At 33.2% G+C, this 70650-nt stretch overlaps 4 long non-coding RNA genes across 5 annotated transcripts; 3 read left to right on the top strand and 1 right to left on the bottom strand.

Moving 5' to 3' along the window:
* The first annotated feature begins 10070 nt into the window (after nt 1-10070).
* LOC143074849 (uncharacterized) lies at nt 10071-26337 on the top strand. The gene is made up of 4 exons (XR_012978122.1): nt 10071-10721; nt 23969-24291; nt 25166-25225; nt 26152-26337. It is a non-coding gene; the product is annotated as an uncharacterized LOC143074849 (long non-coding RNA).
* Nucleotides 26338-43923: 17586 nt separating this feature from the next.
* LOC143074848 (uncharacterized) lies at nt 43924-46621 on the bottom strand. The gene is made up of 3 exons (XR_012978121.1): nt 46449-46621; nt 44712-45147; nt 43924-44007 (listed from the first exon to the last, which is right to left on the bottom strand). It is a non-coding gene; the product is annotated as an uncharacterized LOC143074848 (long non-coding RNA).
* Nucleotides 46622-52054: 5433 nt separating this feature from the next.
* Nucleotides 52055-53042, top strand: LOC143074847 (uncharacterized). The gene is made up of 2 exons (XR_012978120.1): nt 52055-52144; nt 52815-53042. It is a non-coding gene; the product is annotated as an uncharacterized LOC143074847 (long non-coding RNA).
* Nucleotides 53043-58148: 5106 nt separating this feature from the next.
* LOC143074846 (uncharacterized) lies at nt 58149-61231 on the top strand. 2 transcript variants are annotated; one of them, XR_012978119.1, is made up of 4 exons: nt 58149-58167; nt 59503-59959; nt 60638-60695; nt 61110-61231. It is a non-coding gene; the product is annotated as an uncharacterized LOC143074846 (long non-coding RNA). The 2 variants fall into 2 exon arrangements; XR_012978118.1 differs by lacking the exon at nt 58149-58167 and adding an exon at nt 58501-58582.
* The last annotated feature ends 9419 nt before the right edge of the window (nt 61232-70650 follow it).

The raw sequence follows: 70650 nt of genomic DNA, 5'->3' as shown, positions 1-70650 counted from the left end.
AGAAACGGTCTTTAAAATGAACAAAATAATCTGTAATATCAATGCTGATACCATCAAACAAACAAGGTTTTTCTTCAAACCTAATCATAACTGAATATACATTTACAAAATGAACCATACAATAAAAATAAAATACCCCAAGAACAACTATTCAAAACTGGTCTGCTGAGGACTGTCATATCCAATTTCAACAAGAATTGACTCAAATGTCTGCTCCATTTCTTATAGATAATTTACTTCAGTTACAAACCAGAAAAGTTGCTTTAACTCCGCACCCCACCCGCACTACCAAAATGTAGCAGGAACAATTCTGCTGAAGATTCAGGGATGCGGACCACAGCTAATTCTAGTTTGTAAACTGATGTGTACGGAAACGACTGATGCCAAATGTGATGTGCTAAAATATGTCTAAGTAAATGAAAACAAAAAAAAACGGTGAAAACAATATATTATTTATTCAACAAAGTACAACTTTCATTATGTAGAGCCAAATATATGTAGAAATGAAACATTCATTTTGATTTCAAATTACCCGGGCTATGGAGGCATGTAGCTAATGCACTAACCTTAACGGTAGTTGGACTGAATGTCAGTCCTCAGGGGATTCAACATAATAATTTCAAATCAACTATATAAAATATATAAATTTCTCACAGAAGGTAACCAAAGATTTTGCAACGATGCAAATATCAAACTTTACAATATAAACAAGTATCTTTAACCAATGAATTCAAATAGCAAAAGCTATGCAATTTAATAAGTATGTACTAAATAAGCATCATGTAAATATTTACATAAAGAAATATGAAATTTATAGTTTTAAACAAGGGAAATAATAATGACATAATAATCCTAACTGCCACACACCCTTGAAGTTTTCTGAAGTAGTGTTTTTAGTAATTTTAGAGGATAGTTTGTTCCAGTCTTTGATGGTTTGACAGAAAAAAAAAGAAAATTTATAGCTGTTTTTATTGCATTGAATTTATCTGTAGGATTCTTTATTGGTGGATCTTCATGGTAGTAGACTGACTCTGTTGTAATACATTTTGCGATGGAATGGCTATATTTTCATTTAAAATTTTGTGGAACATGATAAGCCTTGTTCGTAGTCGGCTTTCTTTTAATGATTGACATTTCATGGTGTCTAGCATCTCAGACACACTGCTGGTGTTGTGATATCTATTGCACACGTACTTTGCTGCCCGTCTTTGTACTTTTTCTAGTTATTTCATATTTTTGTTTGTAAATGGGTCCCATACAGTACAACTTTACAGTATTCTTACTTTGGTCTTATAAGTGTTTGGTATACGCTTTTTCTTTAATTGTTTGCGATTGGACTTTAAGGTTTCTTCTGATGAAACCGAGGGATTTATTTGCTTTTGCAGTGGTTTGTTGGATGTGGCTGTTCCATTTTTAGGTCTGCTGAGATGTGATACCTAAGTATTTTGCATGTTTTACAGATTCTAAGACGTGTCCATACATGTTATTGTAAAAGTGGATTGAAATATTTTGTTGGAAATAAGCAATGTGCGAAACACATTAAGCGGAAATCAACGCTCTACAAGATAAAATCACAAACCTGACAACATTTTCGTGGATATTTTATTTAAGATAATATGTTGAACATCAAATTTGTGGTTCACATGAAACCACCAAATCAACGAAAGTTGGACGGTATCCAACGAATAATGCTAAGTTAAAAGGCTATCAAAAAGACATTACTAGAAGAAAGAATACAACAATGTGCAGTTGAATTCAACAATAAAAAATGTAAATCAAGAGATGACTGAAGCATCACAAATATGATGAACAAATGGGCCAATCAAAGATAATAGGAAACAACAAGGGCTGATATTATTCAACAGATTTTTGAGAGTCAGATTAAAAAAACAACGTTATATAACCACTTTTAACTCATTAGAAAAATCCTTATAATATAGATTAAAATTTTCAGTTGACATTTCTACAGTTCAGTGATTACTATGATTATAAGTGAACTGATTTTGACATACATTGTGCAATCTGTTAATTAACCGTATATGTGTTACGTTATATATTAACAATGACTTAAGGATTGTCGCAGTTAGCACCCTTTATTTCATCTCATTTAATATTTCTTGCGCATACAAAATCTGTATAGTCATTATTTTCAAATGTAGCATGTTTTGTCAACAGTTAGTCAGCTGCAAGGTTTTTCTATACCATTACATGATATTTGAATCGTAACGATGCACTGTAATTGTCTAAGCGCTTTGAAAATTGCCGTTGAAAACATTGGGATGATAATCGTAACTCTGTGGAATTTGTCTTGTTTGATAATTGTAATTTCTTTATTGGATAATAGTAACTGAAAAATAATAAATGTGTCTTTCAGCATTTCAATGGTATTGTGTGTGTTAAAATGCAAATGTCCAGTTAACTGATGACATTAACGGAAAAATAAAAATAAATGAAGAAACTTACAGGTTATTTTCGAAGGACAAATTTACTTATACATCTCGATTTATGGGCGTTTTTCAATAACACCGTGATTTCTTGTCCCAGCCACTTTAAACAAAAATGTGTTTGATCTTTACAAGTGATTTATTTGTGCAGTCAGTACATGGAATTAGATTTAACATTTTTAAGCAAAGAAACATCCTATTTTTAGAGGGATTAATAAGATATTGATTCCTGTATGAGTCAAAATAACCAAAATGGCATGTCCCTAGACGCCCTATTCAACATTCATTCTCAATGTTTGCAAGATACATAAACATAAGAGTCTTACAAAAGAAGTTATGCTTTAACGGCAGTTTAATTGTTGGCAAAAAAAAAGAGCACATCAAATGGACCAGAGTTATACCGCATTTTTGTTAACGAAACGGTTCAACTCTCCTTTAGTATCTGGTTTTAAAATTATGAAAAAAATATCAGTGTACAGCTTAGTACGTGCTTTGATGAATAGAATCATTCTTGTTACTATTGCAATATAGGGATTGTGGGAAAAATAATAAAACATGTAAATATGCCCACTACAAAACGGTCACCTACGAAACAAGTTTTGGCGATTTTGTATTTTTTCAATTATATTCGTACAAAACAAATAGCAATTAAGTGTTCGTTTCGTGTAATTTTCAGTATGTTATCAACATAGAATAGGGTTGATGTCTACTACGGAACTTTTTGACCACTACCATCGAAACGGTTTTGTCCACTACGACACTCATCAAAATGTCCACTACGTAACATGAGTTGTACGTTCATGTGTGAAGTACTGTCAAATCTTTATCGATAAAAAATGGTTCTCAAATTCAGAAAAAATGAGATCTTTCTAGTTTATAAAATAAAACAAACTGGAATGTCTATAGGAGACATTAAAATGCAATAAGATGTGCGTTTAAAAGAAGTTTCGTAGTGGACAAATGCCCCCTACGAAACAGTTCATACATTATAAAAATGATAACATTTTAAAGAGTATTTAAGATTTCACTTATTATTTACAAACAGGTCTATAACAGAGGTATTGAAAATAACTCTAGATTTTTTTTCGTAAAGTTGATTTTTCATTTTTTCAGGTCTGAAATTTTATTGAAAAAGCGCCTTTATAACTGACAACAATATGCATAACCTTTTAATATATAGATGTACCTGTTAAAGATATTGAAAATGAAGCAGCTGTCGAGTCAGGTATTGTGTTAAGTAGATATTTTAGTTTCTTTCAAAGTTTTAATGTTATGTGCGCGTTTAAGTTTTTTTTTTTGGAGAAGATGGAGAAGGATTAGCAATATCCCATATCCCAAAAATGCAAAACTGTAGTTCCTAATTTCTCGTCAAACTGTTTCTGGCGAATACTAAACGTTTTTCCTAATTCATTATGGCATAATGTGGTATGAGCTAGAATTGAATCAGCAATGGTTTGCCGGGGGCAGAAATAGCCCATATAATTTAAAAATGTATTTACTACATTTACTATGTTTTCATTCAGGATAAATCAATGCTTTTTAACAGTCTTAATCTCAAATCTGATGTAGGGTGACACATGCGTTTCGCCCGACAATTATTGTCGTATATAATAACTTCTTTTAAAATTGCCTCTTCGCTCAATCATTCCCATATTTTGTGACATTCCTAGTTCTTGGAGTTTTCTGTATTTTAACGAAGTTCGTATTTTTCCCATTTCCAAGTTTCTTGAAGCTTGTTCACCCTTCCAATTTTATGTTATATTAGTATGCAGCTGTTTTCATTAGAACTACTAATAATAAATACACAAAAAGAAATGTCATAAGATGTGTTAAAACGTGGTTAATTCATCACCAAATTTTCACCATGTGCTATCAGATATACGTTCTTAATGTCAATATCAATAAAACACTATCCAGTTACGATTATCTTCTCATTTTTTAATACCAGAATTATGATTATCTTTTTTCCGAGCTACGATTATAATCCCGAATTTTTCAACGACAATTCCAAAGTGCTTAGACAATTCCAGTGCACCGTTACGATTCAAATATGATGTTATGGTATAGAAAAACCTTGCAGCTGAGTAACTATTGACAAAAACATGCTATTACCTATATCTGCTGTCGCCATATTGGGATAGCCGTAAATTCCAGTTACGGTTATCACTTTAATACCAGTGGATATGGCATATGTATTATACATGTTCATCAGTTATGGTAGAAATAAAACACAAATACATATTCTCAAAATTTGCATTTTTTTCTCCCAAAACTGTGACAAACTGAGTGATCATATTTCGTATATAATAGTGAACTGAAGATTAAGGGGATATTACCTAACATAGAATGTTTGTTTTATATCTCAATCTTTTAAAAACTCGAAACTATGCTAAACGTGATGACTTAAACTTTCAAATTGTCAACTTCCCATTTAACAGCATTATAGGAGAGGAAGATAAGAACAAAGTTGACATTCAAACTCACAACTCGATTTCAAACTGACAATGCTATGGCAAATTGAAAACGACAGAAAAACAACTGACAGTATACACAATACAGCGCAGAAAACTAAACTAAACTAAAGATTGCACAACAGGAACTAGATCAGTGGAACCATTTATACATAAGGAAATGCCTGTTTCAAGTCAGGGATATGGCAGTTTAGATCTATTTGTTTGATGTGTTTGAGCTTTTCTCATTTGATAAGGGACTTCCCGTTTTGAATTTACCTCAGCATTCGGTAATTTTGTGATTTTACTTTTTTTTCTGTCAATGTAGGAAGAAAAAGCGGCCTGGTAGTAGGAAGTAAAAAAGAATCAAGATATACAACGACATAACATGCGTTTGGTATTAATCAAGATAAGAAAGGAATTAAATGACAACTATACCAGAAATAAATTTAAACTAATAAAAGAAGCTCGCCTAAATTAGTTTAATTCGGCTCAAACTATTTCAAATTGGAGACATATTCCAATAAAAGTTTTAAATTGAATAATTTTGATGTCAATGAGTACTATGTAACATTTGGATCATTTAAAATATCAAACCACAGGCGGAAAATAAAGAGAGTGTAAGACTTGTGTTCGTACCAGATTGAGAAAAGAATTACAAAATGCAGATATAATACATGCACAAAAGAAGAGATAGATCACATAACTATAAAATTGTTATCTTTGGAACTATGTTATCAAAAATATGGATTCGAGTATTTTGACTTTGAATGTGAAGCTTTTATTTGTAAATAAAACAAAACAAATAAAAAGATTTTTTCCAAGGTATTTAGCTCTTTGTTGATAGAAGCTGTGTGTTAAAACCTACATTTTGGATTGTATAAAACATGTAAAAGTATCAACTTTGGTTTGTTTGTGTTTTCCTTTAAATATAGATGAATAAAATTAACGGTACTAATTTTCCTGCACCAGATGCGCATTTCGACAATACATGTCTCTTCAGTGATGCTTGTGGCCAAAATATTTGAAATCCAAAGCTTATATAAAAGATGAAGAGCTATAATCCAAAAGGTTCAAAAAGTATAGCCAAATCCGTGAAAGGAATCAGAGCTTTGCATGCGGGAGATACATTCCTCAATTTATAATAATTTCTAACATCTTGTAACAGCAAATTTTAATAACACAAAAAATCCGTATTTTCATGCCAGTACCGAAGTACTGGCTACTGGGACTAACAGTCCACCAGCAGAGGCATCGACCCAGTGGTAGTAATAACATTACGGTACTAATTTTCCTGCACCAGATGCGCATTTCGACAATACATGTCTCTTCAGTGATGCTTGTGGCCAAAATATTTGAAATCCAAAGCTTATATAAAAGATGAAGAGCTATAATCCAAAAGGTTCAAAAAGTATAGCCAAATCCGTGAAAGGAATCAGATCTTTGCATGAGGGAGATACATTCCTCAATTTATAATAATTTCTAACATCTTGTAACAGCAAATTTTAATAACACAAAAAATCCGTATTTTCATGCCAGTACCGAAGTACTGGCTACTGGGACTAACAGTCCACCAGCAGAGGCATCGACCCAGTGGTAGTAATAACATTAACGGTACTAATTTTCCTGCACCAGATGCGCATTTCGACAATACATGTCTCTTCAGTGATGCTTGTGGCCAAAATATTTGAAATCCAAAGCTTATATAAAAGATGAAGAGCTATAATCCAAAAGGTTCAAAAAGTATAGCCAAATCCGTGAAAGGAATCAGAGCTTTGCATGCGGGAGATACATTCCTCAATTTATAATAATTTCTAACATCTTGTAACAGCAAATTTTAATAACACAAAAAATCCGTATTTTCATGCCAGTACCGAAGTACTGGCTACTGGGACTAACAGTCCACCAGCAGAGGCATCGACCCAGTGGTAGTAATAACATTACGGTACTAATTTTCCTGCACCAGATGCGCATTTCGACAATACATGTCTCTTCAGTGATGCTTGTGGCCAAAATATTTGAAATCCAAAGCTTATATAAAAGATGAAGAGCTATAATCCAAAAGGTTCAAAAAGTATAGCCAAATCCGTGAAAGGAATCAGATCTTTGCATGAGGGAGATACATTCCTCAATTTATAATAATTTCTAACATCTTGTAACAGCAAATTTTAATAACACAAAAAATCCGTATTTTCATGCCAGTACCGAAGTACTGGCTACTGGGACTAACAGTCCACCAGCAGAGGCATCGACCCAGTGGTAGTAATAACATAAACGGTACTAATTTTCCTGCACCAGATGCGCATTTCGACAATACATGTCTCTTCAGTGATGCTCGTGGCCAAAATATTTGAAGGTTGCCTATTTTTTTGTTTTTAATCAGCCAGTATAAACATTTAATCAATTATCAACATCTCATGAATATCATTATCTTCAAAGGCACTTCTAACTTTTAATTTCTTCAAGATTTCAAGAAAGTAAAAGAGAAAGTTGGAAGTGGCACTATGTTTACTGAGAATCGATGAAGGTTTTGAGAACCAAAACAGACACGGATAATTCCTATTGAGCTCCTTTTTGTGAAAAGGTGTTGTACCTTTACGATGATATGAACAGATTCAAAAGGTGAAAAGACCAAACTTTAGAAATTACAAACTCATAATTGAAGATACCAAAGATATCGAAGTGAACGTGCGAGAATAAAATGACATAAATCTGAAAACTAATAATTCTTCTCTGTGAGGTGTAAACAATTTCAAATTCCATGTCGTCTGAAGAACTACTTGACTCGACCTGATACAACACAGCCTCATGTCTGGCCTGATACAACGCAACCCAGGTCAGGCCAAATACAACACAGCCCAGGTCTGACCTGATAAAACATAACACAAGTTTTGGCCTAATACAACACTGCCTCTGGTCTGGCTTGATACAACAGAGTCCCAAGTCTGGCCTGATTCAACAAAGCCCAGGTCTGACCTGATAAAACACAGCACACGGTATGACTTGGTAAATTCAGCCTCAGGTCTTACCTGATATAACAGAGTTAAAAGTCTGGCTTGATAGAACACAAGCCAGGTCTGGTATGATACAACACAAGCAAGGTCTGGCCTACTACATCACAGCCACAAGTCTGGCCCGATATAACACAGCAGAATGTGTGACCTGATACAATACTGACTCAGGTATGGTTTGATACAGTAGAGTCCCAGGTCTACAACACGTACAACCCATTTCTGGCCTGATACAACGAAACCCAGGTGTGGCCTTATACAACACAACCAAAATTCTTGCCTGATACAACACAGTCATAGGTCTTACTTGATCAAACACATACGCAGGTTTGACTTGATATAACACAGCCCCAGGTCTTACCTGATGCAACTCAGCCCCAGGTCTGGCCTGATACAACATAGCAATATATTTTGCCTGATCCAACACAACCCAGGTCTAGCCTGATATAACACAGCCAAGGTCTTTCCTGATACAACACTGCCCCAAATCTGGCCTAAGACGTTGTTGATTAAAGATACCGGAATCAAATGGAAAATATCCGGCATCGTGTTGATATCGGACTGGACAATGGAGAGAAAAGGGCTTTAAAACGTGTAGTCAGAACAAATTTTAAGAACGTGATATATTCAGAGAATACGTATAAGACGAAACAAAATACCTTGTTTTTTTCGATTTTAATCTATTTTAATCAAAAAATTCTTCTTTGTAATTGCATAAATACTTAAATTCAAATACGGAACGAGAACTCCAACTTGATACACACTTATCATTAGTTTGCCATATTCAAACCACATATGATTAAAGAGACATAGACAGGCATGTATATCAATAATTAGATATATAACTACATATCAACCTGACAATTAGTCTAAAATCCAGACTTACGTTTAAACGAGATTTCTTGCAGGTTTGAGAGGGGATGGACAGCGGCCCCTGAATACAAATACCCTACCCCAAACTCCAACTTCCCTTCCTTTTACTCCCAGACAAAAATCAGTCAAATATATTTGCCTGAAACATCCCGCCAATTTTTACACCTCTCCCTTCAGTCTGACACCTACTTGTCACGTTCCCTTACCCGCGGCCACCACCTCGTTTCAGGACGATTGTGAGTGAAAATCAAGTTTGAACCTAATTGTATGCAATTTAAACAACAAAATCTGAAAGCAAGAGAATGATAGTTGTGAAATTTTAAAATGAGTTTACAAATCAAAGAATTAAACTTGATCCAGATGATAAGACATCTGTACATACGGGTGGTACCAAGAACTTTGACTGAAATTAATTTGGCTCGTTTAATTTTCATACATGTTTGACAAAGTATTTACGTTGACCCTTTGAAAAAAATAGTAAAAAAAAATCTAAAAACTTGAGCTTTATTGGAAAAAGTTTTATTGGATATTATCAGTTTGACAAACACTTGACCATTGAGAAGCGTAGTATTTCGTAAACAATGGAACGTGATAGTAGTGTTATGCACCACAATTTACAATGCTTAAATTGCAACAAAATGTCTCTCTTGGCAAACGGAGACATACACGATGCATGTATACAAGTCCTAGTAAATTTTTTGAATAGGATGACACTCATACATATACTGATGAACAATATATAATAAAAACAAATATATATAAATATTAAGGAAAGAAAGAAACACGACTAATAAAACATAAAAATGATGATTTTAGAAGACTTGACCTCAGAATGTCCGATGATGATTTTAGAAGACTTGATCTCAGAATGTCCGATGATGATTTTAGAAGACTTGATCTCAGAATCTCCGATGATGATTAATTTGGTAATGAAAAATTTAATCATCTAAGTTCTATAAAAGTGAATGGGGTTACAGAGGAAGAATATACTGTATATGCTGAACATCCAGCCGAAGCTTATAAATTGATTTGACTGCAATCTGCAATATATACAGGCTACCACATGTTTATGCGACAACTAGAAACGTCATGTCTTCAGATAATATCATATTTCTTATGGTGTGAATTCAGGTTGGTTAGAAATGCTAGTAACGAGTATATGATCAAAAACCTTTTCACTGGAAATGACAGGGAAAGCTCGTATACAGTGGAATATTCCTGGAAATACTAGAACTTATTAGATATGAAATGGTAATTTAATGGCGATCACATGAAGTCTGCAAAATTACATAATACATTGTACCAACCTTGAACAAACTGATGACTTGATTTGTGATTTGATAGCAGTACATGAACACAAGCAGGTACATGCTAATACTAGATACATCACGTCAGTCTTCAGGATGTTGTTATTTTTTCTTATGTGATGCATGTTTTATTATAACATGTATAATGACGGATAGTTTCTGATGTATATGACTAGGTTGAATGACACTAGACATCTTTGCGATATTATGGTCGAGTTTTAAAATCCGGGCATTTATGATAACACAGTGGTGCAGTGGTGTATGCATACTTTCGATTGTTAAAATGATACCTGAAGGGACCATTGACAATGTGCTATTTTCATTATGAATAAATACATTTGGACTTCATGCACAAATAGGATTTAACATGGTTACTTTGTTTGAATACTTATACTTGAGTGATTATCATGCCCAGTTACTGGGCACGCCAAAAGCATCAAGTCTGCTGCTTCAAAACAGTGGATTATGCAACAACTAAGCAGATTTGAGACAATTATGATCAAGACATTGATAAACTTTCAAAAGCAATAGAATGCAAAAATAAACAAGTCTGAAACCACAAAACAAGCATTCACATTTGGGATGCAGGTTTTTGATAGAAGATAATACACAGGAAGACTAGGACAATCTTAGAAGGTTTGTTTATTCAACAGAATCACAGTTAAAACATGTCTAAACAAAGAACATTTTAAACCAAAAAAAATATTGGATTAACTATTTTATTCATGTCAGATTTTAACATACCAATTGTCGCGAAGTAACCTACCCATTTGAAACAGACAAATGCACAATGTATGTACGCCGTTGCGAGATTTTTTTTAGATGTGTTACCATTTGTTTTTAATCTTCCGAAGCTGATGCTTTTAAAATGATCCATGTATTTCCTCATCGTTGAAATCTTGGAGACGGTACTTCCGTTGTTATGTACTTAAAATAGTACATAACACTTCTGCGGTTCACTAAGGTGTTTATCTCTTATCAAATTAACCTTTATGTCTTGCGATTCGCACTTTGTCTCAAAACTAAGTTTAAGTTTTTGCATTCAGGTAATGTTTCATAGAGATGTCAATATACTTTATTCGTGTTCATTTCGCTTTCCTGTAACGGGGGTCATTTTGGTGAATCTTGGATCGGTGGTGTTATACTGATTAAGAAAGTTTCACTGTATACCGCCATCTTGGATTGTACAGTATAAAATCGGTCAGGTTCTTTGCCTAAATCTTCAAATTTGATACATATTTGCAATTAATATGTAAGACTGCTTATTTGAATAAAGACAAAAAGGGGAATTCATTGCCTTTTCCATAACACTAAACAAAACCAAATGTTTATGTTTTAAGAATCAATTTTCAATTTGGTTATTTAAGAGGAGATAAATCTTATGGTAAAAATGGCATACTAGAATGATAATGTAATTTTCATTTTTTACATATAGCAGAAAAACAAGTTCGGTGACACTTCTTTTTTTTTAGCTCCCCTGGATCAATGGGTCAAGTGTGTTTTTCTTACCACTTGGCCTCTGTCGTCAGTCGTCGTCCATTGTCGTCCGTTAACTTTTAAAAAAATCTTCTTCTCTATATAAACTTATCATCGATACCAGGATTGAAATTTCATATTAACGCCAGACGCGCGTTTCGTCTACAAAAGACTCATCAGTGACGCTCGAATCCCAAAATATTGAAAGGGCCAAATAAAGGATGAAGTTAAAGGGCATTGAGGTCCAAACAATTCTTAAAGTATTGCCAAAGGTAGTCTTATCCTGAGGTAGTAAAGACTATTGGTCAAAGTTTAGTCAAACTTGGCCCAAATCATCATTAGGGTATGTAGTTTTAAAAGAATGTGTTCGATTATCCCACCTGCCAACCAACATGGCCGAAATGGCTAAAAAGAGAAATAGGGGTAAATGCAGTTTTTGGTTTATATCTCAGAAACTAAGGCATTTATAGCAAATCTGACGTTGGGTGATAAAAAGTTCATCAAAATAAGTTCTATCTGCCCTGAAATTTTCAGACAAAACAGAAAACCTGTTGTTGCGTTGCTGCCCCTGAATTGGTAATTTTATGGACATTTGGCAGTTTTTGGTTATTATCTTGAATTCTATTATAGATAGCTTTAACTGAAACATGTGAAAACAGCAATAATGTTCAACTTAATAAGATCTACAAATAAGTCATCATGACAATTTGGTCAATTGGTCCCTTAAGGAGTTATTGCTCTTATAGTTAAGTTTTCACAATTTTTCGTAAATTTTTGTAATCTTTTAAAAAAAACTTCTCGTCTGAAACTACTGACAAATTTTACAAAACCAGGCCACAATCATCATTAGGGTATCTAGTTTAAAAACATGTTAGATGGAGCTGTCTGCTAACCAACATGACCGTCATGGGCAATTGTTGGCTTATATCTCTGAAACTAAAGCATTTAGTGCAAATCTGACAACCTAGCTCTTGTTGTGTTTCTGCCTCTAAATTATCTTACATATTATTATAAATAGAAATAAACTGGGATCTCCTGTAGTTGGTGATCGCAATACTCGTATACCAGTATTGTCCACAATTATACTGGTATAAAAATTTTGTACCAGTATTGTAACTTTTTTTTAAGAAACAACAATACTGGTACAGTACTGATATACAAGTATTGTAGTTGTATTGTTGACTATACTTTAAGGTGTATAATGAAAAGTGAATTTTAATCAAAATTAGACATTGAAGGTCCAAGGGAGATTAAATGAACTCAAAAAGATTATAGAGGATAATTGTGAAATCAATTAACATCCAGTTAAAAATAATAACTATACTTGTACAAATAAACTAAAGATTATTGTAATTAACTCATATTATTCAAACAACTGTTAGTTATATAAATAATTGTTAATAATTTTAACATATTTCTATATTTTATTTAATTCAATTGAGATAAAATATCTGAGTTATTATTAATTTTAATAAATTCAAGCAAATTATTACACTATATGTCATCGTATAATTTTTACAGATATTTTAATACATGTATACATGTACTTAGATCATATATGCATTTGTTGGTCTTTATTTTCTGATTAATCTTTCTCAATAAAAGATATCAATATCCATTTAACATAAAAAGTTGCTTCATAGGGAAACCTGATTATAATATTAATCAAATCAACTAGTTAAAGCAGCGGATTCAGAACCATGGGAAATACAATTTGAAACAGATATATCTACTGATACAAATACTCAAATACTAATACATGTATTAGACATGCACTCCTACAGTAAGAGAGCTGTACAGGTGCTATCTAAACAAGCTTGTAATCTAGTAGGCGTAAGAGAAAGTCAACAGACTTAATACCTAAATACCAATATAGGAAGTGGGAGTTACAGAAATGCCATCTGAAGAAGAAATAAACAATACCAATGCTGATGATACCGAAGCTATAACAGCATCAATGTCAATATAAAATCCACTAAAATATACTATTGAGTCTTGCTAAAAGAGAGCTGGAAGAAAACATAGAAGAAAGTAAAGAGTTTGTTAAAATGCTGAGACAGTACAGTTCCCTTTTAAAAGAAAAAAAACATCAGAAGATTTAAAACTTTCTTTGATTACAATCACAGTGTACCATCAATGGCATCATCAGTTGAACATACAATCATTCCATATAAAATTGTCATGTCATATGTTAATATCATTATGCATGTATATGTGACACCTTTGATAAAAGATTAATTACCTATATGTATTGTTTATTAAAAAAACACAATACTGGTACAATACTGGAATACAATACTGGTACAAAATTTTTATACCAGTATTGTGCACAATACTAGTATACCAGTATTGCGATCACCAACTACAGGAGATCCATAAACTGTAAACAGCAAATAAATTTTGATCTACAAATAAGACAATAAGATCACAATTGTCAATTGAACCCTTAAGACGTTATTGCCATTTATAGTTAATTGAACTTTTAAATTAAAAAAAAAAAGTAAAATTCGAGGGTGTTTCAATCTTATTTAAAATATTAAGACCACAATCTAAATTGAGACAGTATCAGGCTTGAATATTGTGTCCAAACTTGCCCCAGCTATTCATTGTTCATTGTTTGCGACCTCAGCACATGCGTATAGTCTGAGATCGGCGAAGCATTTAGCTGAAATAATTTACAGAAATCTCTCCTCTTATTCTTCATGGCTAAAAAGATTAAACTTAGCGACAATTTTCAATAGTGTATATTGAAAGAAATATGTTTCCGAAGTCCATACCATCCAAACAACATGGCAGGCATGGCAAAAAGAACATACGGATGAACTATAGAAGTTTCAAATTGTTACAACTTGAAAACTAATTTAAATAATGAATAGGTGGCTTCAGTAACTAGTGTAAGACTTCAATTGGAGGACTTGCTTTTAATTCAAATATTGGGCCTAATTAAACCAAACTCGACCCAAATCATTATAAGGGTATTTAATACTATGTATTATAATTTTAACCTTAGTTTATATGATTTCCAAAACCCCAGTAGATACAGGCAAGCGAAACAGACTCTTGAGAGCCTCTATTTTTCTTTCTTTTTATTCACCAAAAATGTGTTTTTTCACTAACAATCTATACAAATTTGGGCAGTTTTGCACGACTTGTAGCTTTGAAAAATAGCACGATGACCAATACTTTTTTATTTTTTCCCACCCTTGCAATATGAATTTATATATAAAAAAACTGTCTGAAATTGTTATGAATGGACAGCAAATTGTTTCTGTGTTATCGAATATTAAAACACAGGTTGTTTAAGAAAAAGAAGATTTTATATTATATTATTTGATCTTTACCCGTCATTCCATGTATTTCGCAGATATCATTGCCTAATGTAAACACTGAATAAATTCATCCCAAACATATACATTGCCTCAAATGAAACTTTCGACCTTACATTTGATTAACTAATAGTAAATCAATGTTGTTTCATGATCACAACTGCATAATTGATCAATGAATAGTCCATTAATGACATCTGATGAAAAAAAATATTCCTAGGCAAATCAAAACCTTTTTTTTTACAAAACTCATTGTAAAATTTAGGAGTAGGACAAACAAGGAAACATCAACCAAAATTTATCTTGATATTGTTAGTTCATGTTCCTGTAGTCTGAAATTGAATTTCAAGTGTTTTCTATAATCATACATTACAGTCATATTTAATTGAGCTGTGAATTTTGCAATATAAGTCGCATTATGCCCAGATAGGATTTATTTTAATACAAATTGACCTTAGATTAAGAATAAAGGAAATCAAAACTTTTAAGAAACTTGTTTATCTCTTTAGCTGTCAGACCAACAATTCACTCCCTCCAATTTAGAACGTAGAACTATGAAACACTTATCGCCCCTTTTCCTATGTGAGCAAGGTGCTAAAAATGACCAACAGATACAATGATGATTCATGAAATGATAATAAGAATAAAACATTAGTTTTTTTTTAATTTTGCCATTTGATTATGGATTTTCCGATTATATTTTACTCAAAATTCGGTATTTGTTATACTTTACTTTTTATGCATATTATTGTAAAATAACAGAACTACAGCTGAAGTGTAATTCAACTCTAAGGCATCATCCATGTAAACCAAACTAAAGGTAATGTCGCAGACACTCAATTACAGATTGCACATCAACCGACTATAGTGTGTTGTTCAGTTGCTCTGTGATTTGAATGGACATTATTTAAAAGTGACTGCAAACCTTTTCTTAATTGCTCCGTATCTGGATGGGAAACTCTTTAGATATTTATTCAAATTCAATGACTTCATACAGATCAACACTGATTAACACGTATCAATACTGGTCGATGATCTTCAACAGTATTGACACTGTTCAGCAATATGAATAAAAATAGATTTTTATTCTTAAGATTACTGATCATGAACAGCGTGATGTACCAGGTAGGAATACGCATAATGCCAAAACAAAACATTCAAAGAAGCAACTATCAACACCGAATAGACGAAACGTGCAAAGTGTTTACACCAGTGGTTGAGGCACACAATGCATCGCTTCTCAAATCACCAAAAAGAATGAAGATATATCAACCTACGTTTACCTGCAGCTGTACCTTTACCTGCAGCTGTACCTTTACCTCTAGCTGTACCTTTACCTCTTGCTGTAAGCTGTACCTTTACATCCAGCTGTACCTATACCTCTAGAGTTTGACGATCCACAACCTCCATAGTTTGCGATTCTACTACCATTTAAAAAAAAGGTAAGAAGCTTTCATATTAGTGTGCCTACAAATTTGAATTTAGGTCGGAAAATTACGCTTTAATGATTGGAATGTAAACCATTATCTTCGATGAGGATACTATCTTCGTAGTGCAAGTTAGATTCATAAATATTGTATCTGACAAAAGAGGGTCTGGAAAAAATTGCAAAAAAGTTAAATCCTTTTTGGAGGGACATTTTTTCTAAATCTGGCTAAATTGAAGCCAGAGAAGGTGAAAAATGAAAACAATCCTATTAATATCCTGAGTCAACCCATTTGGCTGAATATCAACATTAAAAGATGTGGAAAGCCATTTATTTTTGAAAATTATTGTAATGATGGTATATTTTTTATAAATGATCTAATCTCAGATGGGAAAAACATACTGACATTTGAGCAGCTTAAAACTCAGTATGCAGTTAAAACCAATTTTGTTGAATATTATGGTCTTGTTAGTGCAATTCCAGATATCTGGAAGAAAATCATTTCAGATCATGGTAGATTAGATATTATTGAAAATGATATTGTAGAAAAACTCAAAATTGATAAAAAAAAAAACATGTAAATATTTTTATCAATTATTTCTAGAAAAAAATTAAAGAAAATCCTTTAAGATCACAAAATAAATGGTCTGATGATTTATGTGTTAAGATTGATGATTGGGGAAAAATTAATTCGATGGCATTTCAAGCAACAAAAAAACACAAAACTTCAGAATTACATAGAATTGTATACACAAACTCTTTTCTTTATAAATGTGGTTTAATAGAAACAGAAATGTGCACTTTTTGCACTGATACCAAAGAAAGCTTATTGCATATTTTTTGGGAATGTATATACAGCAAAAATATTTGGATAGCACTTCAAGATTTATTATTAAAATGTGGATTTGGCCTTAAACATATAGAGGCAAAAGATGTTATTTTTGGTATTGGGGAAACTTTTGACCCATATAATGTAGTACAACATATAATGTTGATTTTAAAATTTTATATTTATAGCTGTAAAAATTCAGGAGAAAAACCTTCTGTGAAAGGTAGTATTGCATATTTAAAATACTGTAGAAGAATAGAACAACATACAGTAAATTTCTTATCGCCTACACAAAAAGAATATATAGATAAAAAATGGTTGCCATTACAATCTGTCCTAGTGATTTAAATATTTTATAACTGGTACGAAAATTATAGTTATATGTCTTGCTATTTAGAGTTGTCATATAATGAAAATATCTTTAAGACCATACTTGAAACTGTACATGTGTGTAATCCTGCTTGATTGTTTTCTGTCTTTATGTCAAAAACAAACAAATTACAAAAAAAAAGTTAGATTCACAAGACGAAGATACATTCAAAGCAAAATGGACGAAATGTCCGTAGTTAAATAGTTTAAACCTAGTATTCATGATGAACTTTTTTGATAATTGATTACATACAATATTTCTGTCATCTGAATACGAACAGCTTTGGATTGATAAGGTTTGCGAAAAACACACTGTGAGGCTATCTACAGCGGGTAGACATTGGTGCCATTATTAAAGTCATAAGTCCTGGCAATCAAAACTATGCAAGGCTCACATTCAATAAATACACTAATGGTATTCATTACAAGACATTATACCCAGTATTGTTTTAAGTTTATGGCGTTAGCTCTATTTTTTAAGACTATTTGTAATTAATAGTATTCAGTCAGGATTTACCTCTTCCGCTGTAAAAACGCTAGGACATTTAGCTTGGAATGCAGTCGTTTGTTGAGACTATGACAGTTGTTATCCATTCGCTCGATGTGTTTGAGCTTTTGGTTTTTCCCATTTGATTAGGATTTTCCCTTTTTGAATTTATTAAAGTCCGCCGATTATGTAACCCCAGAAGAAAGGAGAGTCACCCGAGTTTAGCCTTTTCTCACTTTGGTACTTTTAGTATGTACTTTTTGAAACGGCTATAGAATCACATTGTCGCATGTGGAATAACACTGACCCATTTATAAACGACATTTTATAAAGCGGCATTGGTTTTAAAGTTTAAATATATTTCTTTCAAAAAGTGTTGACAACGGGAATACACGAAGATACTTTTCTTAAGTTGATTTGTACAATATCATTGACTGTAGTGTAATATATTATTGACGTACTTGATTTGTTTATATTAATTGACGACATCGGATATTGTGATTACGATGCCATTACGATGACATTGTTTACTTCTTCCTTGTCAGTTTTGCAAAAACTGTAAAATAACAAAACTATTGAACTCCGAGGAATATTCTTAACTGAAAGTCTCTAAGAATTTCGCAAAATCTAAAGCTAAAACACATCAGTCAAACGAATGGATGACAACTGTCATATCCCTGGCTTGGTATAGACATTTTCTTATGTAGGAGGTAAAATCACAAAAATACTGAACTCCGAGGAAAACTCAAAAAGGAAAGTTCCTAATCAAATGGCAAAACCAAAAGCTCAAACACATCAAATGGATAACAACTGTCATAGTCCTGACTCGGTACAGGCATTAACTTATGTAGAAAATGGTGGATTGAACCTTGTTTTATAGCTAGCTAAACCATATTGACCAAAGCCCTTTTTTAGAGAAAAACAAGCTGTCGAATGTCTGTCATCTCTTTACAATAGATATGGTGTTGTTCTTTCGGACAAAACTTCAAAAAAATGTATGTATATAAATCGCACTGCAACAAGTGTCTTGTAAAAAATAAGGAATATAAATGAGTACTCATGGCATATTATTTGATAAGGATGAGATTTCGGTGAATCATAAGTCCCTTACGGCTTTAATGGTATTTGGCACAACTTTTTGGAAATTTGGATCCTCAATGCTCTTAAACTTTGTACTTGTTTGGCTTTATAAATATTTTGGTGTGAGCGTCATTGATGAGTTTTATGTAGACGAAACTCGCGTCTGGCGTACAAAATTATAATCCTGGTACTTTTCTTGATAACTATTTACACCACTGGGTCGATGCCACTGCTGGTGGACGTTTCGTTCCTAAGGGTATCACTAGCCCAGTAGTCAACACTTCGGTGTTGACATGAATATCAATAATGTGGTCATTTTTATGAATTTCCTGTTAACAAAACTTTGAATTTTTCGAAAAACTAAGATTTTCTTATCCCAGGCATAGATAACCTTAGCCGTATTTGGCACAACTTTTTGGAAATAAGGATTCTCAATGCTCTTCGACTTTGTACTTGTTTGGCTTTATAAATATTTTGATGTGAGCGTCACTGATGAGTCTTATGCAGACGAAACGCACGTCTGGCGTACTAAATTATAATCCTGGTATCTTTGATAACTATTTATTAATGTCAAAAGATCTGAGTACTCGGATGAATCTTAAACGTCTATTGAAAAGTTTAGATTTAAGGTGGGATGCAGTGTTTTTGTTATTACCTTTCATAAACATAATATAAAAAAAGATGTGGTATGATTGCAAATGAGAAAACTGTCCACAAGATACAAAAATGACATCGACATTAACAACTATAGGTCACCGTACGGCCTTCAACAATGAGCAAAGCCCATACCGCATAGTCAGCTATAAAAGGCACCGATATGACAATGTAAAACAATTCAAACGAGAAAACTAACGGCCTTATTTATATATAAAAAAAGAACGAAAAACAAATATGTAACACATAAACAAACGACATCCACCGAATAACAGGCTCCTGACTTGGGACAGGCACATACATAAATAATGTGGCTTGGTTAAATAAGTCGAACGTACTATAAACATAGCTTGCTCCTCTGTTTTTTGTTTGTGTTTGTGTCAATTTAACAATGAATTACGGACGGTCGTTTCTACAAATAACCTATCATAATACAAATCATTGTTTGTGGACATGTTCATTACTTTGGGCAGCAAATCTGAAGACTTACCTTGTTTGTATTGGATATCTAAGCTTCAAAACATTCCGTAGAAACAACGGCAAATTGCCGGCTCTGTATGTATTCCAAAGGAATTGTGCATAGTACAGACATTCTGTCCGCGGTGAAAGAGGGTCTTCAGAAATACTGTTAAACTGTTTACTAGCGTATGTGGAATCTAAATAACTCTAAAGAGCTTCTGGATATTTTGAATATTGATTTTAAAGACTTTCTATGAAATCAATTAAATCAAAACTTTTGATTTTTCAACCCTGTATACAACCATTTCTCGTATTAAATTGAAAAATCGTCTAAAAGAAATAATTCACAACGCTTTTCAATATAAACTTTGTATTATACGCTATAACGTCATTACTTTGGAATATCATGAGGCATATTTTCATAATAGTGAAGAAAAAAGGTAAAGCATGATACTAGGAGAAACAAGTGATCAGCATTCAGTTCAACATGTTTGCTGATTGTGAAGGTACATGTAGACGTTTTGAACAAATCATCATCATTACTATGGGAACAAACTGTGCGCCTAACCTTGCCGACCGCCTCTTATTTTGATTTGATTCGGAGTTTTTTTTATGATACTTATCTCAATTTTAAAAAAAGATAACAGAAGCCATATCAATTAGTTTTACGTTCAGATAAATTTACAGTCTAAATATTCTGATTGGGCTCAGTAAATATATTCTTCAGAACTAGAAATTGAATAAAATATTAGACACGGCTTCATCCGCCTATTGGCTAGTTTCAATCACCTTTGTGCCAGGCAATAGATATATCAATTTCATCTGCATACGAAATATTTCCCAATTGATTCGGTATTCAAGAGCTTGCATCTGATGGTTTTTCCACACTATCAATCATTTTTTTTCTCAAAAACACCGTAAGGTTTGTGGCGAATCTGCATTCAGAATTGTTTTAGTCATCTGCGTGAACGGATTTTTTTTTGTATCAAATTGGGGGAGGGGTTCAGAAGGTCTTTTTAGGAAGAAACAGTACCCCCTCCCCCTTTTTAAAGGTAAATGGGTTGTTCTCTAATGTCGTTGGATCCCTTCAGCAGTTGGCTTAAATTCCTCAACAAAACCAAAAAATATTGTTGCCACGAATTTCGGAAATATCGCAGTACAATAGTGCGTAAAAAACCATTACACACCAATTCGTTAATCCATCAATCAATGAACTAATGTCGTTAAAATCTCGAACGTAGAAAACATGAATCTCCAACGAAGAAGACTATTAAAGGTCAAATGTATTAATGACATTGAGGAAGTTCGTATGCAGAAAAACATTTTCTGAATAGACCACTGACCTGTACTTAAGTACTTCTGTATTTAAGTTATGATATTATGATTCCCGGTTTAAGATCTACCTGTTATTAATAAGACATTTAGACATTTATCTTCAGCCTATTAAAAAATGCAACTAACTTTCTTATATATACTTCTCAACCTTTAACGTTTTATACATTGACGAGTTGTCTAACTGGCAATCATACAACACCTTCTTCTTCGTATTCTCAAAAATACACATTTATCAATATCAAAACTATATGTCAGAGCATCAACTAATAAAAACATTATACAATAGTATTTTTGGTGTATTTTATATTCTTTTTTGGCAATATATAGCTACTAAACTGTTTTGGTCCTTATTCATCAGTTGGCTGTCAAATTTTTGAATTTAAGCATAAACCCTGATGGAGATAAATACAGGAAAGCGCTTTGAACTCATTGAAATTGCTAAAATGTTGTTTCCATTTTTGTCAGGCCTTTGCAACTAGATAAGAGGGACAATCCTAAATTTTACAGGCGCAAATTTACACCTATGCGACACACGACACCAAACATTAAAAAACGGGTTGTTTGACCCTATACATCCACGATGTTCCGTATAGTTAGAATTGTACTCGTCACCATCATAACACTGGTTTGTTCTGTTCGTTTTACAAAGTGTCAGAAGCTTTGTCAATCAGTAGTGGTCGTTGGTTCATGTCTGTCATGTTTGTTTTTCGCTGACTGTTTTATCCAGAGTCAAACCGTTAGTTTTTTCGTTTGAATTATTTCTCATATTCAGACTTTGAATAAATATTAATGTCTTATATGTTTTTAATAAGTGAACTCAATTTTTCACGTAACAGCAGCAACTTCCTTTGAGTTTTATATATGATTCGGAGTTTTTTTTAACAGCAGACATTATCCAGAAGATACATGTAGTGCTATCTTATCTAGCTTCATGTAATTGCGAGCACAATCATCTTGATTCTACTTTCAAAATTATGTCTCATAGTAAGTTATTTACTTGTTCAAGTTTGTGGTCCGAAACAGCGGTGACAAAAAATAACATAGCCTAGCATAGACAACATTACCACTGTTTCGGAGTTTTAAGTGGTCATTTGGTTGGTAGCTGGATTTTAGCGTCACCACCCATTTGATATAGAAAGCAAGATTATGGGTACTTTCAGCCCCGCTTTAGTGTGTCCATGTATCCAGTAGAGATCAATGTATCCTGTTCCATGTGTTATTCGTTTTTTTTTTTGTATTTTAAGCGCGCCTAGTTTTATCTAATATCTATTTAATAAGATTCATGCTGTCCTGTTTTGGGGCATTTTGTTCTACATATATTATGAGGAAAGAAATTAAAAAAGATGTCACATGAAGTCTTGATGTCCTAATTTTAAAGTAGTACTCCGACAAGTAAACATGAATCGGAAGAACAAAAATGATTGACGATTACATTGGCAAAAAGGAACTTATCATAGTATATTCTTTTTGATTGGTTAAAATATGGGGATGGTTTGTATATATAATGTCACGTGCTAAACTGACATTTGTACCATTCAAGTGCTGCTAAAAAACAGGTATGAAAATTTAAGGTGTAATTAATTTAGCAAAAATATAATTTACAGAATAATTAATGTAAATATCGTTCATTTCATTTTAAGATATTGCGTGTTTATTAATTTTATTTCTAAGGTCGACAATTTCAGTGAATATATATAGGAATACTTGTACATTTGAACTCTGGTGAATATTTGTTTCATTGGCAACTTGATACTACATCTCCTTAATTTTATAAAGATATTAACAACCGCTGCTATATTGATATCTTTCATTTTGAGAGTAGAATTTTCGCTTCGGTTTGGGAAGGTTGCACACCTTCGCATGAACATTCGTTTTAAAAATCCGTCAACCCAAACGATTTGAAGAAGGTCTGTGATTAACCAAACAACATTTTATTAGTGAAAGTAGTTATTGAAAATACAGAAAACTATTTTGTGCCAATTTGAGACAAATTACCATTCCAATTTTCATTTCAATATTTAACAGAATACTAGACATATTGAAATTTATAGAAACTATTGTTTATACAAGATAAATACTCTGATAATTACTGTCATTGTAAATTGTCGTGTGAAAACAGGCTATAACGTCATTCATTATAAATTATAAATAAAGTTAGATTCTTGCAACCAATATTACACCTCTTTGACTTGCAGTGTTTTTTGTTATGCTTTAATTCCTAGATTAAATTCGTAAGGACCTTATAACTAATATCTTAGCTCCTTGGTTTTGAAGATATTCTTGGAAATTTTGTGTTTACCGACATTTAAATTCAAAAAAGCTCAATCAAATCTATCGTTTAGGTGAGGTAGATATAATTTTTTTTAGAGAGTATGAATCTAGTAATGGTGTAAATAGTTTTAGAGCGTATGAATCTAGTAATGGTGTATGTTATGTTTGTAGCTTCCTTGCAGCTTCTTTGCAGTCAGAAAAAATGAGGACCTTCGTTACAGTACTCCTTTTAGCATTAGTCTACAAGTCTTCTGCAATATTACAACGCGGTGTTGGCTTTGGTGGCATTGGTGGTCCTCCTGGGTTTGGTGGATTTCGACCTCCAGGGGGGTTAAATATACCTCCTGGGGCTAATGTTGTGCCTATACCATATAGATATCCAGTTCCAGCACCTGAAGGTCGACGAGGAGGTGGTGGACAGCCAATTATTATAAGGAGAGGAGGAAATAATGTTAATACAGGAGGAGGCGGCATCGGTGGAGGAGGTATTCTCGGTAAGTAGCAGTTATTTCTTATTGCTTAGATTTGTACCCTTCCGGAGCACCTACGATCATCCACGATTTTTTGTACGGTTCTTGTTGGGAAGATATGGACAAAGAGTGCAGAATAAGGAGCAAAATATGTAAAGTAGCAAAACATAGGAATAGAAAATAATGGTGTGCTTATATATAAAAAATATTTAAGGAATGACTGTAATATTTTTTCTGTCTATGAAGAAATATTAACATAAAAAATTTGGTGCACACTGAATAACGCGCGTAGCGGGTTATTTAACAGTGTGCACCACATTTTTTATGTTATTTCGAATAGACAAAAAAATATTAAAGTCATTTCTTATAATTCAATTCTAAATCCCATTTTAAACCGTAGAAAACCATGAAAAAAACGTTGATGACGTCACGGTCACATGACTAAATTATGTCTATGGGCTCATAACAAAATAACGTCAGCCAATCAGAAGACGCGTTACATCCAAAATTAAATTATTGAATAATGGGCAAAATAAATAGATATTACAGAAACAAAAGTAAAAAATAATAAAGATGTTTATAAATGACCTCATATTCTGGCTATATTGTATTCGCTAACTACAAGTACTTTCTTTATCATAAGTAAATCAATCAATGGTTCTCACTCTATTAGTTGTTGGATATTTTTTGATTATTCAATCTTATATTTAAAAAATATCGATTGTAGGAGTATTATTTAATTGGCGATTATACCACATCTCCTTATTTTTAAAAAAGACAGAGACCCTCATCAAAGATCGTTAGTAGGTCACATGGCATTATTTTAATGTCACATGGTACAGTTATTGTTTTTGTATAGAATTTTAAACGACAATCTAATTTGTATTTTTTGTTTCAGGTTTGCTTTATATGCTCTTTTTATTGAGCATTTTTTCATCGATCTTCCGGGGAGGAGTTGGTAAGATATTTTGTATTTAGTAAATTTTCATGTTTCGGTCAAAATGTTATCGTAATTCGTCAGAGGTCTTAACAAAGTAATCTCTAAAACTTGTACCATTTATACATTTCTTGATCGGTTTGAATAAATATTTTCCCTCACTAGTGAAGATTAGTTAAAATGATTGGTCAAAATCTAATATGACGTCACATTTTCATGGTTTCTTCTGAAGTTTTCTATCCTGGATTCACGAAAAAAAGCGACCATGCCTGATGACCGTTATTGTTTGCATGGAAAGAATTTAACGAAATTCGTCAAATCAGTCGAATTTTTTATCGCCATAAATAGTTGCACATGTTATCGTCTTGCACCAAAAATACTGCTATTAGTTATTTCTAGGGAGTCACTGGAATACTCTATACTCAGCCAAGACAACAGGAATAAAACGTTCAGTAAATAACAAATAATTCATTTTAAAATCTAGACTCCGAATTTGATCACCTCGTCAGACTGATGTGTACGAAAGCAGAAGACATCAGTATTTATACAAGGACACAAAAGTTCACAAGGTCACGATTAAGATAAGTGTAGTCTAGAGATGTTTCAAAAAGAGATTTAACATAATATGAATCTAATGACTGATGAGTGCAGTGTTGTTTCAAACAGAGGTTGACTATGAACAAATTGTGACTACAGATATGTTCCAAACAGAGATTGATTATGAACAAATTGTGACTACAGATATGTTCCAAACATAGATTTAGTATTTGGTATGCAACATGTAAAGCAATGTGTGTTTAAATGTAATTAATTGGAATATGAATCATTCAAAACAAAAGTATTAATTTAGCAAAATAAGTTTTGGGTATGATTTGTGATTAATTTTAAAGCTATAATGTGTTAAAAAGAATTAAGAAAATATTGTTTATTTTATTTATTTATTGTAGCTGGTAATGGTTTGGTAGGCAACGGTTTTTTCTTTGGCAAAAAGTAGTTTGAACAGATATATATATATAACAGATTGCCACTACCAACAGGAGATCTATTGTCATTTGAGCCAATTGTTGTACACCTATTATAACTGACTAAACATGAAACAAGATGATTCTTTGAATAAATATTTTCTCAATTGAGATTATTTTATATATTTTTATATATTATTCGTTATCACATAAGCAATACGACGGGTGCCACATGTGGAGGAGGATCTGCTACCCTTCCGGAGCACCGGAGATCACCCCTAGTTGTTGGTGGGGTTCGTTTTGTTTATTCTTTAGTTTTCTATGTTGTGTCATGTGTACTATTGTTTGTCTTTTACTTTTTTAGCCATAGCGTTGTCAGTTTATTTTAGATTTATGACTTTGGTATCTTTCGTCCCTATTTTATCTGAAATCAATCAAGAGAGTAGATTTACTCCGTGTTATCATATGAAGGGGATTTTGTCATAAACACACCAAAATACAGTGTTGTAAATCATTACGTTGTGTTTGGATAACAACTACCCGAAGGAACAACAATTTGATTTTCTGGGGTGTAGGAGGATTTTGAAACACAAAATAAACGAAATAATTGTGTACAAAAGGGAAAAAATTACCTTCAGAAAATGAATATCCAAAGCGCATAAACATCCTTCTAGTCTCCAGAATATTAAATGTTTGTCCCCTGATTGTAGTATTTTTTACACACACGTTAAACTCTCTTTGTTTTATGCATGGTTGATTCGATTCTCCACAAAGGTTAATGAAATTGGTTGTATTACTGCCTTTTGTCTACTACTTCGAACTCTTTTATTTTTGTGGGTACCAATTTTCGTGGATTAAGGAAAACTACATCAATGTGACAGCAACCCAAAAGCAAAATAAATCAAATCAGAAATATATAATGGAACAACATGTGATTTCAACAACAGACAAGTGCATATCAGAACTGTCAAGCTATGAATTGTCTAGACTCTAGGCAAGATATGATTTCATTGTCTAGCGTCTCATTTCACAAAAAAATATTAGCTTTATTTTAATTCGTCTAGTCATTGTAGAGGCTGATTTAGAGGGTTTTTCAGGGGTCCCGGGATCCGCCTTGCATTTTGTGACATCACCATCGCATATAGGTACCACGGGATAACAATCGGATAAAGAAAAGTATGAAATATGCAGTCTTACTCTATTCCCCGTGAAGCACATATACTATAATAATCGCGATACATTTTATCAATTTTTTATTCAGACCGGCGAAATTTACTGAAAACATGCTTTGTATCGAAATGAGCGTTGTTCAAATTTAAAGGGGCAGTAGCTGCCAAATTCATGTTCACCGATTTGACTCAAATTCTCATATTTTATTTATAACAATGTAAAATATTTTACCAAACTATCAGTCAAAAGTATAAATTAAACAATTTACAGGACATGGTCTCAATAAGATGTAGCTTCGTTTCGTGTGAATTTTAGCCAAGACGCCAACTAATTAACTATCGTGTTGACCTTCTATGACCATATAAAAACCAAAATAATTGTGTACAAAAGGGAAAAAATTACCTTCAGAAAATGAATATCCAAAGCGCATAAACATCTTTCTAGTCTCCAGAATATTAAATGTTTGTCCCCTGATTGTAGTATATTTTTACACACACGTTAAACTCTCTTTGTTTTATGCATGGTTGATTCGATTCTCCACAAAGGTTAATGAAATTGGTTGTATTACTGCCTTTTGTCTACTACTTCGAACTCTTTTATTTTTGTGGGTACCAATGTTCGTGGATTAAGGAAAACTACATGTCCGTGGATATTTAATTCGCGGTTTTGTGGTCGTCTGCATACAAGCCGTATATTAAAACATTGTTATTCGTTGAACATTTAAATTCGTGGTTAATAAATACCCACACAATCAACGAAAATTGGTATCTAACGAATAATAATGAATCCACATTATTTATTAGATATTCGCCTATACCGCTACAAATACCCTTCACTGTTTTACTAGTTATATCAAAATGTCGAAAATAGTTCTTCTTTTTGGTTGCGTGAAAAGAAGGGAGAAATGAGGTTTTGAAATTATTCAATTGTTGATTCTGTTTATGAAACTATATATACCTTTTCAGACTTCAAAATGCTGTACCTCTTCGTTTTGTCCTCTTTCGTTATTTTCTCAGTGTTTTATATTCTTTTTCTGCCCTCCCCCCTCCCCTGATGCCACAGTTATTGAGACTGCTATGGACACGAATGCCGACTGTGAAGTAGTCGGTGTCTGAAGTTTATCAATGAAGTCATCATGAATATCGACGAGTTTTGCATATCCACCTGCAATGAATCCAACCTCGGCACATTGTTAGTCAACGGTAGTTGTTCTCCCGAAAAAGTCAAATATTGCATTATCGGCAAAGCTATCATTCTAGCCATGAAATGCTTTGCATCATCTGTTTTTATTTTATTTCTTCTTGTCCATAAGTTTCACAAAGAACATTTTGAGCACCACGTCCAGTCAATTGAATTTGACGTCAATTGCATTACAAGCTATAAGAGTTATTTCGCCGTGGAACCCCTTTTCTATCCATCCATGGATTATAATAGGCATTTGTCATTGCAATAATGGTGAACGGGGAGTTATTGTTTTCCGATGATTTTGTTGTTTAAAGAGAACAGAAAACAATTAATATTTTCCTAAAATTCCACCGATAGTAAGCTGTAGTTTTATTCTTTTAGTCATTGCAGAGGCGGATAGAGAGTTTTTTTTCAGGGAGTCCGCTCCCCCTATTGGGAAAAATTGGTTGATTATATAGGAATCACTGAAGCATGACTGGAGCGGGGCCACTCTTATGCAGTCAGTGCCCTCCTCCCCCTAATGAACATTTCTGGATCCGCCATTGCATTGTTTAGCATCACCATCAGATATTGGTACATGTACCCCGAAGCAAAGAAACAATGATAGTGAAAAGCATATATGCAGTCTATTCCCCATATAGTACAAATACAAATCGCGATACACTTTATCACTTTTTTATTCAAACGATATTTTCTGAAAACATGCTCTATTACGAATTAAGCGTTGTTCAAACTTAAATATATAATAAATTTGTTCTACGAATACGTCGAATTTTAAGGATAAATGTGTTTAAACAAGTGTGAACTTGTCACATACGTCTTTGAACAAGGCATTCTGGTCCGATTCTATAAATAGAAGCTAGATTATTAAAATCAGTATCACAAAACTTTACGTGTCCAGCAAAACGTAGAATATGATAAAAACAAGAATATGTCCATAGCACATGGATGCCCCTATCGCACTATCATTTTCTATGAAATTGGAGTCAAAACTCTAACTTGGCATTACAATTGGGAAGATCATATCATAAGGGACATGTATATTAAGTTTAAAGTGAATTGGACTTCAACTTCATGAAAAAATACCGTATCCAAAAACTTCAACCTGAGGCGGGACAGACGTACAGACGAACTGACGTACGAAAGTACAGACGGACGAACGGACAATAAAACATAATGTCCATAAATGGGGTATGATAATAATAATTTGACCTTCTTCACTACTGACTTCCCATTTGTTTTTTTTTTCTCCACAGCTTCGGGGTAACTATATCTGATGGTGGTACTACACACTGTTAGTTACACATACTTGACCGAGTACCAGAATGTTCTACCACAGAGTATGTAACCGGACTCTATTATTTATATTTTGTTCATTATTCTCTATTCTTTATATTTAAGGAAGCTGGCTTATCATGTTTTGTATTTTTTGTCAGATTTTCGGAATCCTCTGTGTTATGATATTGTAATTATTATGTTTATTTATGTTGGCCTAATTTGTGTTGTATGGCCTGATAGTTGTTTACCAAATAATCTTATAACTGTGCAGTTTAGGAATCACTGGAACAATCACAGAATGATTGGAACTTTCTAGAATGATCCTTATAAAAGATGCGTAATTTAAACTTCTACGTTATTCCAGAAACTTCCGTTGTAACTTTCCAGGATTTTTCCACAATGTTCCATTATAGAGTATTCTAGAATTTTCCATGACAACACTATATATACAGACACTAAAGTTAAACTCTCATAGTTAAACTTGGACATATACATTGATAGACATTAGTATTCACAGCATTTGGATTGACACTTTTATTCTACAAACAACATCATACTGGATTGTGACATTAGTAGTGAACGTAATATTCAAATTGGATTCCGAAAGATTTCCGGATACAGATAAAGATAACAGATTGGACTCATATTTTGACAGTTAAGTTAACAGTAATATTTGTGTAATACCTTTTGTAAACTTTTGTATATTAAATATTGTTAAATTTTATTATTGATTTGTGTCTTTTGTTGGCTACAATTTAAAGGCGATTTCTGGCCGTAACAGAAATTGGGGGCTCGTCCGGGATACTGAACATATTTTATTCAAAATTTGTTTAATATTTTTATTATAACTAGCCAACAAAATTCTACAAAATGGCATTTGATGCTGGTAAATTTTTGAAAACGCCAGACCTGGAGGGGTTTGATAATTTAAAGAAAGAGGAATTAGTGTTGCTTGCTAAACATCTGAAATTAGATTTTAAAGTATCTATGAGAAAACAAATTATAAAAAATTTGGTTATAGACAAATTAGTTGACGCAGAAATTTTAGGTGAAGACGCTCTTGAACTTAAGGTCGAAAATATTGACGCCTTTAAATTAAAACAACTTGAATTAGAACATGAACTCAAATTAAAAGAACTGGAGATAAGAAAAGAAGATGAATTTAAATTAAAAGAACTGGAATTGAAGGAGATGGAGAAAAGAAAAGAAGATGAATTTAAATTAAAACAGGCAGAACTGGAAATGAAGGAAAGGTTAGAAATGGAGAAAAAAGAAAAAGAAGATGAATTTAAATTAAAAGAACTGGAAATGAAGGAGAGGGAGAAATTAAAAGAACTTGAAATGAGGGAAAGGCTAGAGATGGAGAAACTGAAAATTGAAATGGTCAAAGAAGAAAGCAACACTAAAGATCACTCGAAATCAGATTATTTTGATGCAGCAAAAAACATACGTTTGGTTCCAAAATTTTGTGAAAAAACAGTTGATAAATATTTTCCACAGTTTGAGAAAATTGCTAACAATTTGAAATGGCCTATGCCGTATTGGACTACGATGCTGCAAAGTGTTTTTGAGGGGAAGGCCGCTGAAATATACTCCGCACTTCCATCAGAAAAAAGTTCTGATTATGACACGGTAAAACAGGAAGTTTTGAAAGCTTATGAGCTAGTACCAGAAGCATATAGACAGAAATTTAGATCTTATAAAAAGTTTGATTCACAAACATATGTGGAATTTGCTCGGGAAAAAGAAGATCTATTTGACAAATGGCTTACGTCAAAGAAAACAGATAACAATTTTGATAACTTAAGACAATTGATATTATTAGAAGAGTTCAAACTATGTGTTCATTTAGACTTAAAAACACATTTAGACGACAAAACTGTTGAGTCGATACATGATGCAGCTGTCATTTCAGATAATTATACTCTTTCACATAAAAGAGGTTTCAAGGGTCAAAATGTCAATACTTCCAGTGGAAATTACAAAAATCAAAGCAATGAGCGTACTGATAGTAAGTCTGTTGCACAGAATAAGAGTCAGTCCAGTTATAATATGTCTAGTCCAAAATTTGATACTTTTGAGAAGAAGTCACTGACTTGTGCTTATTGTAAGAAGATTGGTCACCTGATGGCTGATTGTTTTAGACTCCAGAAGAAGAATGAACGAGATAATAAGCCGAAGACCAGTGCTTGTACGACACCTTATAATACCAGTACATTGGAATGCCCTGCGCGTCAGGCTTTTAAGTCCAGTTTTTGTGATTACATGGAGGAATACAAACCCTTTATGTCTGATGGGTTTGTTTCTATTGTTGATGATACCACTCTTCAGCCTATTAAGATTTTACGGGACACTGGAGCTTCTCAGACTTTATTGTTAGAAGGTGTGTTGCCTTTGTCCGAGAATACTTCTGTTGGTGCCTCCGTTTTGTTACAAGGTGTAGAGTTAGGTTGTATAGATGTTCCTCTCCATCGTATTTATCTGAAGTCAGATTTGATAACTGGACCAGTTGTTGTAGGTGTTCGTCCTAATCTCCCTGTTGAGGGTGTTACATTATTGCTAGGAAATGATCTAGCTAGGAACAAAGTGGTTGCTGAACCAATTGTTACCAGTGAACCGGTGGTGGATGTTAAATCACCTGAAGATGATGCTGAATTATATCCAGCTTGTGTTGTTACTGGGCGATGGCTAGAAAACAACAAAATCAGAATTTGCAAGAAGACAAGTTTGATTACATGGACCTTTCTGACACTTTTATAGCTGACATTGAAGGTCCTGGTAGCTCAGAAAAGGCCATTACAAGACCACCTAGTGTTAACAAGAATGTTATTATGCCATGGCCAGACGTTAACAGCCATTCATTAGACCGAAAGAATTTATCTGAAGAACAACATAAAGACCCTGAGGTTCTTCAGCTCAGCCAGAGAGCTCAACCACAGGAGGAAGCAGACAAAGTGGCCGAATGCTATTACCATCAGGACGGCATTTTAATGAGGAAGTGGAGGCCTCCTGATGCCACCCCAGAGGAGGAATGGAGAGTGCTATACCAAGTGGTGGTGCCTAAAGTTTATAGGCAAGAAATTATTGGTCTTGCCCATGACACCCCCTTGGCTGGGCACTTAGGTATAAGGAAGACTTGCCTAAAAATATTGCAACATTTCTACTGGCCCAGACTTCGAAATGATGTGGGAGAATGCTGCAAATCATGCCATATATGCCAGGTTGTTGGTAAGCCTAACCAGAAAATACCACCAGCACCCCTTCTGCCTATTCCAGCCTTTGACGAACCTTTCAGCAGAGTTCTAATTGACTGTGTTGGACCTTTACCAAAGACCAAGACTGGAAATGCATATTTATTGACAATCATGTGTACATCTACCCGCTTTCCTGAAGCTATTCCGCTCAGAAATATCGAGACACCTACTATCGTCAAAGCTTTGATCAAATTTTTCACATTAGTAGGACTTCCTAAGTCTATACAGTCCGACCAGGGATCAAATTTCATGTCAGGTTTATTTCAGCAAGTCGTATACCAGTTAGGGATTGCTCAGTACAGATCAAGTGCTTATCATCCAGAATCTCAAGGTGCCTTAGAACGTTTTCATCAAACATTGAAGAACATGATTAGAACTTTTTGTCTTCAATTTGACAGAGACTGGGATGATGGAGTTCACTTTCTACTTTTTGCAGTCCGAGAGGCTGTTCAAGAATCCCTTGGATTTAGTCCCTTTGAGTTGGTATTTGGCCATACTGTAAGGGGACCGTTAAAATTGATTAAGGAAAAGTGGCTTACTGAACATACTGACTTGAATCTTTTAGACTATGTATCTAGATTTAAAGAAAAATTGTATACTGCTTGTCAAATTGCTCAGAAAAACTTAAAAAATGTACAGAACAAGATGAAAATATGGTATGATAAAGATACCAGGGACAGAGTTTTTGAGCCTGGTGATAGGGTACTTGTATTTTTGCCAGTCCCTGGACATCCTTTACAGGCTAAATATTGTGGTCCTTATACAATAGAGAGTAAAATCAATGATTTGAATTATATTGTAAAAACTCCAGGTCGGCGCAAACAAAATAGAGTGTGTCATATTAATATGTTAAAACCATATTTTGAGCGTACTAATGTTCTATGTGATAGTAAACCAGTTACCACTTTAGGCATGGTTAAATTTGAGAACAATCATGACAAACCAGATGTAATTGAACCACCTTTTAGTTCTAAAACTTTGGAAGAGACAGTTAGATTGAAAAATTCAGAAATTTTGTCAAATTTAGACTCAAAACTTGCACATCTGTCTTTTGATCATAGAGAAGAAATAAAAACTTTGGTATTTTCTTTTAAAAATCTTTTTCCAGATGTGCCAAACAAAACCACTGCTGTTTGTCATGATGTTGATGTAGGAGATGCTTCTCCAATTAAGCAACATCCTTACAGGCTCAATCCACTCAAACTTGAAGTTATGAGAAAAGAAATTAAATATATGCTTGACAATGATATTATTGAGCCGAGTAACAGTGAATGGAGCTCTCCTTGTCTCCTTGTGCCAAAACCAGATAAGACTTTTCGTTTCGTGACTGATTTCAGAAAAGTAAATTCAGTCTCAAAATCTGATTCATATCCGATTCCAAGGATAGACGATTGTATTGACAATATTGGTCAAGCAAAATTTGTGAGCAAATTTGATTTATTGAAAGGTTATTGGCAAGTTCCATTGACACAGAGAGCTCGTGAAATATCAGCTTTTGTTACACCAGATGGCTTATTTCAATATACTGTAATGCCATTTGGCATGAAAAGTGCTCCAGCTACATTTCAAAGAATGATCAATAATGTTATAAAAGATTTAGACTGTTGTTATGCTTATATTGATGATCTTATTGTATGTAGTGATAGCTGGGAACAGCATTTAACACATTTATATGATACTTTTGATAGATTGTCAAAATCAAATTTGACTGTTAATCTTGGTAAAAGTGAATTTTGTCAGGCCACTGTTGATTATTTAGGGCATACAGTTGGCCAAGGTCAAGTAAAACCTATTATGGCTAAAGTGGAAGCTATTTCCAAATTCCCACCTCCTACAAATAGAAAACAACTTATGAGATATTTAGGCATGATTGGATTTTACAGAAAATTTTGTTCAAATTTTGCTACTGTTGTTCAACCATTGACTCATCTTTTACGGAAAGATTCTAAATTTATCTGGAGCGGAAATTGTCAAAAAGTTTTTGAAAATAGCAAATCACTTTTAATTAATAGTCCAGTTCTGATTACTCCAGACTTCGAAAAACAATTTAAACTTGCCGTTGATGCAAGCGATGTAGGAATTGGAGCTGTTTTATACCAAGAGACAGATGATAATGTTGAAAAACCTATATCATATTTTTCTAAGAAATTGGATAAACATCAGAAAAATTATTCAACTATTGAAAAAGAGTGTTTTGCAATGTTGTCAGCACTTCAACATTTTGATGTATATTTGAATCCCACTGTATATCCTATTCTTGTTTATACTGATCATAATCCTCTCACCTTCATGCATAAAATGAGAAACAAGAATCAGAGGTTGACTAGGTGGAGTTTATTGTTACAGGAATATGATGTAATTGTAAAACATATTAAGGGTAAAGATAATGTAATAGCTGATGCTTTATCTAGAGCTTATTAAATCACTTTGTATATATTATGTATTTTTGTTCATATTATTCATGATAAGTTTTTGTTACACTAAAACTTCTTTTAAGGGGGGAGGTGTTATGATATTGTAATTATTATGTTTATTTATGTTGGCCTAATTTGTGTTGTATGGCCTGATAGTTGTTTACCAAATAATCTTATAACTGTGCAGTTTAGGAATCACTGGAACAATCACAGAATGATTGGAACTTTCTAGAATGATCCTTATAAAAGATGCGTAATTTAAACTTCTACGTTATTCCAGAAACTTCCGTTGTAACTTTCCAGGATTTTTCCACAATGTTCCATTATAGAGTATTCTAGAATTTTCCATGACAACACTATATATACAGACACTAAAGTTAAACTCTCATAGTTAAACTTGGACATATACATTGATAGACATTAGTATTCACAGCATTTGGATTGACACTTTTATTCTACAAACAACATCATACTGGATTGTGACATTAGTAGTGAACGTAATATTCAAATTGGATTCCGAAAGATTTCCGGATACAGATAAAGATAACAGATTGGACTCATATTTTGACAGTTAAGTTAACAGTAATATTTGTGTAATACCTTTTGTAAACTTTTGTATATTAAATATTGTTAAATTTTATTATTGATTTGTGTCTTTTGTTGGCTACAATTTAAAGGCGATTTCTGGCCGTAACATCTGGGTTTATCCATTTGAATGCCTTGAAAAAATTTGACCGGTGACCCCCATTTTTCTTTTTGTAAATCTTTTACATATATAATGATAAGCCATCTGTAAAAGACTTTAATATAAAATTTTAATTACTTTTGAACAGTTTTTAAAAACTCCAACTTGTCAATGATAAAGCTATGAAAAGAGAGAATATTTTCCCGCCAAAATTTCAATGGCTAATATCTCGAAAACAAGCACGGTGTGAAGCGAACTCTCTTAACTCATTATTGTCTATTCTTTATATTTTGCTCATTATTTCCTGTTCTTTATATTTTGCTCATTATTCCATATTCTTTATGTTTTGCCTTTATTGTCTATTCTTTATATTTTGCTCATTATTCCATATTCTTTATATTTTGCTCATTATTCCATATTTTTTATATTTTGCTCATTATTCCATATTCTTTATGTTTTGCTCATTATTGTCTATTCTTTATATTTTGCTCATTATTTCATATTCTTTATGTTTTGCTCATTATTCTCTATTCTTTATAGTGGGTCTCATTGGGGTCTAAGGTTGACGCAGGATTGCCGACTTTTTGTAAGCGTGACACGTGAAAGTCAAAATATTGTGCCATGAAAACGGGAAATGAAGTCTAGCGGGACACGGGAATTTACCAAAAAATGAGAATTGCTTACGTACATAGTGTAAGCGGGATACGGGAATCTGACAAAATAGTAAGCGGCATCCGGGATCAGAACCCCCCAATGAGACCCCCTTTATATTTTGCTCTTTATTCTCTATTCATTATAATTTGCTCATTATTCTCTCTTCTTTATATTTTGCTCATCATATGATTCCCAATAAAACAACTATCCACCTAAGTTCAATGAAGTCGGTTTAAGAAATAGCATGTTACCGTACTACCTTCAACAATATAAAAAAAACCATCATACCGGATGGTAAGCCTTATAAAAAGCACCGACATGAAAATTATAAAATAATGCAAATGAAACTAGAGGCTCTAAAGAAAAATTTCAGAGCAGATAGATCTTGCTCTAATGAACAATTCTATCCTTAACAGATTAGCTCTAAATGCTTTGGTTTCAGAGATATCAACCAAAAACTGCATTTTACACTGTGTGCTATTTTTAGCCATGTTGGCCATTTTGGTTCGAAGGCGGGGTCATCTGGCACTTTTTTAAAACTACATACCCTAATAATGATTGTGGCCAAGTTTGGTTAAATTTGGCTTAGTAGTTTCCAAGGAGAATATTTTTGTAAAAGTTAACAGACGACGACGGTGACGACGACGACGACGGACGCCAAGTGATGAGAAAAGATAACTTGGCCCTTCGATCCAGTTGAGCCTTAAAAATAACAGGGTTATTTCAAAAGAACAGTACAATTTGCGAAAAACAAATGAAAAATATGACAAACATTGACTTTTTTAATATATAAAATATTTTAGTGATTTTTTAAAATAACTAAAGATTTTAGAATGCCATTATTCAGCTCTAACAACAACAAAAGGTAACAAAAGTATGAGTAAAAATCAAACATTGAAAAAAGAGGGCTTCAATATTCCACAAAAGCGTCAAAAAGGTAGAATTCATTATTGCATCTTATAATCGGAAGCTGTGATAAAAAAGATGCAACAATGCGACAGCAAACCAAAATCCCAATAACTCAAAAAAGAAATATATAAAAGAACATGTGATCTCAACAACAGAAAAGTGCATATCAAGACTGTCAAGCTATCAATCGTCTAGACACTAGGCAAGATGTTATTTCATTGTCTAGCGCCTCATTTCACATAAAAACAACATTAAGTATAACTTGCGATCTATTTTTGTCGTAAGATTGTTTTGTTAAAAGAGCACCAGACGCTATTGAGATGTGATTTAATTGCCCAGAGGCTAGACGAAAGGTAGTTTAAACGCGTAGATACTAGGCAAGATGTGATCAAATCGTCCAGACACTAAGCGACCTGTGATTTAATTGTCGAGACTCAAGGGGAGCTGTGCTTTAATCGCCTAGAGGCTATGCGATTTGTGACTTTGGTGGTACAGAAGCTCGACGAGCTTTAATAGTTCAGACGCTATATAGGCAAACCATAGTTCAAATAATTAGAGAATAACACATTATTTGCATCAACACCAAAGATAGGAAGAACAAACACACATGGAAACAATCTGCATAAAAGAGGATAACTGAACTTACTTGTTGAAACGCTAAGTTGTTTTAACGAGTTCGGTAAGACGTAATAACGAGTTAACTAAGTCGTTTAAACGAGCAAGCTAAGTCGTATTAACGAGTTAACTAAAGTTGTTTAAACAAGTTAGCTATACACAATGTATATAGTTTAATCGAGCAAGCTAAGTCGTTAAAACAAGTAAGTATTTGAATTCTTGTCGAAGTTTCTTACATTTGACTTTAAAATGGACACACAGTAGATAATACAAGGAACTATATTAACTTTTCTTTGAATTCTCAATTCCTTTTAATTAGATTGATAAGTGTACAAAGTTGTTCATACGTAAATATAACACAAAAAAAAAAAAAACAACAGCAACAACAAAAAAAAAAAAAAAAAAAAAAAACAACAAAAAAGAACATGCCGGACTCTTTTTTACGTTCTATATTAAAAATGACAATTTACAAGTGATATATACATAATTATGTATAAATTGAAAGAAAATACAAGTACCCGGACATGAAACAACATCATCAATCGTTTATAATAACTGATCCCACAATGCAATAGTCCACAGTCCATTTTCTAATAGACGTGTTTAACAATTGATACCAAAATTGCGCCCATCTAGCAAAATAGCAGCTGGAAATCTTACACGTTTTCTTAAAATTTTTAAGATTTGACATTATAGGCATATCTTTCAGCATAGCTAAATATATCCAAATGTACACAAAATATCAACAGATGAAATACTTCCCCGGAAAAGTCAAATCTACGGAAACTTTGGGTCTGCTTATGGTATACATTTCTTAAAACAAATAATAGTAAGCACAAACTATTGCCTGATTATTCTAAATATTTGTTTAAATGAAACAAAACATCCGTTATCCCATTTTATAAGGATGCGAAGCATGGATGCAATTTGGGTAAATTCCTCATTACAGAATCATGGATCGTTTAGAGGTCTGAAACCTATTTTCCCATGATTCAATATTGATTAAAAAATAAACTGAGGGAACTTTAAAATAAATAAGCATACATCTTCTGGATCGTATATAAACGTAGGTAAAAAAAACCTGTAAAAATAGGTACAACTTGGGTACCTCGACGTCATCAGTTTACATTGATTTTAAATAGGAAGTTTTTCACGTTTATATTGATAAAATATACTTTAGATTATGACATTAACCAAAACAAGCTAACGGGCACAGATTTGACAGATATAATCCTCTCAAAATACAGGAAGGTATGGATTTCGATCTCATTAGATCTTTCTATAAATCTGTACCAATAAAAAGTTGGTCGACTGGACTTGTAAGACGCTGTTTTTGATTGGCCGAATTTTATAACTTCATTTTACACGTCAAAGAAGTTTGCATTCATGTACAATGTATCGGAATTTGTCATTGGGTGCAATGTTCTATAGGGCTCACCAGGAACGTTCGCAGTGTATGTCATATTTAAAACTTCACAATATATTAATAGTATGATAAAGTCATCAGATGTTTAGTCATTATAGAGGGGCTGTGCTTAAGTAAGATACCTGTGTGGGTGGTTTTCAGTTCTTTAAAATTATCACAGTCAATTTTAAAGTATAGGTAATTATTCTGCATTTATTATTCTTTGTCCATTGTTATTCTAACTTTATATTTTGTCCTTTATAATACTTCTTTATTTTTTAACTTTATTTTTCCTTCTATAAATCCTTTCTGGGCCCTCATACTAGCAATCCAAGTTGATAAATAAAGATGTATGATTGTTTGTAACGTGTTGTATGTGTTTCCCATTCAAAAACATATTCGAAAGTCCAATTGAAAATGCGGTAACTCACTCAATGCAATTTTATAGCTTACTGTTCGGTGTGAGCCAAGGCTCCGTGTTGAAGACCGTACTTTGACCTATAATGGTTTACCTTTACAAATTATGTCTTGGGTGGAGAGTTGTCCGATCGGCACTCATACCGCATCTCTTATATCTTTTGATTGATAAAAATAAAGAATTATGCATCGACGGGAAGTGGAGCACATTTTTGTGGATATATATTAGAGTCGGGATTAGGAGTCTTAATTTCTGTAATCTCATTGAATTTTTTTCTCAATTCTTTCAATATCCTACTCCCAAAAAAGTTTAGGAGTTTTACAGAATCATATTGTCTGTTCGTCTGTCCGTACAGCTTCCTGTCCGGCGCATTGCTTTCGAACCATTGAACTTAATTATGCTGTTATGCAGATGCATCATTGGCACGAGTCATATACCATTTTTAGTAATTTCACTCTGACCTTGACTTTGACATTTACCGCTATTTAAGTAAGGTATTGTCAGATTATTTTGACCTTGTCTCTGACCTCTGATTCTTATGATAGTAAATCTTGTCTGATTTGTGTCCTGTGCATAACTTGTTTGCCGTAAAACTTAGGTTGACTAAACTGAATATGCTGACGTGTCATCATTCAAAGATAGGTCAATCTGATCCTCATGATAGTAAAACATTGTCTTATTTGTGTTCGGGGAATACCTTTTTGCTGCATATTGATTGAAATAATAAAATTCTCATGTACGTAAAAAAAAATACAGTTATTTTTGGGTCACCAATTTTCGTAGTGTTCCACAAAGTATTCAGCATGTTGCAATTACCCATAATATACTTATTTGTCACATTAAAGTTTTCAAGTACACCTGTCTGCTCTTATCGCGTGTTCATTTGAACCAATTAAGTTTCAATAGTCTGCTGTACTCGTCGTTTGCTATTTAAGGATGAAAATGATAACATCAAATGGAACTTTTGTTTCTATGTTTCAACTTATTCTAGTTTTGCCATTTACCAGAACGTTTTCTTATAAATTCATGATTGATAGCGTCCTTCGTTAAACGGTACAAACAAAGAGAAAATCTAGTTTATATCAGTGCTCGAAGGGGAGTAATATTTTGTCACTAGATTTCCCACTGTCTTAGAGAATATCAACATTTATGAGGACAAATGGTGTATGATTGATTAAAGACCCATCTATTATAGCTCTTGTATTTTTGATCACTTGGAGTCCGTCGTCTGTCGACCATTAACTATTACAAAATTGTTCTCTGATTGTGAGGCAGCTATTATATGTTTGATTGATTTCGTTTGAAGATATGATATCAACAACTTACGTGACACCAGGCCTTCAACAATGAGCAACACTCATCCCGAGTATTAGTGTGCTATATAATGTTCAGAAATAAACATTGTTAAATAATTAAGAACCTGATTTATGAACAAAACAATAAATGAAAAACAAATATGATATACAGCAACAAATGACCACCACTGAGTTACAGGCTCGTGACTTGAAATATCAACTTGGCTTGAAGGGTTTGGAAGTTATCAAACTTGGGTTCAAACCCACTCAGGCAAAGTTGATTTGAATTGGTATTGGCCGTTCCCTCTAAGTCCTTTTAGGTCATATAGCTCCTCACAGTTCTTATACATCCTTGTTTGATTTCATTTAAATTGGTGTTTGAGTGTTCTTGTGTCAGTTCATAAGACTTAGTACGCTCATATCAGAACTTTGATATAAAAAGATGTGGAATGAGTGACAATGAGACCACTCTTCATCCAAGTCACAATTTGAAAAAGAGAAACCATTATAGGTCAAAGTACGGTCTGCTTTTGTATCTTTTGTATTTTTTGTTAAATTTTGAATATGTTTCATGTCGATATGACGAGTCAAGCTCTTTCAATTTGATTTTTGCTGCTACTCTACTGTTCTGGTCTGTAAAGAGAGCAACTCCGCTACGCCAGTTATGTAACCAAACTTATGCCAGGAGCTTATATTTCAGTGGTTGTTGGTGGTTGATGTCTGTCATATTTAGATTTCGTTAATTGTATGTTTGAAATAATGCCGCCTGTTTTCTTGTTAACTTATTTGATTGTTTTTTTCTTTTGTATGTTACTTCACAGAGGAATTTTGCTCGTTTGTGTAAGCTGTACGATAACCTGTTGTCGCTTACTCCAACTGAATTTCTCAAACTTTAAACAAATTTGAAATCACATGATGTTGTTTGCACCGGGGAGGAGGGATAGGGTGACATTTCTAGGAATGGTAAGGATGATGCGCTGGAAAGGTTGCTTGTTGATATGATTTAAGGTAGAAAAATTAAGTTGAAATATATGGAAAAATCTGACACTTAACTATATTTCGATATTTTATATAGCTTGAACAAAAGAAAAAGGTTAACTCAGCTAACTGAGTATTGGCAATTTTTTAAAAATTCTTTAAATATTCTGACCATTTTTATTTCTATAATTCTTTATATTTTAGTAACAATTTATTTTTCAATCTTTATTTTTTGGTATAATTTTTCTCTTTCTTTTTTTCTTAAACTGTGTTCTGAAATTTCTTGTACATTATTTCCTATTATATAAATCCAACTCAGTGCCTCTATGATTAAACACATCATACTGATGCAAAGAGTTACTTCTCTTAACCACGACGATTTTCTATCTAAAAGGACTCATCAGTGGCGCTCGAATCAATTGAAAACAGTTGGAAGGCAAATTCAAATACGAAGTTAACGGATACCTAAAAATCAAAAACATAGAAGACATTGTGCGAAACACTGCTTAGATTATCTATGCCTTTGGGTAAGAAACCGTTTGTGACAGCCGGAGTACCTGGTTGAGAGCCAATGACCTTTGGTATGAGAAATGACTACCCTAGAGAACTGACAAACCTAGTCGAAAAAGATTAGAGTCGAAATCATAACCTCAGTTGTATACATGCTAGTTATAACAGAATTTTAGATGTATAGACCACTTGGACACCGATGTCCCTACTTTAAAAAGAAAATAATAGGAATTTCGTCAGTACTGAGAGCAATAACAGAACACGTGATGTTTAAATTCTATATCCATTTTATTGAAACGTATATATATCACAAAGTTTTTTCTTGTAAACAGATGTCCTTGAACCTGAAAATGGAAATCATTGAGGTTAAATAATCAATTTTACAATAAAACAACACAAACTCAATGTTCTATATTTTTAGTTATAATAATTGAGCTAAAAGATTATAAATCATTACGGAGAATGCTCAAATTTCGGCAGCACAATCCCCACTTAAAATAGGAGGTGCTCCGGGAATTTAACTAACTCCTTCTCCATCAATGAAATCCGTCGTACACTATCGAGATATTTGATTTAATGAACGATTGATAATTTTGTGATGTGAACAAACAAAATGAAAATTCTTGTATTTCATCAACTCTAAATTTAAGTAGGCGTAAACAAGATTTCGTTTATGTTGATTTTTTTTTTATAGCTCATCACGATTATAACTGTGCATATAGATCGTCGTTACTTTCTAAATTAATGTCTAAGTTTAAGCGCTCCTGATGAAGATAAATCCGGGAAAATGTTACGGACGCACGAAATTAAAAACAGGTTATATTTACTTGTTTGAATTGGTAAATATATTTTATTAAGTGTAAAGATTTTACGTCACACTTCAACAGAACTGTCAAGCCTTTGTAAAACGCGACCAAATTTGATCATTAATAAATAACATTAAGAAGGAATGGCACATGAAGCACATTACGATAAAACAAGAGTCTTACTTTCGTTATCTTTGTGCTTGGTTCTGATTGTTAGTTAGAAGTTGCATAATGTACTGTAAAACCAGGATAGTCACTACGAAACCTGTAAAAAAACCGCTATCTATGTGAATTGATATAGGGGAATTATGGTATATTACATACATTTAGCTTTAATTACATTAGATGTATATTTCATCATAATACTTTATTCTGATTGGCTAACTGCACATCACGTGTCATTCCTTAAGCAATTGCATTACTCAATAAAACTTTTCATTCATGATAACACGTGGACCCACAATAAAGTGCACAGGTGAATTAAAATAAAACAATTATAAAATTCGTGTTTTCATGATCATAGCTAAAAAAATGTAATTATAAGAATTGAATGCTTCTTTTTGGAACTTCATAGGGTTGTAAAGGCGTTGACCGTGCGCACCTTTTTAGAATGAAGCGCTTCCACGCTTCATACAAAATGTACTTCGATCAACGCTTTTACACCACAATGAAGTTACAAAAAGAAGCATTTAATTCTTACATAAATATATCCTGAGAAATTTACTACATGGCAGAAGAAAAAATGTTGCGTTTGAACACACTTTTTCGTGTAAAAATTTTATTAACAACTCGTAAGATTATATTTGTAAAACTGAAATTCAACTTAACTCGATATATAGGTATAGTTTGCCTCATTTTAAAAAAAAAATATGTCGAATACCTTTCAAGCCAATTAAACGATTTTCCAATAAGGGTCATGAAGTATGAAGCTTATTTAATACTGTGTATATACAAAAAGTAGTGTCTTACCGAATATGCCATTGCCTCCAAAACCAAGAAAACCATTGTTTTGAACGCCTTGTTCTCTCACAACAAGAACTCTATTCCCATGATTCCCTGCCTGAGATGCAACCGGAACCGGAAGAGGATAAGGGTGTGGTACTATCATTTGGTTATAAACACCCGATGCGTATTTATTATATCCTTGGCTATATCCACCTGGTGTATATCTATTATATCCACCATAGTTTCTATAACTGTTGGCATTTCTGTTAAATGTTCCAGTGCTGTGTGACCCAACGTAACTTCCGGTGTATTGGTAGTTATTTCCGTAGTTAAAGCCATTTCCATAGTTAGCACCATATGCCATGGCAACGCACATGAGTACAAGAATAGCTTGCGTTTTGACCATGTTGTCTTTGGGTTATTATGAGTTGAAAGACTGTAGAGTGTTGTGTGACGTTTTCTGCAATTTCAAGTTAAGAAAACAATGACTAAGCTGAATTGATATTAACCTAGATCAAAGCAGGAACATATATATATATTGATATATTGTAACGCTCCCAAAGTTAAAGATGTAGTCAATTGAAATTAGAAAAAATATATATATTTAGAATAAACCCACCCACAGTGCTCTGCCTTCCCAATACAAAACAGATATTATTTGAATTCATTATATACAACACAATTACATTTATTATTATTTATGTTATACAACAGTAACACTGACAATGAAACACGCTAACTTACACCAAAAACACATTCATTTTGTATCTAACTGAGTCATGAAATATTTCAAGTAAAAGAATGACCTGGAATTTAGGTTGTGGACCTTTCAGTTCGGAGTGTCAAAGGTCCTGGACTTTCCAGTACAAAATGTTAATTTGAACCCCTGATTGATACACTTAACTTTAAATCGGAAAAGAACTAGTCAAGGAACGAAATAAGCTAAACATGTTGATATATGTAAGTTGATGAACTCCTTTTCGAGATATTTCTTTTTTTTTAATGGCGGGAAAGGGCCGATTCTTACTTTTACCTTTTGACTTTGGCATATTTGTGTTTCAAATCGTAAGAAAAGACATCCTCAATCTAATTAAATTTTGGTAAATGACCTTTTATGAGCTCTTAAAGTCTTATATAGTAAAAGAAAAATTTATAAACCGTTTCCACTACCTTAAACACTCAGTCAGGAATAATACATTTATTAAAACCAACACTAACAAATATTTGAGATAAAGTTTCCCAGTTGCATTTTAAAACTGTTAGGGATGTCTGTCAGATTTTCACCCTCTTTATTATAATCGAATTGTACCAAGTAACCCACAAACATATCATATTATAGGGTTATTGCATGAATATTGGGGAATATTGTCCCGAGTAGAATTTTATATTGCACGAGCTTGCGAGTGCAATATATGTTCTACGAGGGACATTCACAATATTGCCCAATATTTATGCAATAACCCTTTTATTGTATAGCAATATAATATTTGAAAGTGAAAATTGGTTTAAACTAAGATTTTGTCGTTGATGACGTCATGAATTTTGAAGATTTATTGCACTAGTGCAATATTGGAATTTATTGCACGCTAACTTTTGGTTACTTTCTGTGAGAAATATTATATTGCTATACAATAATATTTGTTTGTGATTGAATCGGTCTAAGTTTATACACGATAAAATCCTTAAAAAGGCGTTTAATCCTATATGAAATTATTTCATACCAATAAACAGAACATTGTGTCGTGTATATAATACAATTACCTTTGTTGACTTTTGACTACCTTTGGCTTCCTTTGGCTACTGAGTGTTTGAGATCGAAACCGTCTACGACCCAGTATTTATAATTCTGTATAGGAAATGTGGTCAGTGACGTAATTGATACTGGTCTGTAGTGATCGGAAACTGCACCGGGAAACATGACTTGTTAGACGTATCTCCTGGCAAAATTATCAAATGGAAATGACATAAGCATTATTTTGGGTTTGAAATGTCATTCAAACTAGAAAAAAGTAGAACTAATCGGATATATAGCTGTAAAAATTTACATGTAAATGTAAAATGTTCTTCTCTAATAATAAATATTTTAACATAACACATTTTCAATGGAGTTCTAATACATGCAAAAATCTTTTTCAACATTCAGACGAAATCAGTACTGAAACTATACTGAAAAATATCAGTACTGGAGTAGTACTGACAAAATCAGTACTGAAAAAGTACTGAAAAAAATCAGTACTGAGTTCACAGAATAAGTATAGTTATTGTATATAAGTAATGAACCATACTGAATTAATAAAAAGTATAACATTATAAGTTTTTAGTCTTTCCTAACGGTACTGATATGTAAGAGGGTAGAAATGTAACAAAACAACTTGGGTAAAATCTTGGTAGTGTATACATAAATATATTCAATGAAAGAAACGTTCATTCATGCAGCCAAAAGGTCTGGGGAATAGAAATATGGTCACCACTGGTCTACCTCTGACCGGCAACTCGCCGAAATTTGGCGTCAGCTTGTCTTTGCAATATGTACCTGTTCGCAACAACTTCCGGTCAGAATGGGGACGTTAAAATACGATGTCTCGTAGGAAGAGAGTGCCATACTGTTTGAACATTATGAACCACTTAGGAGGGGTCCGTAGGTGGCTAAAAATATGTACCTATCCAAAATACACTCACTTTCGCATGGTACCTCACCTTTATCCCGCATGACATACCCAAGGTATTATTTGTTTTAAATATGTTCTCGTTCTGAACCCACATGACATATTTGCCACTTGACAGTATTTCTTAAATTTTGTTATTGGGGTCCATCAGAAGTTTTGCAGTCCAAATCATCAATTAGCCCTATGACAGATCATTTTATCTTGAAGCCAACATTATTTTATTGTTTTTCCTAAACAATAGCTCCGTTAATTATGTAGTTTGAGTCAATTGTTATATTCTAGTTGTCTCCTGTTAGCAAGATCATCTTTGGTGCGTGGGATCGAGGGTTCGGCCCTAGGCTGGGTAATATAAAAGATTTAAAAAGTTGGAAATTCTGCTTCCTCCATGAGTACGCAGACCTTAAAATATATCATATTTTTATGCTTTTGTTAGGACACGCTTGCGATATTACCACAAACACAAAATCTCCATAAACATCACATATCTCTTCCCAAATGGCACAATCTCTTGTTTTAATCATTTCTAAAGTGCATCGACTTATTTCTTTTCTTTTTGAATTTGAGTTATTTTTTCGTACGGCACAACTGTTCTTCGTTTTTCACCAACTTTTGAAGGAAAAAAGGTAATAATAATGAGAAAAATAAACAAAAGAGAATTAGATAGCAAAAGGAGTCTGAGTGAAATTTGAATGCGTATAACAGGTCGTTAGGTTTTGTTTTAATCTGTGTTTTCCATTAAAACAATTATTTAAGAGTTCAAATTCGATAACACTATAACAACTGTTAGTCAAGAGTATACAACTGATTCTATTCAACCGTAAAATCCTTATTAAAACGGATCGACGTCCGTTTAGCTATGCAGAATAAGAATACATGTCTAGTCGAAATATGGACGTTCATTCAGATATATTTAGTTGGGATAGTGCCATCTTCCCATTATCCTTAAAATAAAACTCTAAACAGCCAATAAAGGCGTCCACAATGCAAGATGGGTAAAAGATACCAGAGGAACAGTCAAACTCATAAATCGAAAATAAACTGATAAAGCCATGGGTAAAAATGAAAAAAGACAAACAGACAAATAAAAGTACACAAGAAACAACACGGAAAACTAAAGACTGAGCAACACGAACCCCACCAAAAACTGGGGGTGATCTCAGATGCTCCGCAACAGTTCTGCTCATAGCCAATATGTCCCAGTGTTGGTCAATCGACATATTTTACAGAACTTACATATTAGACTTACTATTTCTCTTTTCTTGAATATGCAAGAAATTAATGGCAAACAAATATATCAATCACTCAAAAATAATTTATAGTTATAACTTTTTTTTTTATCATTTCCAAGCACGTGAATTTGTAAGAAATATTTGCCACAGCTTTCTAAGCCAATAGTTATTTAACGTATATAAATAGCAACTAATTATAGACAGTTTATCAAAATGCAATATCGTAATAAAAAATGTGGGTTGGTTTCTTTACAATTCCAAACACCTATACTAATATAAGCTTTGAATCTTAGTCTTACGGCTTTATTTTCTTTCGGTGTGCCTCGATTTTTTTCTGTTTGGGACATTCGTGCATTTGATTTTCATTGTACAGACTGAAATTTTCTTATTTTTTTTTTTTCCTGCCCCCCCCCCCCTCTTTTTTTGGCTATACCGAGAAATTTTAGAGACGTAGGTAAATACCCTTGGCAGCATGTTAATAGACTTGTGCTTTACAGACGATCTACATAATGTAAATAGAAACTGAATCTATTATAACAGACGGGCTGTTTGTTGTGGCCATGTGGTTTAACTTCGTTTTAAAATAGAAACGTGGGCAATTTGTATGTTAAATAGTAAGGATGTGGGATGTAGGAGGTGAAAAGGTGAAATCGGGGGGAAAGAAGTGAAACACAGTGGGACGTGGGGGAGGGGGTTAAAAAGGGGGATTTGGGAATATGTATCCCCCTTTTAACATAAAAGTAGGATGCATATGTTTGTTTAATTTTCCGTCTTCAGTTAAATGGAAAAGAACAAGATGGTAAGGTAAAACTTGGTGCAGTGAATGTGTCACGATTTGGAAATCGGAAACAAAATTGTGGTTTTACTGTATTTCTATAATTTTCAGGATGGTCACAGAATATAAATAGTGATGATATCTAAGCAAAAACCAACAACAGAGAATTATATCAGGAATCAGATCTCACAGGTCAGTGTGTAAACGAGGGTATAGTGTATAAGGTATATTGGGATATTAGATAAATCCAAAATACCGGAATTTCAAAGTGAAAAATAATGAGTTTTATATATATATATATATATATATATATATATAAAGTATTATATATATACAACTCGTCTAAACATCAACCCAACAATGTTAGATCTGTAAATTTGCTTTCGCAAATTTTTGGTTCTTCCCTCGCCGGGATTATATATATATATAAAGAAAAATGGACAACAGAACCAACAAACACACGATTAATAAAAAAAAAACAACTATTAAACCAAAAAAAAAAAAAAAAAAAACAACCAAACAACGACAATGTGCGATACAGCTTTTAGATAGCACATAAGTTCATATATGTTATTTATTAATTTAATTAGTAATTGAAATAATAATTACTTTCTTTGTAAAATATGTTTAATTTTTTTTAGTTATCTGCTAACAAACAGCGGCTGCATTTAATTTAAAAATAGCTAGCCTAGCAAACTTCAATTTATTGTACATTCATGTGTTTTACATTTTTTTTTATTTGTTACGGACTGACAATACATATTTGAATCATTTGAGTCATTAACATGATTCGCAAACCAAGATAGAACTTTAAAAATCGTGTGTAAGGAAAATACCACTGGTAAGATGCGATTGGAGCTGAAGAACTGCAATACAATCGATATTCCTTCGCGTTGGGGTTTTAAATACGTGTAGCAATTTGTTTCAGAAATCAATAGACGGATGTATTTTACCTTATCAGATTACAAAACAAAAGTCATAATTGAATAATGAGTGAGTAGCTGATGGTCATACTTTTCTGTAATTATTTAGATAATTTAACTCAATCCTGTTTATATATATATATATATATATATATATATATATATATATATATATATATATATATATATATATATATATATATATATATATATATAAAGATGAGGTATGATTGCCAATGAGACAATTCTCCTCAAAAGATCAAAATGACACAGAAATTAACAACAATAGGTCACCGTACGGCCTTCAACAATGAGCAAAGCCCAACCGCCCAACCGCATAGTTAGCTATAAAAGGCCCCTCACAATGTAAAACAATTCAAACGAGGAAACTAACGGCCCTATATAAATGGATATGTTTGTCTAATAATCTCAATTCTTTATTTTTTTCCCTTATGTTTCTCTTATCTTTATTTTGTTAAAATTTCACACCCTCAATACTGAAGTTTTTCTTCGTGTTCTTTTCAGTGATTGAATTGACAATGGATACCTTCTACAAAATTATCATTATCGGACTTCTCTGCAACTTTCCATACTGTTATGCTTATTTCAATGGTTACAACGGTGGGAGGAGTTATAATGGAAACGGTGTTTATGGAAGAATAACACCATATGATTATCCTGTACCAGTACATCATGGTATATCATCAACTGGATATCTGGCGACCACAAATAATAGATATAACGTATTTCAGGGAGGACTTGCTGGACAGAACGGAATCTTTGGTAAATCGATGTGCTTCATCGTCTTTGTTTCCTTCTGAACTCGTAGTCCAAATAATTATGACGTCTCGAAATTTTACTTGTTTTGCCTTGACGCTTCGTCGCAGTAAGGCGTCAAAGCAAAAAATAAAAAATACTTCGCATTGAGGAGTCAAAGCAAAAAAAAAAAGCCTTTCAAGACGTCATTCTTTTTTGGACTACCGAACTTGTTCACGACACTCTCACAATCCGAAAGTCAGGTGCAATGTATTCCGTACATTTATTGCGCCTAAAGCAAATTGTTCATATATTGGGAATATACTTTATGGAGGTCCAAAGAATAATTTGTATTTACTATAAAATCCTATGTAATATTTTCTGTATACCTTTTACAACACAGTATGAAATGATGAATGGTAAATATTGGCTTATTACATATTTTGAAATGAGGTTCCCGAAAGGATTTTTTTTGGGGGCTATACATGTGTTTTATTAAAGTTTAGTCTTTCAGTGGAAATACCTTATTTGACTATTTTTAAAATCCGAATATGCATTTGAATTGCCACTGGACGTACACGGCCATCAATCAATAAATCAATCAATCATTTATAATATGAGCATGCAAGTATCTCCATATATGGAAGATAATTGTTGAGGATCGTGGTGGGGGCTATAGGAATTTACAGAATAGAGAATTATTGGCAAAAACGAAGAATAAATGGGTGAAACAGTAACAATATGCCCCCCCCCCCCCAAAAAAAAAAAATAGGACAGAATAATTGTTCCTGAAATATAAAGGATATAGATAATATTGGTCAAAATAACTCAAGAAAAGAGAAAAAAGGTTAACAAATATTTACAACCTCATTGGTGGTTATTTATTACATGATCCGTATAGATTGTAAATATGGGTGATTCTTTATCGTATTTAGTTTCATTAGTTTGACAAAAAGCACTAACACAGGTCTTACCTTTCATTATTACCAATGATATCAATTATTTGTTATCAATTACTATTTAATTAATATTTCAGGGCTAATCACATAGCAGTAGTGATTTTACAGTATGTGTTGAAACTGCTACCTCAATTCCAAGGATAGAATAGGCAAGTTTTAAAAATAAATGATGTTCTCTCATAATTCATATTTGTATGTTATTTAAGCTATATTTTTGGATTGTAAAAGGCGTAGGTTCACGCAGGGTCAATATTAACTCTGGTAAAAAAATCAATAAATATCAATTTCAAAAGAAAAAAATATGAAAAGCCCATATAGAGTGAATACAAAATAAACAATTTTGTCAGCGTTTAGCAAGGAATAATGCCAACGTATGGTTATAGTTGTATACAGTTTAAAAATGATTCTTAAATCTGTAATTTTTGCTAATTTAAGTAAATTGAATGGTTTTTGGTTTAAACAAAAATTTGCCAATACCCAAAACTGATTTTGAATTAAAAGAAATACTTGGTTTATTTGATTTCTATGTTTGAATTAAATAAATGATTTCATTTATATGATAGCCAAAGTTCAAGAACACAATGGCCCGTCTATGTATATTGTTTGTTGTTGTTGCTTTTCTCTCACAATATAACAATGACTATTCTAAACTAGTTTTGTAAGTTATTTTTTTTTTAAAGGAACCGCTCACTGTATCCCAGTAAATGAACCTGTTTGAAAGCATAATTCATTCTATGGACATGCGCAACATTTGTATTTTAAACGGTTAGTTTCATTAACCTAGAATACCATGTATCATAAAAATATATTTGTATTCAGAAGTTATCCAATGGAAGAAGCAGGATTCCTCCAATTGATCCGTCACCGTGACAGCCAAAGGCACCGGGAAGACATTGACATCGAAATAGATTACACACTTAACCAGTCGGCAAACCTCGGCAGTTTTCGGCGGCCAGATCTGCAGACTGTTATGCCGAATGCACATGTTTCCTGAGTCTGCGCATTTAATCGTTTATGTTTTATCTTTGGAATAAACAGAATTTATTAAACCAGAGTTATTCATTTTTAAGATTATGTTGTCTTAACAGAAAAATAAATATGTGTTATGTTTTATTTCAATAAGGCACGAAGAACCATGTATTTATACTTTTTGTGGATATTCCATTCTATCTGGACACCTGAAAGTTATTCGCAGCTGTTTCTTATTTCGTCTACGGTAAAGTGTGTTGGCTGGTGTGGTCTGTTCATTTGTCGACATTTAAAAGTAATCCATATTATGTTTTTCTGACCGATATCCGACCCATATGACTTTATGTAAGAAATTTTATGTTTCCATACGTTCAAACTTGACCCATCAATCATTTCTTGGAAACAACATTTGTTTTAAGTCTAGGAAAAAGTACCACATTTTTTTCAATAAATTACATATATATCGATGTTTCAATAATTGATCTGTAAGGTTAATGTTCTCGTAAAGAGGACCTCAAGCTTAATGTTTGTGTATATAGATGACCAGGAAAAATATTTGATAAAAAAATCTTCGGATCATTTTTGCAAATTATATCTAAGGTTAATGGACGACAATTTCTGATAATCGGCATGGGTCTAGGGAAGGGTTGGGTAAAAACAAAACCTGGCCACCTGGTTAGAATTGGGACTGATTTAAATTGCTCAAGACAGATTCAGAAAATGTATATACTGGGCCAAAAATACGGAAAATATTGTTTATAAAATTATCTAGCTGACATAGCGACAGGTGAAATTCAATATTTTGTCTGCAAAATAAAAGCCCCCTTCTTGAAAATAAAATGATCATTCCCTTAATTAATGTTTGATATACAATACATTATATACTAGTAGCTATATAGTATACCAATACATTGAATTCAGTGTTACTGTTTTAATATCCAACTAAGTACATATAGGCTAATGTTGTATTGAGTAAAGTACTAAGGTATTTGTGTACATACACAACACTTCAGTTTTGAGTTGGGAATTTGTTTTTACCGGAATATTTTCGCTCTAAATGAAAACCTGCCAATACAGTGTTTTTTCTTTTTCATATACATGTATCAGTTTCTTTCTTTCTTTTACAGTACTATTTTTAACACATTTCCTTCTCTTCAAATTTTAGGGGTTTAAAAGGAAAATAAGTCAGTGTCCCACTTATACACGAAATATTTCCTTAGCACCACTGCAATGATGACGTTTATATTCTTAACCATAACGTACTTTATCTTCGAATATAGTCTAGATTTTTCTTTGTTTCTATTTTTTGTATTTTTCAGATAAAATAAACAAAGTACCGATCTCAAAGTAGTTACACAAAACTAGTTCAATGCCAATTAAAACTAATAAATTAATCATGTTTTCTAGTATAAATCATGACACATCCAACATACTAAGTATATTGACGCCACAATCAGACTGAGAAAATCACGAACTGGTACAATGCCAAAAGAAATAGACAATAACTGTTTAGTGTCTTTTGATATCAGGGTGTGTGCGAGCTTTTAGCGAGCTACTACACCTGTTTCTAGCCGAGTACAAATATAACTGATATTTAAAGACACTATAAACAGTTATTGTCTTTATCCTGCAATTAATTCTGTATATTATTTGTGTTTTGAAAGACACAAAAACACATGTTTTGCATTTATTTTTGATTTGAAATCACTTGAGGCCCGTGTAGTAATACGATACAGTAATCACACATTCAGCTGAAGAAGGGTTTGCAAAAAAATAAAGCTCGAATGGTCAACAATAGTACATCGCTCAAGTTGAATAATTATCTATTTTAACAACACAACTAATTTCAACAGTAAAAACAAACAACAAAACATTGTCCAATTTGAAACAGGAGTGTACTAGTTGTCCTACGCTTCAGACTCGACATTCACTAACCATGCATAATAAAATTGACATGGTTGTTTTTGTTACACAATCATACGCATTCAAGTTTTGAAATTGATAGTTGTCATCGAAGAAAAGACTGCTGTTAATATGTGTATGTTTTTAGAAAATTGGTGTGATTCTTATTGCTTTAAAGAAATGTTTGTAAACAAACAGAACGTATAAAAGAAATCGTTAATTCGCATTTGATACGTCTTTGGAATGCGACTACTGCAATACACATTCTGAGGTCACGCAGGTTCATACAATACTCAGTCCGGTAGTGGACGGAGCTTTAAAGCGATATCTGTATACTAGTATACAGATACAGCATAGCGATATCTGTAGGGCTGTATCTATATAGTAGAACACCCAATTGCAGGATAAAAGTATATATATATAAACGACATCCCCATGATAATTTGGATGAGATATCCTGTTTGAATTAAGGCATCTACTGGTGCAACAAGACCTCCAAACCAAATATATGTATCTATAAAAGAATTTGTTTGTGGTAACAAAAACCACGACTTTATAATTTACCAGTGATAAATAAAAAAATTGAAATCTTAAAGGTCAATACAACACTATCGAACGAGTTGAGAAATATACACACCCAAAGACAGCCACAAAGAATCATCGCCGTCAAAAAAGGAAGATTGGCAATGGAGAACGATAAATCTTTTGTCGTTAATTATCATCTGGTAAATAGTTTTCATTATAAAAGAGGGACGAAAGATACCAAAGGGACAGTCAAACTCATAAATCTAAAACAAACTGACAACGACATGGCTAAAAATGAAAAATACAAACAAACAACATCACACATGACACAACATAGAAAACTAAAGAATAAACAACACGAACCCCACCAAAAACTATAAAACTGACATATCAAAACAAGAGTAGGACACTGCTAATTGTGAAGTGTATTTATAGTTATATCTACAGAATATTAAGAAAATGTTTGGCTGTTTAAAGTAAAAATATCACCAAGGTAACAGTAACTGTTGTAAAATTTGATCAATTGAAAGAAATTTGGACGGATCTTTAATTGGTCAATAAATTGCGAAGAAATTTGAACTTCAAGTGGAAAACAATGGTATGTTAAAAAGGTACAGAAATTGTGCATTAGAGCAGCCTCTAACAAAGTTGATGACACAGTTCTTTATCGTGCAAAGAGCGTAGCACTGTCCTTACGAGAATCAGATTCAACGTTATGATCGGACATAACCTCGTATTTATACAACCCAGAAAATCAAACAGACGGTCCACTTTGCCAAGGTGTTTACAGCCAGTAAAAAAAGACCAATGTGATCATATTTCTAAACCCCAGTCACCCTTGAGTTACTTTGTGTCAGCTTGAATCAACGACATAATGAAAGTATCTTTCTCTAGTCAAATAATATTCATTTACAAAATCAAGATTCTATTTTGAATGTTAAAACTGTGTAAGTATAAGAAATCAAAGTGTTGTCAGCGTTTATAAAAATCTCCCATAATTATAAGTACTGTAATGAAATTACAAAAATGTATATATCTATCTAAATACATGACTTGTATCATTTCAAACTATCCGCCAAAGTCCAAATGACATTTATGTGAACCATGTAGTTCACCGTACAACCTTAATGAATAGGGAAAGTCAATAAACATGTATACGTTCGGAATGAAAGTATTTTTTTCCGAAGACACTTAACATTAGTAGTTGTGTACACTTGAAAAATTGTGTAGGTAAATATGTCAGAAAGGTTATAAATTTCAAAAAGGTCATAAATGTTTAAAAGGTTAAACATGTCGGAAATGGTATACATTTTAAGGAAGATTGTACATTTCATTGACATATTAATTTTGAAAATACTTTCTATATATGTGATTGCCTTAGATTAATAGGAAGTTGGACATATAGTATGAATTGATGCCAAAACTACAAAATTCCCCGTTATTTCTCCTGTCCCATTTTAGTTGTAATCTGTAGCGAATTAATACATCTTTCAAGAAAAGTTTAGGTATCTTACGCAATTCCGATCCTATGAATTAAGATATTAAAAAGGCACTTACATAATATATATTTATATATACACATTATGTACATGTTCTTTGTATAATTGTAAATACACTACGAAAAGTTCCATTCAAGGCACATGCATGTTCGTTTCCCTACTCAACAATTTTAATGCAACAACGTTTGTAACGTTTTGATCGGATAACGTCGCCAGTAAACTCAAAATGCGACCATCAATCGTTAATTGATGTCGTCAGAACTTAAAATGCAATACAGTTTTGTCATAAATGTTGCATTTTAAATACTTGATCTCTGAGTTTCGAGTTGTATTTTTAATATCTGCAATATCTATAGTTTATTGTATGATCACCTGTCTCCCCAAATATATATGGTGTCTTGGAGATGGATTTCCTTTTCTGCTTCTGTTTCAAACATACCGCGTTCAAACAAAACAACCACTTTAAAACTTATATGCAAAATCCTCTTCCAGAATAAATGTGAAAAAGAAAAATTGATCAGTGTCGGATTTTTTTTTTATTGCATTTAAACCATACATTTATTAGAACATTATATGTTATTGCTTAAAATAGGTCTAGAACTAAAGTATTTATTTAATATGCAATATACATGTATCTTGAATAATCAATCGATAGATAGAAAATATTAAGAAACTTACTTATGTTCACCTCGGGCAAAGTTGACCTACAATGAATTTGGCTCTTCTTGTTAGATTCATTTTGATCATATAGATCCTAACGTTTCTACTTATGCTAGATTCATGGCCTTTGGGTGTTGGGTTTGAGCGTTCCTGATCAAGATAAAACCAGGAAAAAGCTTCGAACACATGAAATTTGTAGTGGTATTTTGATTTACCAACAATAAGTAAGGCACATGAACGATAACTCACAAAATAATAGTACTATAAATCCAGAACAGAAAAGTCTTCCTTAGCACTAACAGACTCACGCCTTTTACAAAAAATTATAACCATGTAATAGCCATAACGAAAACCTAAGCAAACAAAACAAATAAAATTCTAGTAAATAACTAGCCTCATGAACAGAAAGTAGATACATTACTGTTAAATTTTATGGTTAGTAGAAAATATGCAGTGATCACACAAACATCCCCAATCTTATGTTTAATAGTAATAAATAAGACACAAATATGTCATGGAAACCTCCAAAACTTCCTGCGGACACTTTCATGCATACTTGGCAATACTAGGGATGTTTTCAGTTTTTGTCGTGGATAGGAATTTTCCCTCTGAGAAAGGTGCGTATTTTACTAAATAAAACATATGCATATAGGCAGAATAGGTCACTGTGTCATTCTAAAGCCAATTGAATGTTAGTTCATATAAGGAATTGTTTTGAACTACAGATTTCCCATTAAACCGTTCTTGTATTAATTCAGATGTAAAATGTATAGCTTCTCTTCCTATATAACACAACATGGTGATGTCTCAATTAATTCAAAAAAGATATGTCAGCTATCGGATATAAATCGTTATATGAAAGACAAGTGCATCTCTCTAGCGGCAAAGGAAACACTCAAAATGGTTCCTTTCCATGTTCACGTATTTTAAGCCATTTGATTGGTTGTTGAGATAGATATCTGCATATATATAAGTGCCAATTAGTATCTGGATTACTGTGTGCAAACTACCACTTACCGCAGCTCCATCTCTGTAAGTTAATAACTAATACTATTACACAGTGAGCTAAGTTAATAACTAATACTATTACATTTTGAGTTCGGAAAAAAAGATAGTTAATTTTAGGGAACTTAAAATTGGACCACGCTGACATAAAACAAATTTTATTTTGTAACTTTATGTCTAAATTTTTAGTTCTAACATTATTTATTTTGTAATACCTGATTTTTATCGAGTTTCAAAATTTATTTCATAAACGAATATTTTGCCGGTATTGTTTTTAAAAGAAATTTAGAATGATAACGCATATACTTTGATTTTTTTTAACATTCTCATCAGCAGTGCTCGAATCTCAAACATAACAGGATTTCAAAGTATCACTTTATATTTTTGTAAGAAAACAAGCTTTTGCAGCAAACAATTCAGATTTGAAGTTTATTTTTGTAGTTTATGTTTTGTCCTCAAATATCTTTACAAGATTCGAGACATTAGAAAAATAAATATTTATCGACTAAAAAATGTTCATATATATGCAGTCAAAATAGCTGTTCAGATTTATACTGGAAAGAAATACATAAAATGAAAAATCTCGCTGTTAAAGTATAGACTCTTCACGTGCAAAAGTTTAATAATTTATCTCCGAACTTGTCACCAGTTCAGAGTAGGATGACATGGTAATGAAAAATCGTCACTTTCAGTTTATTTTTTTTTTTAAGTTAACAATCATTAGAAAATATTTAAATCTTATATTTTGTAAATATAATTTGAAAATTCTAGATTATTTATTCAGTATCTCTGAAGAGACATTGAATGTCGAAACGCGCATCTGACGCATACTATTTGGTGTCGCCTATGTTATTATTCACTCAATAGAAAATAAAAATTCGACATATCTTTCACGTTTTCTCTTTTTCATGTTTTTACTTATAAATTTAATATTCTTTAATTCATAGGTACGAACGACAATGAAAACGGAGATACAATTGTGTGTATGCGTTGCCCTGGCGGCAGTATGCATTGCCGGCGTAAGATCTGCAGGTAATTATGGCGGAGGAAGTTATGGAAGAGGCGTGTATGGACGTTCTGCATCATACGGCGGCGGATACAACAGAGGATACAGCAAAGGATACGGCGGTGGTGGATACAGCAAAGGATATGGCGGAGGTGGATACAGCGGTTACGGAAAAGGCTATCGTCCTACTAGGCGTCAGGGCGGTACCTTGTATTACCCTTATTACTACCCAGTACCATTCTTTGTACGCGGAAGACGACGAGGAGGAGCAGGAAGAGTGAGAGTTACTCCAGCCATACTTGCAAGAACAGGAGGAAGACGTAGGGGAGGTTTCGGAGGAGGAGGAGGTCTTTTCGGAGGTGGTGGAGGCGGATTCGGAGGCATTTTTAGTTTGATCAGTAAGTTCCATTATACATATACATATTTGATATTTATCATATCAGAGGTATAAATAAAGGCAACAGTAGTATACCGCTGTTCAAAACTCATAAATCCATGGACAAAAAACAAAATCGGGGTAACAAACCAAAACCGAGCGAAACGCATTAAATATAAGAGGAGAACAACGACACAACATCGAAACGCAACACACACAGAAACAGACCAATCATCAGACAAAACACCACGAGAATAACAAATGTAACATGAAAACCAAATACATGAATTTGGGATAGACAAGTACCGTGCCACGTCTTATCTCAATATCTCATATACATTATAAATTTAATATAAAATAGAGCAAATTACCAGAATAAATATAGAAAAGGGAAAACAGTATAAAAAGTTATTTAAAAAATAGAGAAATGAAAGAACGGCGCCCATCTAGACCCTCATAACATTCAGGAAGGAATATAGTTTATATGTTTATAAAAACTGCTGACTATTAGTACTACATTATATCACAACGGGTTTCGGCTAATGATAACCCGTCCGGAGCACCGGATAGCACTATTATTCGAATGATCATTTACTTTATAGTTTTATTTAAACGGAAATGTTCTTAGATTACTATTTTCATAAATAAATTATTCGGTTAAAGATTCTCATAACTATACATTATATTTTCTCTTTTTCAGTCACGCTTTTCTTCCTTCAATTTATTCTTGGTCTCATCGGATAGACTGTTTGAATCAGGTAAATTTTATCTATCTTCCGAAATGCATTTAAGCTTGTAGAATTACTTATTCATAGAAAAACATATTTGTAATAATATTATAGATGACCAACTGATAATAACAAAAAGAAAAAGAAAAAAGACCATATGAAAACACATTATGACCTAGAAAAGCAAAATTAAAAAAACGCTAAAGTAAAAACACGCTTAGATCCATAGTTGTTTATTGAAATACTTAAGAATTAATTAGTAAGATTTTTGTGTATTGAGTATGACACAATTTTTATATTTTATTCATGCTTGTGAGATGCTTGCAATTTAAGTTGGATTAATGTGCATGTTGATAACTTTATAAGATATTTTGAGCTTTTTATATTTGACAATGAACCAATACTATGCAGTTATATATGTTTCTTTTTTGTTTCTAATTACAGCCGGAAATAAATCTAAGGGAAGTAACCATGGTAATGATATATTAGGAGCACACAAAGCACAGTCGTTGGGTACACACCATGTAATACTGATACAATTTTGTAAATAAAAATGCAGACCCGAATTCAGTTTGTTTACGTTTATTTAAATCAATAAAAAGAGTGTCTGATGTTTACAGCAACATGACAACAAAATTGACCTCATGACATATAGAGTATCTATGTTGTGATGTTTAAATTGTTTTACACTAGTCATTTGTGGGTAGCGTCCGATGTCTGATTGTCTGACTGTCTTACTGCTCCGTAATGTCACGAGGGACAGTCACACGTTTATCTAGTTTTTGTTTTATGTAATGTACATATATAAGATTAATGTACATTCTTTCATGTACATATATATATATATATATAGAATAAACGGTGACCAACAATATGCAGGCAAACTGATTCCTTCTTTTCGAATGATGAGCAAAAGCTGTTCTTTCTCTGTGACGTCATCAGGTATGGTCGACTCAATAGGAAATCTGAAAGCAAGAAAATTCGACGTCATGATTGAATTTTGACCAATGAAAAACTGAGATCAAACGAACCTCATGTATTTGGTTTAGAGTTTCAAGTTTTCGTTTTTGCTACAGAACTCGAGAGGAAAAAGTAGTCCGGTTCAACCCACTAGATTTTCTTAAAATGTCTTGTACCAAGTCAGGAATATGACAACTGTGATCAAAATATCGTTTTTATATTATCATGGTTATGTTATCGTTTGTTTTTTGATGCACTTCAGTGTTCCTGTTGTTCCTTTATTTTCTTCCTATATTTAATATGGTTCCCTCGGTTTTAGTTTGTAACCCGGAATTGTTTTCTCTCAATCGATATGACTTTTTAACACTAGTATATAATACTGTTGCCTTTGTTCGTGAAGAAATGAAAATTATAGAAAATTAATTCAACGATTAAACGAATGGTATATATGTACCTGCTAAATATTGTCCATGTTTATGAACTTTCATGTATTCCAAAAGAATTGCGATGTCGTCCGACGCTCCTCCTTACAGATCAATCTTAGACAATGCATTCCACACCCTTACTTATTGACAAAAAGTCCCACACCATCTTGCAGATCAATATAGAACTAAAATCAATGCTACTCTAAACAGATCAATCTGGGACTAATGTATCCAAAGCGCCTCCTTACAGTACTATCTAAGACTAATATATCCTACACCACTCAATCTCGAAAAACTGCAAACCACGCCCCTCTCTACAGATCAATGTATGCATAATACAACCCACGCCCCTCTATGGAGATCTACTTATGACTAGTGCATCCCACACCATCATTAGAATTTAGTAATCTAGATCTAGTGCAGCACTATCCCCTCTTTACATATAGAGGCTTCAACCTCAAAGATTAATAAAACATAATCTAGGACTAATGCACCCTATGCCCCTCCTTACAGATCAAGGGTGACTTATGCATATGCCGCCCCTTCTTATAGATCAAACTCGGACTAATACATCCCATGCCCCTCATTACAGATCAAACTCGGACTAATGCATCCCACGCCCCTCATTACAGATCAATCGCAGACTGATGCACCCTACGCCCTTCCTTGAAGAGCGATCACAGAATGATGAACCTCGCGCCCATCTTTACAGATGCATATCGGACTAATATATGCCACGCCTCTCTTTTCAGCTTAATCTCGGACTTATACACCCCAAGCCTACCCAAGAGATCTACCCAAGACTAATGAATTCCACACTTCTCGCTTTTCAGGTCAATCATAAACTAATGCACCAACCTCTCCTCTTGAACAGATCAATATCGGTCTAATGTATTTTACATAGTTGTCATTACTATTATACTTAGTCCAGGTTTTATAATGTTATTTAAAAATAGAAGTGATTCATACTTCTATTAGTTTTACCTATTATCATTTGTTTGATAACAGCACTAAACAATGATCTGGATTGGCATGATAAAGGTCATATATATTAAAATAAGAAGATATGGTATGGTGGCTAATAAAACAACTCTTCATAGGAGATCATATGACGTAGAACTTAACAATTATAGGTTACAATATGACCTTTAACAATAATCAAAACCTATATCGCACAGTCAAAAGTTATCAAAGGCACCAGGCTTATGATTTGATACGCCAGATGCGCGTTTCGTCTACATTAGACTCATCAGTGACGCTTAGATCAAAATAGTCAAAAAAAACCAAAAAGGTATAAAGCTGAAGAGAATTGAGAATCCACAATTCCAAAAAAATGTGCCAAATACCACAAAGTTAATCTATGCCTTGGATAAGAAAAGATAAGAAAATGCCCCAAAAACGAAAAAGACACAAAGTACAGATATGAAACAAGCATGTGTCCATAGTACACGGATAACCCACTCGCACAATCATTTTCTATCATGTTCAAGGAACATTGAAATTGGGATAAAACCTCTTATTTGGCATTACAATACGACAGATGACATCATAGGGAACATGTCAACTAAATTGTTAGGACTTCATGAAAAGCTATCTTGACCAAAAACTTTAATCTGAAGCGGGACAGACGGACAAACGAACAGACGGACGAATGAACGAACAGATCGACGAACGAATGAATATACACACAAACCAGAAGCCATAATGCACCTCTACTATCGTAGGTGGGACATACACACTTGCCTTTACTGAAAGCTAGTTCAAAGCCGATAACAACTAACATAAACAAATCATGTATCGAAGATTTTAAAATTAATGAGTACGCATCCAACATGCAATGTGTTTAATGTAAAGACGCCATTAACTGTCAGACAAAAACATGGCTGTGTGCAATGAAACAATATTGGTGGTTTTATGGTCTCCACGTACAATAAAGATACAAAGGTCACTGTACGATGATAATTGTGTCTATCCAATGATATCAAAGTTTCATTTTAAGTTGCAATGATATATGTCTAGCCGTCGCTTCTATTATAATGAGATGACTATCATCAATGTTGTAAGTAGTTTCTTACGACAATGAATGGTCCTAGCATTTCATATCCACTAATCTAGAAGTTGTCGCGAAGGACGCGAGTTTATTTTATTAACTGACATTCTGTGAACAATATTTTTCTTTATGGACTATTAATAATTCAATTCAGTTTAACTTTACATTTAATATCGGAAATTTGTGATACTTATTTTAGCAAGTTTTTTAATAGACAGAAATTATCTCCCTTGAAAACGTGGGCTGAACAAAAACAAGTTAGAACTTTAAATCAGTATCAATGTGGACTGTGTATTGTTGTAACATCTATATTATTAATAGAACATTAATCAGAAACTAATAGTTTATTCTTTCGCCACATTGAATGGTGCCGGAACCCGGGAGTAAGTGATAGAAACTGACAATAATTTCCGATACATACAAACGACAAAACGTAAACATTCAAAATGTCACTCGCATATCTGAAAGGCCTTAAAACACGATATAAAAATTTATTAGAAGTCGAACTTGGTAAATCTGAAGAACTCTTGACAAGAGAAGTGTCCGATTTTGATCTTGAATCCCAAATCAGAAAGGTAAACAAATCGTATCGCAGATTTGATGAATTTGGCCCAAAATTTGAAGAAACTTTAGAAAGGTTATCACTCGCATTAGAAACTGCCAAAGCCGAAGAAGACCTGAAAACATTTCAAAAAGAAAGTGAATTGTACTTTAATATAATAACAGAGGTAACAAGCCGCAAGGAAGAGCTCAAACTGATTGACAATATCCTACAGGAAAAATACAAAAACTTATCAAAACCAGAACCAGATTCTAAAATTGAACAATTAATAGAAATACAAATACAAATGATGCAACAAATGCAATTACAAAATGCTAAACCTCAACATGATGAACTAAATCAAGCAGCTGTAAAATTACCAAAACTGGAAATAATGGGTTATAATGGAGATAAACAGAAGTTTAAAGAATTTTGGGACCAATTTGAAGTAACTGTTCACAAAAACACTAAACTGTCAAATGTTGAAAAATTTTCATACTTAAAGAGTAAATTATATGGCACAGCTCAAAGTGCAATATCTGGGTTACAGCTATCAAATGAAAATTATGATGTTGCGATAGACATTCTAAAAGACAGATTTGGTGATATACAGAACGCAGTGAATGCACATTACGTTGAACTTATAAATTTGTCGTGCGCGTCAAACCGTACATCAGAACTCAGATTTCTCTACGACAAAATTGAACGTAACTTGAGAAGCCTTGAAGCGCTTAATCAGAATATAGATCAAGATGTTTTTATTTCAATGATAACAACCAAACTTCCCGAAGCAGTGTTAGTTCAGCTAGAAATCCAGAAAGGATCTGATAGATGGACTGTCGACAAACTACGTGATTTACTAAAATCCTACATAGCCGCACGTGAAGCCGCAGAAATTCAGTCGAAGGAAAAAACTAATGATTTTAAACCGCAGCAGCCGCCTAATGCAAACGTGCAGTCTAGATATAAACCGTCATATGGTAAACCGCAAAATGTGAGAAGCTCTGGTGAAGCATTATTTTCCGCAACAAACGATAAGCCATTTACACCAACCCGAACTGAAGTGAAAAAATTATGCATTTACTGCAAAGGCAGCCACTGGTCAGATGAGTGTAGTCTGTATAAAACTGTCGAAGACAGAAAAGCACAACTTAATGGATTATGTTATATTTGTTTAAAGTCAGGTCATCGATTACGTGAGTGTTCAAGCGACCGTAAATGTGTTTATTGTAGTAAAACGAAAAAACACCACAGAAGTTTGTGTTTGAAGAAATTTCCCACAAATAGAACTGAAATTTCTAATTTAGTAGATGAAGCTGTCGAATCAACAGAATCGGTTACCGTTAGTCTTACAACTGAGCCATCCTTTCTTTCGTCAGGTGATATTGTGTTAATGCAGACTGCGAAAACCATTATTTCCAATACGTCAGACACTTGTAATGAGGAAATAAGACTTTTGCTGGACTCAGGAAGTCAACGCACATATGTTTCTGAAACATTAGCTAAAAAACTTAGATTGAAAGTTGAATCCGTTGAAGAAGTATCTGTTATTACCTTTGGGTCCGATAAGCCGAAATTAGTGAAAACAGAAAAGGTCACACTACAGATGAAATTAGTGGATGGGACAAAAATGAAAATAAGTGCAAATGTAGTTCCAAAAATTACAGGAAGTGTACTTAGGAGACCCGTTTCAATTAAAAACTGTCAAAATTATGAATATTTGTGGAATAACTTTAATCTTGCGGACACCCTTCCAACAGAAAATGAGAAAACAACAATTGAGCTGCTCATAGGTAACGATTATTACTTGGACATAATTTTACCCGAGAAAATTGAAATTCAGCCAGGACTATACTTGCTAGGTTCAAAATTTGGTTGGATTATCACCGGTCGAACTTCTGAAAAATCAGACGGTTTTGAAGAGCCCAGTATGTTAATCTTAAACTATGGAACAAATGCTCTCCCATTATTAGACTCCTGTGCCGTTACTGCTATTGACAAATCAATGCCTATAAAACCCCCGCTAGAAGATTTTTGGAATCTTGAAACTATAGGCATCAGTGAACCGTCTGAAGATTCTAATGACACGATAGCATTAGAAAAATTTAACAATTCTGTTGAGTACACCAATGAAAGATACTTGGTATGTTGGCCGTGGAAATCCGAAATAGAAACACTTAATGACAACAAGGAACTTGCGTACGGAAGATATCGGTCCTTGTTGCATAGATTGAGAAACAAACCGGAACTGTTTGAAAATTATGATAAAATTATCAATGAGCAATGCGAAAAAGGGATTATCGAAAAGGTAGATGTGACCAATAAACATGAGGATCATATAACTCATTATATACCACATCATGCAGTTGTAGATTCAACAAAGCCGACAACAAAGGTTAGGATTGTCTATGATGCATCAGCGAAAACAAGAGATGATAATAAAAGTCTGAATAACTGTTTATACAGAGGACCCGTCATGTTGAAAGATCTTTGTGGATTGTTACTCCGTTTCCGAATGTTCAAATATGCCGTTGTTGCTGACATCGAAAAAGCCTTTTTGCAACTCGGCTTACAGAACCCAGACAGAGATGTGACCAGATTCTTCTGGGTAAAAGACAGAACAATGCCGTTATTTAATATCAATAACGTTCAGATATATAGATTTTGCCGTGTTCCGTTTGGGGTAATTTCAAGCCCGTTTCTCTTGGCCGCAACCATTGATTTGCATCTGCGGAAGTATAATACACCAGTTGCTACGAAGATTCAAGATAATATCTATGTAGATAATTTGCTTACAGGAGTCAATACTAATGATGAATTGAAAGAACTGTATACTGAATCGAAAAGCATTTTTCAAGAAGCTTCAATGAATCTTAGGGATTGGTGTTCAAACTCAGCACAGTTCATGTCCGATATACCGAAGCAGGATCAAGCAAACAGAGAGAGAATGAAAGTACTTGGCATTAATTGGACTATCAAAGATGATAAACTTGCAATGTCTGGACCCAAATTAGAAACTTTAGAATTGTCAAGTACGAAGAGAGAAATTTTGCAATCAATTGCATCAATATTTGATCCGTTAGGATTCTTTTCACCAGTTACTTTGCTAGGAAAATTATTATTACAAACATTATGGAGTAAAAAAGTTGAATGGGATTTTAAGTTATCCGAAAATGACTGTGACTTATGGAAAGAAATTGCATTTGACATTAAACAAATACAAACCCATACCTTTGATAGGTACATCGGATTAAATGGCAAGTGTTCATATCAGTTACTTTGTTTTTGTGATGCATCAACAAAGGCTTATGCTTGTGCAATTTATTTGCGTCATGAAACAAATGAATCATGCCGAGTCGACTTGATTTATTCCAAAACCCGCCTTGCTCCAATTAAGAAAGTCAGCATACCGAGATTAGAACTTCTTGCCGTCATCATTGGAATAAGATGCTTAGCATTTATTGAAAGCAATCTCAAGATCACTGTAGAGAAGAAAACTTTATGGACAGATTCGCAATGTGTCATTCATTGGATAGCGTCTAAAAAACAAATGTCAACATTTGTCGAAAATCGTTTAAAAGAGATCAGAAAATGCACTGATACCGAATTTCGTTATGTATCAACCGATATAAATCCAGCTGACATTGCAAGCCGTGGAACACATTTCAGTGAAATTAAATCGAACAATCTATGGTGGAAAGGACCGTCTTGGCTCCTGCTTTCCAACGATCAATGGCCAACTTGGTCTTATAATTTGACAACTGAAAATGTTAATCTTTATAAATCAGAAATTAAACCAAGCACTAGTTACCAACAGACCGAACTTCTTGTTGGGGAGCCCCCTTCAGGAGTTAATTGCGATCGTAAATTAGAATCGCCGTATGGTATGGAATGCGAAAACTTTTCTAGTTTGATTAGACTATTGAGAATAACTGCTTGGGTACAAAGATTTATTAAAAAACTAAAAAAGGACACTATTTCTGGACCGCTTACAGCAAAGGAAATTGAAGATGCAAAATTCATGTGGATTGTTCACATTCAAAGGAAACATTTTGCAAAGGAGATTCATGATATAACTAAAAACAAGTCAAGTAATGTTATACGTCAATTAGGTCTTACAATAGACAACAACGGATTAATTCGATGTGTAGGTAGAATTGAACATGCAGACATTTCTGAAAACGCAAAACGACCTATCTTGTTACCAAAGAAAGAAGCATTTACAAAACTTCTGATTTACAGCTACCATAGGAACTTGTTACATGTTGGAGTTGCTCAAACGTTATCACAAATAAGACAAAAATATTGGATTCCGCAAGGTAGATCAACAGTCCGACATGTTTTACGAAGTTGTGGAAACTGCATCCGTTATGAAGGAGGGCCGTATAAGATGCCGCTTATCCCTCCACTCCCCAAGAACAGAGTAACTGAATCAAGTCCGTACACGTACACCGGAATAGACTACTTTGGTCCACTTTATGTAAAAACTGTGAATGGATCTGAAAAAGTCTGGGTCTGTTTATACACCTGCTTAGTTGTGCGTGCAATTCATCTGGAACTGATGCTTGATATGACTACCGATCAATTTTTACTTGGATTCCGAAGATTTGTTGCCCGTTGTGGAACTCCAATACAAATTATTTCAGATAATGCTCTACAGTTTAAAGCTGCAAGTAATGTAGTACAACAGGAATGGAAAAAGGTTCTTTATGATTCGGACATTCAAAACTATGTGTCTAACAAGGGCATAAATTGGAAATTCATAGTAGAATTAGCCCCTTGGATGGGTGGTTTCTACGAGAGACTAGTTGGACTTGCAAAGCGTTCATTGCGAAAAACCATAGGAAAGGTTTGTTTGAGCGTTGAACAATTACGAACACTTTTAACAGAAGTTGAAGCCGTGGTAAATAGTAGACCGTTAGCATACATTGGTGAGGATATTGACTCTAATATTGTGTTAACACCGTCTTGCTTCCTCACTCTAAATAAACACACCGGAATACCAGAGCGAATCGATAATGATGAAGATCCAGAATATAAACCACAGTTTAGTTCAACTGATAATCTTTTGGAAATTTGGAAAAAAGGTCAAAAACATTTAAACAGATTCTGGAAAGTGTGGCGTGATGATTACCTGCTCAGCATTCGCGAAAGAACAACCGTGAAACTTAAAGAGAAACGAGTGCGCTCAAATCAGTATCCACAGATTGGTGACATTGTTTTGATCAAGGACAATCTTCCGAGAGGAATGTGGAAAATTGGTAAAATCATAAACTTATCCAAAAGTAGTGACGAACAATGTAGATCAGCAAAGGTATTATTGCCATCGAAGAAAACATTAAACAGAACTTTGAACTTCTTATATCCTTTGGAATGTCATGATGACAATGTTGAACAAACTGACAATGTTAATAATGTTGAACAGAACTCAAAGTGTGAGACGCAAACCTCATCTACTAGACCTCAGAGACGTGCTGCGACACAAGCAAAACAGAAAATCCAGGAGTGGACGTCTTGATAGTGAACATTGACTTTAATTTGTTAAATACTTTCTGTTCCTTGGGAGTGTCGCGAAGGACGCGAGTTTATTTTATTAACTGACATTCTGTGAACAATATTTTTCTTTATGGACTATTAATAATTCAATTCAGTTTAACTTTACATTTAATATCGGAAATTTGTGATACTTATTTTAGCAAGTTTTTTAATAGACAGAAATTATCTCCCTTGAAAACGTGGGCTGAACAAAAACAAGTTAGAACTTTAAATCAGTATCAATGTGGACTGTGTATTGTTGTAACATCTATATTATTAATAGAACATTAATCAGAAACTAATAGTTTATTCTTTCGCCACAGAAGTCTTTTGACTTTTGATGTATTTCTTGTCCACCACATCTAATTTGACAAAATACTCATTACCGACGTAGTCATTTAACTCAAATGGTTGGTTCCAATCACTTCATATCTACTAGTTAATATTCATTTAGAAATGCATAATCGGTATAGT

The sequence above is a fragment of the Mytilus galloprovincialis genome, chromosome 5 (assembly GCF_965363235.1).
Source record: "Mytilus galloprovincialis chromosome 5, xbMytGall1.hap1.1, whole genome shotgun sequence".
NCBI classification, from domain to species: Eukaryota; Metazoa; Mollusca; class Bivalvia; order Mytilida; family Mytilidae; genus Mytilus; species Mytilus galloprovincialis.
This window is presented reverse-complemented; position numbering and strand designations above follow the sequence as displayed.